The sequence below is a fragment of the Artibeus jamaicensis genome, unplaced genomic scaffold, assembly GCF_021234435.1.
Source record: "Artibeus jamaicensis isolate MK-2021 breed Jamaican fruit bat unplaced genomic scaffold, CSHL_Jam_final scaffold_1283, whole genome shotgun sequence".
NCBI lineage: Eukaryota > Metazoa > Chordata > Mammalia > Chiroptera > Phyllostomidae > Artibeus > Artibeus jamaicensis.
In genome coordinates this window covers 2,521,355-2,593,443 of record NW_026522028.1, presented here as the reverse complement: position 1 = coordinate 2,593,443, position 72,089 = coordinate 2,521,355, and the positions used below count along the sequence as shown (strand labels likewise).

The window sequence follows — 72,089 nt, the reverse complement described above, 5'->3', positions numbered from 1 at the left end:
ATTTTCCTTCATTTCACTTTGTATAGCCTTCACTTTTTCCTCCATTTTGCAACCATACTCAACCATTTCTGTGAGCATCCTGATTACTAGTGTTTTGAACTCTGCATCTGATAGGTTGGCTGTCTCTTCATCACTTAGTTGTATTTTTGGAGCTTTTATCTGTTCTTTCACTTGGGCCATATTTCTTTGTCTTCGTGTACTTGTTATGTTGTAAGGGGCAGAGACCTAGGGACCTAGGTATTCACTAGGGCAGGGCAACTCACTTCACTGTGTTGTGGCTCTGTGTGTATGTGGCATGGGGTGGGGGCGGGGATCGAGAAGGAACAATGCCACTTGCTTGGCTCTTGGCTGGCTTTCAGTCACTACCCAGTACCCAACAAGCAAACTGTGCCTTTCCCCCAACCATGACTACCCACAAGCAAATTGGGCCTTTCTTGTTCTGATTCCTGGGTGGGTAGGTTTGTATATGTTCTAGGACCCTATGGGTCTCTCCCCTCTCTCCTATGAGGCTGGGAGTTTCTCCCATTCCCACAATCCCCATAGATTTTTATAGCCAAAGGTTTTGATGCTTTATTTCCCTGTGCTGGAAGCCTGGCTTGCGAAGTCTGTCTCGCTCCCCAGTTTTTCCTCTTGGGTTATCTGCATGCAAATGTGGGGCCACCCATTCTACCAGCCGCTGCCTCACCCACCCCAGTCCTCCAGCCACCATGTTGTTGTGCTTCCTCTCTGCCCAAGCTGCCCATCTCTGCCCCTCATACCAATCTGGATGAGTGTTTTTGTTTAACTCCTTGGTTGTCGGATTTCCATACAGTTCGGTTTTCTAGTAGTTCTTGTGATTTTTTTTTTGTTTTAAAATTTGTGCTGCCCTTCTTTTGGTTGTGTGAGGAGGAAAAGTCTATGTATCTACACCTCCATCTTGGCCAGAAGTTGGTTTTCTTCATTTTCATGTCCACAAGAGAGTCACAGCATCTTTAGGTATACATGCTACCAGCTTAGCACCACAGTGGAAAATAATTTCTCATTTTCAGTATTTTCAGCTGACATCTCAAATTTAACTCTTAAATGCACTTTTGGTCTTATGCCTGTGCTTAAAACAATTGCTTAAACCAGCAATTTGAGATATATTTATTGGACATGGCTGCATCATATGTCCTTTCCTTTAGCCATGACAGTGAATTCAATTAAATCTAAACCAATGGGACTAAGATTGGAAGAATGGGTTTTTTTCTTGAGGAAAACTAGGGTGCTATTACCATAAGTATGCTAAGTGGATGTTAAGCTGGCAAAGACAAAATCCACTGCTTATTCTAAAAAAATAATAGAACATCTTAACCTATGCCCTATTTCTTATAGGAAGAAATCATAACTCAACTTACACTCTGTGTTAGTTACTCCTTCTGGGATTTATTTTGCAACATTTTTACCCCAACTCCAAAACTGTGGCCACAGTTACCCAAATAAGCCAAGGTCTTTTAAGTCTATTCCTTCTGTCTGGTATAGTCTCTCTTCACCAACACATACTCAAATGCCACTTTCCATCTGTACAAACTTATAATATTTAAAGATTCAGATTTAAATGTAATATCTCTGTGAAACATGTCCCAAATCCCATTAAGTAAACATCATCATGCAGTTCTCACACACAATACTACATATATAAATCTATTACAACATATAATATACTGTATTTTAATAGTTTTTCTGTGATGTTTCTGTCACCTGGAGGGTGAATTATTTGGGTGTGCAGACTATTGCAACAGTTATCATTTATAGTGGCCAGGGTACAGTAACTGACTCAGTTTATGTTGGATGAGTTTTAATTATTAAACAAGTCAAATTGAATAATGTCTCAAATTTCCAGCCAAATCCTGTCTTTACGTGAACAAATTGAATGAAGGATTTCCAAGCAAGTGTTAAGTGGAACTGGTAATATTAATGAGTCCAGAAACTTTCAGAGGTCTCCTTCAGACAGGATTGCAAATAAGCATCATTTTTTCCAAGCCATCCTGGCTGCACTAACATGCATGGAATAAAATCAGTAAAGTTGGCAATCATTATGATAGGCAAAATAGTTATGGATCTGTAAAAGTGCCTGTGATGTTCTGGCTAGTTTTGTTGTTTAACTAATATTTATAATACTTATGAGGAAGGAGAACAAAAATGAAACTGGATGCATTTGTGGAGAATTCCTTAAGGGATTCTCTGGATGAGAGAAAACTGTCAAATTTTTAATTAATACCTTTATTTATGTTGCAAACAGAAGCTCAAGGGACTGTATAATGCAATATGAAGTCATTAAGAGTTTAAAGGGAGAGGATTCAATTAAACAGGTTCAGCCCTGGTGAATTACCAAAAATTGTGGGCTTTTTTAGTGAGTAGCAATTATTTAAGGAATTATGAGAAGAAAAAACAGAGGTGCCTGGGCACCTGAAAATGAGAACTGCTGCATTTAACTAGGATGACTTTGGCATGGCATATTGAAGAAGGAAGCCATATATAATACAACTAGCTTCATTTTGGTTCTGTAATTTAACATACAAATAACTATAGCATATCAGAGCCTGCAAAGGTCTCTTGCAAGCCTAAGAATAGGTTCATGTGGTGTGGGAGCAACTTCTCTCTCGAGTCCCCCCGGTGCCACGGACATGAATGAGTGAATAATGACCAAGACATGCTGGATCTGTTTGGGGTTGGAGGAGTGGGCTGTGGCCAGTTTCTCAGGGGAGACAAAGGCCAGCAGTGGCCAGTTCCTCCGAGGAGAAAAAGGCCCGAGTGCCCTCTTCCATAGCCTTTAAAAAATTTTTTTTATTGATTATGCTGTTACAGTTGTTCTATTCCCCCTTTCATTCCCCTCCACCCTACCCCCTGTTCCCACCATTACCCCCCTTTAGTTTATGACCATGTGTCTCAAGTTCTTTAGACTCCGTATTTCCCATACAATTCTTGCCCCCCCATCTATTTTCTATCTACTGTCTATGCTACTTATTTTCTGCACCTTCTCCCCCCTTCTCCTCCTCCCACTCCCCTGTTGCTAACCCTCCTTGAGATCTTCATTTCTATGTTTCCACTCCTGATCTAGCTGCCCTTTTAGTTTGCTTTTGTTTTAGGTGTGGTTGTTAATAACTGTGAGTTTGTTGTCCTTTCACTGTTCATGTTTCTTTAACTTCTTTTTCTTCGATAAGTCCCTTTAACATTTCATATAATAAGGGCTTGGTGATGATGAACTCCTTGAATTTGATCTTATCTGAGAAGCACTTTATCTGTCCTTCCATTCTAAATGAAAGTTTTGCAGGATAGAGCAATCTTGGTTGTAGGTCTTTGGATTTCATGACTTGGAATACTTCTTTCCAGCCCCTTCTTGACTGTAAGGTCTCTTCTGATTGTAATACACAGGAATACAGGGCGGCAAGGATCAAACAGTAGATAATATTTCAAAGAGATCTGAGGGCTTCAGAGTCTGAGTCAGTGTCTGTCAGGAAGAGAGTTGCAAAAACTTTGGGAGACATACTCATTTCCTCTCGGACCCTTATCATATTAATGAAAGCACTCTTAGCAGAGCAGATTTCACAGGTTTATCAGGAAATCTTTGTGATGCCAGATTTTTCCCCAGAACATGCTCTAGCAAGGCAAAAAGCTGCACCTCTCCCCATCAGGTATTCAGGCTTAAGGGGATTAGAGCCAGGAAGTGCTTCTCCCAGAGAACATGGGGGCCTGGACTATGTCAAAGCCTGGGGTGGGGACGCGAGAGTCCATTGCATTTTGTTGCAGCCCCCCCAGTCCTTCCATGAAGGCCTCCCATGGGATGGAGTCTGGCTTAGGTTGCACCCCACCGTGAGGGGTCTTACCTTTCATTGACTTCTGGCCAAGCTTTGAGGGGCAGGGAGAGGAACTGAGGCAGCATTTGCTACCAGAGACAAGCTTTGTCTCCTGAGGCTGGTATTCCAAAGGTCATCTCTCGCCCTTAGCCACAAGGGGTAGAGATACAATTCCTAAAATCAGGCAGAGCGGTCTACAACATTGTGGGTTAAAGGATGTGAAGGACTCTTCTTGGTACACAATAAGCCATCATCAATATTTGCTGGTTTGGAATGAATTGAAACCTAACCTGAGTACAGTCCCTATTTGGTAACCATGGGGAAGATCATGGTTGCCTAGGCAACAATGAATAGCATATTTGATATAAATGTGGGTCTCAATAGTTGACTCACCAGAAGCTGCAGAACTATGGTGGTGGGAGAGGTGAGAGAAACATAAGTGGAGGTGCATCCCACTATGACATATCCTGACACTGAAGCAGAAAGTTTTTCTATTTCAACATCATTCTATAAAAGTCAGATAATTTCCCACTTGTTCATCAAGATGGAAAACTCAGAATCTGGTAATGAAGGAGATGAATCTGCAGCCCAATACAGAAGTCAGATGGACCAAGTGGTTAGGGAAAATTTCTACTGATTTGTAAAATAACCTGATTGAAGAGATTATAAGCTTATGAGAGATAACAAGTTTCCAGGCAACCCAGGTGAAAGTGCAGAAGAAGAGTTGTGGAGAAGACTTCAACTAATTAAAGAAAAGCTACTGGAAAACTCCTCATTAAAATACAGGTATACTTCACTGGTGAGGGAAACAAGATGGGATGGAAAAGGAACCTCATGACAGTAAATGCCAGCTAGAGGTTATACAGAGTGGCACAATTTAATTTGGTGCTAAGGTATTTCTCATTAAATAAAAAGAACTGGCATTTACTTGTTTATTGCTAAGAATGTCAAAGTATATTTTTTCCTGATTCACATTTGGGTTGTTTTAATTAGAAAACACTGTAAAATATCCTATCAATATTTTCCACCTGAACTGAAAGTTGCTCCTACTTCCTGAATAAATTTTGTATATAGACATGTGACTTCCTTACCAGCAAAAATAAATATTTTATATTCTAATCACATTGTTTTCAACTGGAAGCATTGACAGTGTCTAAATATATTTTGGTTGTCATGGGTAGAGGGTAGGTGTTACTGGTATGTAGTGGGCAGAGGCTAGAGTGCTGCCAAACATTCCACAATGCACAGGATAGCTCCCCCATACAAAGAATGGAACAGTGCCAAAATGTCAATAGCATTAAGGTTGAGAAACCCTGCTCTACTCTCAAGTCTGGGTGCTTCTCTCCCAGTGTAACATAGAGACTTTTATTGGGTTGGCCAAAAAGTCTGTATGTTTTTTCTGTAAAAGAGAAGACACATTTTTCATTTTTATCAATAACTTTATTGATTTGGATATTTCGAGTATATTGGCTATTTCTTGTTATTGGCTTCTAGTGTGTAGGGGCCAGAGGCGCTGCTAAACATCTTCCAATGCATAAGACAGCCCCAGAGCAAAGAATTATTTGGCCAAAATACCAATAGTACCAAGAAATGTCACAAACCACTTTTGACACATTTGATCAGTCATAGCACATTTTCCATACATTGCAAAGATGCTCTTTCCATGTTTCCATTGCATTTTTAGCTTTCTTGAAATAATAAACCATAATATGTCAAAGTGTTGCATATCTTCCCAATTTTCAATATAAAAATGACTGCACAAGAATTCACAAATTTTGATGTTTTTTAGTGCACGCTGATATGACAACTGTCACAATAAAATCTAACAGAATTATTTTGAATGAAGTAAAGACAATTAAGCACTACTAGAGTCATTGTACAGAAAAAAACTAAAACTTTTTGGCCAATCCAATACTATGTAATAAAGAAAATACTAAAATAGTTTGGTTCTTGAACATGGTCTTATATGTACAATGCTAGGTTCAGTCTATTCATTTGATTTAACTTTCAATTTCATGTCAATTCAAAACCATAGTAACATTAAGAAGTATTCATTACCAAAAAATACATCAAAATTTTTTAAAAGAAGTATCCAAATAATTTTAAAGCTATAAAACTGCTATTTGTTTAATAGCTACAATAGTCTTGTATTTTAAAACAACTTTATGTACAGTCAGAGGCCTAGAAGTAATATTGTAGACTAATGAGAATTGCACAATAATGCAAACTGAAGTAAAATAACAAGCATTGTACCTTAACTGGTGTTTGCCTTGTTTAATTGTATTAGTGTTTTGACAGTAGAGTGAAAAAAAAGTTGTATCTTTATATTGTTCCCAGAGTGGTACACAAGTGTATATATATGATGAAACATTGGAAATAGACTTCCTCCAGCTTCCAAAAAAAAAAACCCAGCTTCTATTCACTCTTTTCAGGTGAACAGAAACTTTCCTGTCTTTGCTTGTCAATTTATGGTATAGTTTACAAAATATTAACTCTAAAAATGTGAAATCTGTGTACAACATCTGAATATTTGTTATCATTTTTATTTGTTTTTGAAACAACATTTCAGAGTACTATTTTATGATGGCTCTGATCTTGGTACTTCCTTTCTGTGTTCTCCCCTTCAGCTTTTCTTAACTGGTAAAGGAGACTCTTCAGATGATGTGTCTAGTGGTGATTCTTTAATAGATTGGCTTTTCTCTTTTAAATAAACTGAAAATGTGACAATTGGGCAAAGTGAACACCAGCTTTGGAGAAATGTGAGCCAGATTAATCCACACAGTGATTTAAGATTCAGTTCAGAAGTAAATTTTAACCTTAATAATGGGAGTCCAAATATAGAGATGAATATGTACCCTCTACAAGACTTCTCAGGGGATATATATGGAAAACAGCCAAAGTCATGTGGAACATCCACAAGCTGCGTCAAGATTTACAAAACCACCCAGATCAGAACCAAGTACAACAGGAACATTAATGGAAGTGACCCCTACCAGAGATAAATGAAGTGCCAGAAGCAGAAGCCGAGACAATCGTAGAACCAGAGCAAGAACTGAAAGTAGGCCACTTCCACATTCACTAGGTCACCTTTTACAAAGACTTCATCACAGTGCGTCATCTCCAACTTTTGAGCAGCCTTTGGTAGATGAGACTGAGATTTTTTTTTATAACTCAGCACCAAGAAACAAATAAGTGCCCATGAATTGGAAAATAGGGATGATGCTTAAATATAACCATCTGAATCTAATCTAATTAGGAATCTAAATGTAACAATATGCCCTGAATCATTGGTTCTCGAAGGAATTACTACACTTTCTTCAATTTCTGTTTGAGAATAAAAGAAAATTAAAAAGTGAAAAATATTGTATTGTCAGACAGTAAAAACAAATTCCAAACTATAGCAAGTCACTGAATTTCAACAAAAACTTAGCAGGTACACTGGATCAGGATAATTCTTATTCCATAAGAGAAATATCTTAATATGACATAATCCAGATAAATCCTGGCAGTCTTATCTGGTCCTTTACATCCCAGACATCTATCTCATAGCCATGTCCAATCCTGGATGTATATGAAAAGAAACATGAACCCAAAATAAAATCTTTTTTAAAAAAGCCTTGGCTGCTGCAATTCAGTGGATTGAGCTCCAGTCTGTGAATCAAACGGTTGCTGGTTCGATTCCTAGTCAGGGCACATTCCTGGGTTGTGGACCAGGTCCCCAGTGTGGAGTGTGCAAGAGGCAACCACTCATTGATGTTTCTCTTTCTTTCTCCTTCCCTTTCTCTATCCTATAAATTAATTAATTAATTAAAAAAAAAACAGGAACCCAGCCACAATGATTAAGCAATTCAATAGCGGCAGTTTCCATAGTGTAGTGGTTAGCACGTTCGCTTCACACAATCACACAATGATTAAGCAGTTCAAGAAGTTATTATAGTCACACAGTCATGTTACATTCATAGAATGGTGTTAAAAACTTTGAAAACTTTCTCTTCCTAGCCCTCTCTCCAGCAGTTTATCCCACACTAATACTCCCTTGAAGTGTCTTCCATTTCCCACTATCAGTCAGAGTTCTGGATCAAAATTAATGACACACTTTGCAAAAGGTGATGGAAAAGCATTTAATGAAGAGACTACTTACTAAAATGTGTAAGGAATGAAGGGAAACTAAGCGATGATGGAGTACCCTTAGGCTAGCAACTGTGAGAAGCCAGTATTATCACCACTAGGCTTGAAGGCACATAGAGACTGCAACACAGAAAGTTCTGAACTTGTAATAGAAGGCTACCCAACAAGAGTTGTGACCTTAAATAAACAAATGGCAGGCACTGCCAATCTAAAGTTTGATGGAGTTCATGGAAATAATGACCCTTAGCTTGCTTTCCTCCTGACTTCTAATCTTCTGCTGGTATTTCATATAAGCCAGACCCAACCTGAAGGAACAGAGCAAGAGAGACTGATTAATAAAGCTGTTGAAGGTCAGCCTCCTGGACCCCAGCTGGTATAGCTCAGTTGATTGGGGCATCATCCTGTAAACCAAAAGGTAACAGGTTCAATTCCCACTCAGGGCACATGCCTAGGTTGCGGGCTCAGTCTCCGTCTGGGTGCCTACAAGAGGCAACCAATCAAAGTTTCTCTCTCTCATTGATGTTTCTTGCCCCCTCTCTCTTTCTTCCTCTCTTTCTAAATTCAGTAAGCATGTCCTCCAGTGAGGATTAAAAAAAAGTCAACTTTCTGTAATCATAGATCAGGATAGAAAAAGATGGTGAGTGTATTCAAAGACCAAGTCGGAGATCACCTAGCACAACTAGCATTCCCAACTCTCTTCAAATCCAGTCTGTCTATGCTTTCTTGCCTCTTCCTCTTGTTCTGCATTTTCTGCTCTTTGACTCAGCTCTTTAACAACCCTCTTAAATACTAAGATCTTGTATGATAAAGAACAAGCATATTTCATTTTTAGAAATGATAAGATGACGAACTTTTGGAACTTAATTCTATCTCTTAAATATGTCACATTTCTATTTGTTGTGATTGGAAACAGCTGAAGGATTGGAATTCATTTAATTTTTGCTTCATAGCATATTCAAATTATAATATTTTATATGATATAAGTTTAGTTCTTATAATTATTTTTAAATAGATTCTTATTTCATTTTTATTCTTTCTCTCTTTTTTTAATTATTTTATTGATTATGCTGTTACAGTTGTTCTATTCCCCCCTTCATTCCCCTCCACCCTACCCCCCCATCCCCACCATTACCCCCCCTTTAGTTTATGACCATGTGTCTCAAGTCCTTTAGATTCTATATTTCCCATGCTATTCTTGCCCCCCCATCTATTTTCTATCTACTGTCTATGCTACTTATTTTCTGTACCTTCTCCCCTCTTCTCCTCCTCCCACTCCCCTGTTGCTAACCCTCCTTGAGATCTTCATTTCTATGTTTCCACTCCTGATCTAGCTGCCCTTTTAGTTTGCTTTTGTTTTAGGTGTGGTTGTTAGTAACTGTGAGTTTGTTGTCCTTTCACTGTTCATGTTTCTTTAACTTCTTTTTCTTCGATAAGTCCCTTTAACATTTCATATAATAAGGGCTTGGTGATGATGAACTCCTTGAATTTGATCTTATCTGAGAAGCACCTTATCTGTCCTTCCATTCTAAATGAAAGTTTTGCTGGATAGAGCAATCTTGGTTGTAGGTCTTTGGATTTCATGACTTGGAATACCTCTTTCCAGCCCCTTCTTGCCTGTAAGGTCTCTTTTGAGAAATCTGCTGACAGTCTGATGGGGACTCCTTTGTAGGTGACTGTCCCCTTAGCTCTTGCTGCTTCTAGGATTCTCTCCTTCATTTTAATTTTGGCTAATGTAATTATGATGTGCCTTAGTGTGTTCCTTCTTGGGTCCAACTTCTTTGGGACTCTCTGAGCTTCCTGGATTTCCTGGAAGTCTATTTCCTTTGCCAGATTGGGGAAATTCTCCTTTATTATTGTACAAATAAGTTTTCCACTGATGGCTGTGCCTTTCCCCCTTCTGGTACCCCTATAATTCGGATGTTGGAGCATTTAAAGATGTCCTGGAGGTTCCTAAGACTCTCCTCATTTCTTTGAATTCTTGCTTCTTGACTCTTTTCTGTTTGGCCATTATTTGCTTTCTTCTGGTCCACTCCATTGATTTGAGCCCCAGTTTCCTTTTCATTGCTATTGCTGTCCTGTGCAATTCCATTCATTTCAATTAGTTTTGCCTTCATATATTTGTCTAATTTGTGGCTATAATCAACCAGTTCTGTGAGGATCCTGATGACCAGTGTTTTAAACTGTGCATCTGAGAGTTTTGCTACTTCTTCATCGCTTAGGTCTATGGGCTCTGGGGCTTTGAGATCTTGCGACATTTTTGGTCTGTTCTGGCCCTTTAAGTGTGAGAAGCGGTGCCTTGGACTCCCAGGTCACTGGGTTGTGAAGCTGTATGTGGGAGCGTGGTCAGAGCGGGGAAATGGCGACCCCCTCTGCTGTTTCTCACAGCTGGGTGAGGAGCAGAGGCTTAGGTGGTTCACCTGGGCTGGGCCACTCAGAGTAGCTGGGTTATGTCGCTGTAAGTGGAGGTGGGGTCAGAGCAGGGAGATGGTGGTGCCCTCTACCGCCACTTGCCGTGGGGACCCGCTGGGCCCTGGTCCAACCGCTCACTCCCTCGCCTGTCCGCCCTCGCACAAATGCGCAACCACAGTCAACATGCAGCACCGCTCCCCTGCTGTCTCCCCCATGGTCGCTTGCCTGGTGGCTCGCTTGGTCACTCACGAGGTCCAACCTTGAGCCTGGATTCCTCGCGTCTGGATTCCGCGCCTGAGTCCGGCTGAAGGAGACCTGTGCAATCCCGCTTCACCAGCCGCTGGTTTCACCCCTTACGGGTCAGGCTGAAGAATTTGTTGTCAACGGACTTCTGAAAAGTTCAATTTTCCGTGTTCTGGCTATGTTTTCTATTGCTAATATTTAGTTGTCTCTAAACTTGGTTGTGTGAGAAGGCACAGCACATCCACCTAGGCCTCCATCTTGGCGGAAGTCCCAGATTCTTATTTCTTATAAACCAGGGGTGTTATGAATGCAGCTGAATACAAAACTGTAAATTTACTGAAAACATTATGAGATATTTTTGTGGTCACAAAGGTGTCACAATATATTTGATATGTGGCCCAAGACAGTTCTTTTTCCAGTGTGGTGCAGAAATGCCAAAACTTTGGACACCCCCGTGAGGGTTTTACAGTTTACATATACCTCGTAATCTTTATGTGAAAGATCTAAAGCATCTAGTTGCTGGTTGGAGCCTCTCAAGTTCTAATCTGAAAGACTTAAAAGTAAAACCTGAGTTATAGTACATCTATCCAATTCAGTTCTAATTATCCCCAGTACAAATAAAAATATCATCAAAAACCATGACTATTTAAAATTAAATTTTAAATTATTTTTTCTTTCCAATCCAAACATAATGAAGGATTTTTCTCCTAAGGCAGCCTAAAAACTCAATTCCTTTTTTTTAAGATGATGGGTATATTGGCCAGTCCAGCAAATTTTGCTTAAAACTTTCAATCCTGGTGTAGATAAGAATACATTATATTAAAATCTAAAGCAACAATCATAATAGTCATAATTTTTGTGCAATACACAACCTATATAAATGTGGACAGTATTAAATATAAAACTGCTCTAAAAATTAAAGTCAGTTATCACTGACTTTATGTCCTATATGAATTGCTGCCTGTCACAGCAATTGCAGAGAACTATAAAATATAAATGGGGAATGGTGGTGAAGTCTTTTACTATGTCTTTGAGTTGGCATAGTTTTCACACAAAACATATTGGCATGGTCAGAAATGTAGACTTAGATCAATCCTCTAAAATTTCACATTAAATTATGAAAGTTGTGTGAATGCTCTAGTTTTTACTAAGTATTTCTGATACCAGATCTACTTCATTTAAAGTAAGTAAAGTAATTATAACAGTACCTGGCTCTCTCACTATCCTAACAGGTACTGACCTCCCTGAAAATGATAACTGCCTAATTAATGCTTCAGTACATTCTAAAATGGCACTAATAACCCTTCTAGTAGCCCCTCTCTTTGAGTATGAAACCTGTGAATGTAAGGGAATATCACTCCCATTATTATGCTATAATATGAGGGGGGACCCAAAAAACCTGTAATTCATTTATAAAAATTTGTGTATTTATTCTTACAAATTTAAACTTCAGTCACCTTCAAAGCACTTTCCATTTGATACAATACACCTATAGAGCTGCTTTTTCTTTTTTAAAAAAATATTTTATTTATTTATTTTTGGAGAGAGGGGAAGGGAAAGAGAAAGAGAGGGAGAGAAACATCAATGTGTGGTTGCCTCTTGTGAGTCCCCTGCTGGGAACTGGCCTGCAACCCAGGCATGTGCCCTGACTGGGAATCGAACAGTGGTTATTTTGTTCACAGGCCCCCGCTCAATCCACTGAGCTAAACCAGCCAGGGCTGAGATGCTTTTTCTACTGCTCAAAACTGTTTTTGAACTTGTTGATTGTGATACCTTTTAGTATTCTGCCATTTTTTGTTTCATCTCTTCCATATTGGCAAAATATTTCCCTTTGAGGAGTTTTTTTATCCAGTAAACAAAAGTCACTTGGGGCAAGATTGGGAGAATGTGGAGGGTGGGACCCCAGGGTCATGCCATTTTTGGTCAAAAACTGCTGAACACTCAGCAGAGTATGGGAAGGTGAGCTTGTTAATCACCCATCATGAAATGGGTAAACACATTGAAAGAGTCTTCAAAAAGATTCAGTGAAGCCCAGTGCAGCCTCTTACAACAATGCCAGCTGTTATACTGATAAAAATGGGTTCCTAGGACACTCACCTACTGGGGGAAGCCTGTACTACAAGGGGCCTGCCCTCCAGAAGATCATTTTGGGTGTTTTTGGGTCCCCCTTCATGTATGGCATAGATGATTGGGATATTATCCAGGCTGGGCCTAATTTAATTAGGTGAGCTTATAAAAGGCACAGAGAGGACCTCCAGTCCAAATAGTCCCTCTCAACACCCTGCTTTCCTTCTGTAAGTACAACTATATATTCCAGAAATAACATAAAATAACCAAAGATCTTTGAAAGGTCTGAGGAAGAAGGTAAATTGGCTAGGGACCCTTGGATCTGATGAACAACTTTATTGCTGGTCATCTTATGACTGCCTCTCAACAGGAAAAGGTGACTCAGGCTCAGCATTTCATAATTCTTACTTCCTAATTTAGTAACAAGAGTTAGCTCAAATAGGATCTTCCTTTTCAAAATCAAATGTGAGTCTCTCTGAAAATACAAGGCAACCCCTGCTGAAGCTGCAAGGAACAACAATTAGAAGTCTTGCTGAGAATTAAGTGACCAGGGAAAAGTACTATCCCTCCCCAACAGGCCTGAGACCCTTCTTCCCCACCCAGATATATGGACAGCCAAGGGTAACTGCAAAAGTGATCCTATCACAAAAGGCTCCCAACCTGGAAAATGCTCTTCTTAGCTGGGACTGAGACTACTTTCCCTTACGCAGAGACGCTAGGCAACTTGCTGGTACCAGCAACAGGGATTCTACCACAAAAAGCTCTCAACCTGTTAAACACCAAGTCCCTGGTCCAGAAAGTACTCTTAATCCAAGTGCACCTGTGATTCCTCTCCTCCCACCTAGAAGCACTGGGTACCTTGTCCTAGGGAAACACCTTCTGAACCTTAAGCAGTATGATCAGGGACCCAGTGGTAAACCAATGTGTACAACATAAGCCACACAGAGTAAAATAGCACCACAAAGGTTCTGGAGACTAGATTGTCATGGAATCACAGTCTACAAAAATAAAGGAGCTACTGGGTGGCAAACATAAACATAGTGAATGTCTGCTAAAATTTTTTTAAAAAAACTTTAGGAACCAAAGTATCCTAACATAAGCTAAAATGTGAAATAGACAAAAATATCAAAATTATACCAAGAACCAGATACATGACAATTTGAAAGAGAAATGACAAATCATGCTAACCTCAAGATGAAATAGATGTTAGAATTATCTGACAAGGGATTTAACGCTGATTTCAGAACTTTAAGTGCTTGAACAGAGGACCCAGTCACACCATGCCAGTATTCCAAACTAACTGTAAACAAAAAAGAAATGTTTTGAGGTACTATGTTTTTGCTAATTTCATATCCAGCAACAGAAAATTAATACCACTTCTAATCTAGAATCCATCCTGAGCCAAGAAAAAAAGATTATAATGAGTCCTAGACAAGTAAATGGCTTGATGTCCTGGTTTTAAGCTTACTGTGACCTTACTATATTCTTAGTCCTGCAGAAAATGCAATTCTTAACCTATGAGCACCATCTTTGCCTAAAATGCAAACCCTACCTAATTCTTGCTATTGAAGCTCCAAGAGTACAAGATAATGGTAGTCTAACTACCATTATATCAGTCTAACTTTGCTTCATATCAAGCTTTCCCACTCTACCACTGTATGGCTGCTTATATCAAACCCAATTTACTACCCTGACTTTAAAACTATGTAGCCATTTATTTTTTATCTCATAGCAACTGCTGTATTATATTGCTCTCCCAAATCACATCCCTCTATATCTGCCCTACTAAATATTTGAAGTTGGGAAGATTTGAACCTTAATCTACCAAGCTCTACCTGATCTCTGTTTTTTATACTACAATCTATTTGTTTAAATCCACAGAATCAAACACATTTGTGAACATAAATAGTTCCATGTTAAGACTTTTCTCTTTATTTTCTTTGTAGCTTTTAAAAAATATTTATTTTTTCTGGCCTATTTCCAAAACAAAAATAAATCTTATCTAATAAGTTCTTTTTGAAAGCAGCATAGCCAATAGATAGGTTTTTGATAGCAATATGACATGTATTTTTTTTGGCTATCATGAAAATAAACTGTGGGACTTCCAGTTAAGATGGTGGCACAGGCAGATATGGCTTGCCTCTTTACACAACAACATCAAAATTACAATTAAAATAAAGAATAACCATCACTCAGAATTGTCAGAAATCAAGTTGAATGGAAGTATGACGACTAAAGAATTAAAGAAACCACATCCATCTAGACTGGTAGGAGGGGTACAGAGGCAGAAGAGACTCAGGAGGGATATCTCAGGAGCAAGGAATCCCAGCCCCACACCAGGTCCCCCAGTCCAGGGTTCCAGTGCCAGGAAGATAAGTCCCCACAACTTCTATCTGCAAAAACCAGTGGAGATTGAGTTGCTGGGGAAAAATGCTGGAACCCCAAGAAGTTCCTCTTAAAGAACTGCACATGGACTCACCAACTCAGACTCACTATCTCTGAGCTCCAGCACTGGGGTAGCAGCTTGAAAGTCACTAGTGGCATAAGGGAGGAACTGAAGTGTCTGTCATCAAGATAAGCAGAGGCCATTGTCTCATTTCTAAACCCTCCTCCTACAGAGTTGGCAATGTGGTGCCATATCTGAGACTATTAACCTGGCCAATACTGTGAGACCCGCCTTGGAGATCCCCAGAGACTCTGCCCTACACAACTTATGGGCCCACCCAAGCTGCTCTTCTGTATGAATTTCTGCTCTTGGCTCATGCTTCAAAACTTCCTAAATCCTATCAAATAAGCAACAGCTGGCTTCACTGAGCACCAGGCCTGGCACTAGCAGCAGCCAGCCTAGATTCACTGCTTGGCTTTGCCTGGGAATCTCCAAGCCCAGCACAAGTAGCAGCCATCTCAGATTACTTTATAGCTCAGGAAGGGTGGCCCTAGGCAAAAACACAGGTGGGGGCTTACCTTGGTCTGCATCACCCAGGAAACCCCAGGGCCAACACACCCAGTGGACAGCTACAGACCACATCAGTGTGCCTCACCCTGCCCTTGCACAGCTGATCTTACACAGATGGTGGAGGTTGGTAGTAAGTGGTCACAGCTAGTCCTTGCAGCTGACTAGCATGGGTAAATCCCTCCCATTGACCTGCAAACAGCAATCAAGACTCAACTACAAGAGTAGGGTGTACTCAGCTCACAAGGAGGGCTCATCTGGAGTACCCAGCTTAGGTGATAGGGGAGGCTGTGCCACTGGACCCTACAGGACACCTACTACATTAGGTCATACTACCAAGACACAGAGTCAAAGCAGCTCTACCTAATATATAGAAGCAAACACGGAGGCTGTGAAAACAAGGAGACAAAGAAACATGGCTTAAATGAAAAAATGAATCAAAACTCCAGAAAAAGAGCTAAACAAAATAGAGATAAGCAACCTATCAGATGCAGAGTTTAAAACACTATAAGGATGCTCAAGGAACTTAGTGAGAACCTCACTAAGAGCATAAAAAAGAGTCAGAAATGAAGGATACACTAATTGAAATAAAGAACAATTTACAGGGAAACAACAGTAGAGTGAGTGAAGCCAAGAATCAAATCAATGGTTTGGAACATAAGGAACCAAAAAACAATATCAGACAACAAGAAGAAAACAAATCCAAAAAAATGAGGATAGTATAAGCAGCCTCTAGGACAACTTCAAGAGGTACAACATTCATGTCATAGGGGTGCCAGAAGGAGAAGAGAAAGAACAAGAAATTGGAAATCCATTTGAAAAAATAATGAAAGAAAGCTTCCCTAATTTGGGGAAGAAAATAGACATGCGAGTCCAGGAAGCACAGAGTCACAAACAAGATGGATGCAAAGAGGCCCACTCCAAGACACATCATAATTAAAATGCCAAAGGTTACAGGTAAAGAATCTCAAAAGCAGCAAGAGAGAAAAAGTTAGTTCCCTATGGGGGCTGGGGGGGGGCGGTGGTCCCATAACACTGTCAGCTGATTTCTCAAGAGAAACTTTGCAGGCTAGAAGAGATTGGCAATGAATATTCAAAGTCAAGAAAAGCAGGGACCTGTAGCCAAAATTTCTCTACTCAGCAAAGCTATCATTTAGAATCTAAGGGCAGATAAAGAGCTTCCCATACAAGGAAAAACTAAAGGTGTTCATTATCACCAAACTATTATTATATGAAATGTTACAGGGACTTATATAAGACAAAGAAGATCCAAACTATGTACAGTAAAATGTCAAAAAATACATATCTATCAACAACTGAATCTAAAAAACAAACTAAGCAAAGAAGAACAGAGACAGAATCATGGATATAGAGAGTGTTTTCAGGGTTGCCAGGTGGGAGGGAGGTATGGCAGAAAGGGTGAAGAGATGGCAGGATTAATAAGTACAAGTAGGTAGTTAAAGAACAGTCATGGGGCTGTAAAGTACAGTATAGGAAATGGAGTAGCCAAAGAACTTATACCCATGACCCATGCACGTGAACAATGGTGGGGGTATTGCCTGAGGGAGTGGGGGTTGCTGGGTGGAGGGGGGCAAAGGGGGAGCACCGGAACAACTATAATAGTATAATCAATAAAATATAATGTTATTTTTTAAAGATTTTATTTTTATTTTATTTTTAGACAGAGGGGAAGGGAGGGAGAAAGAGGGGGACAGAAACATCAATGTGTGCTTGCCTCTCCAGCACCCCCACTGGGGACCTGGCCCACAGCCCAGGCATGTGCCCCAACTGGGAATTGAATCAATGATCCTTTGGTTCACAGGCTGGTGATTGATCCACTGACACACATCCACCAGGACTCAATAAAATACAATTTTAAAAAAGAAAGAAAATAAATTGTGCTCTCAATTTTCCATGAAGCAATTACATGTAAAGATTCTTTTGTACATACAAATAAGCTTGAGCCCATAACAATATAAACATCAAAACACTACATGTACTAGAAATTTCACGAACAAATGTGATGTTTCTTTTGAGTATTGTTACCTTTATCAATGTATTTTGAAATTTTATTATCTTAATTTTCAGTATCTCCTTTCATTATATGAGAGGTGAATATGTAGTGCCTTCTATGAGAATTTTTCTGGTATGAGAAATTTCAGTGGAAATCTGAGCTGTATATCTCTTCTGTGACTTCACCTAATAAGATTAGAACATTCTTTCCCATCTGAACTTAGGCTTTTTCAGTATGAAATAAGAGACCCTCCTTTGTATAATATTTGAAATTCTCCATTTTCAAGTCATCGAACCAGTGTCTCTAATATCACTGAAAAAAAGGACTTGGAAAAGCATTTTCTGGAAATTCCTTTTTCTCTCACTCACCATACATACAGGACAGACACTAATTATCAGCCAGTTCTGGTTTCTGGGTTACCTGTTCTGACATGATTAGTCAAAACACAACTTTCCACCATCTCTGAACTTATCTTCAATTCTAGCAGTGTATTTTTTCTTCTGTAGCATTTCTGGCGATCAAAAACATTTCTCATTTATCTTGTACTTGTTTTCTTCCCCACTCCTATCTCAAAATAGAAGTTCCAAAAGATCTGGGTTTTTTTATTTTAAATTTTATTTTTAGAGTGAGTGAAAAGGAGAGAGAAAGAAAGAGATATCCAACGCTTCTCATAGGCATTCTGACCTGGTACTGAACCTGCAACCTAGGTGTGTGCCCTGACCAGGAATCTAACCTTAATCAGCAACCCAGAGACTTTTTGCTTTGCAGGAGGATGCCCTACCAACTGAGCCACACCAGTAAGGGCCTTTTAAAAAATCACTACTACATTTCTAAAGACTAGAAGAGTGATTGGCATATATATTATATTCCCCCACCCTCAAAGAAACTTCTTGGTTCTGTTTTAGAATTTTTGGCCAATGTCAGCATCCCAGACATATTTTTCACCCTTTACGCTCCAGTAACAATCATACTGGCCACTGTAGTTCACCCTGGAGACAGAATTTTCATTTCTTGAAAGAAAATGCTTCAGTTAAAAAAAAATTGGTAAATGGGTGACTAAATGCCTTTTTGACAGTCATTTAGCTTGGGAGCAAAAAGGTATGTGAATTTACATTTATAAGGGAAATCTCTTTTTGTGAGGATATCTTCATCTCTGTACCAAGAAGAGAAGGCTAAGTTTCTAGAAACTCTCATAAATAGAAAGACAATGACTTAAATCTGCATAACAAACAAAGCCTTGTTTAATCTATTTCTCTTGATAGCCTCCCATAAATGACTCCTCAACCTCATCACCTTCTCTAGTCTTTAGCTGGAGATGGTATTTAAAGTGGTGGCTTCCACCATTTCAGGGAGTTACTCAGTTTTCCTGAGTCTCTCCAATGTATACAGGAGCTATACATGTGATTAAACTTCTGTTTTTCTCTGTTAATCTGTCTTTTATTACAAGGAAAGGGGGTTGGCCAAACCTAGGATTATAAAGGAAAAATTATTTTCCTTTCCTACAATATTAAAACTTTTCTTAGTCTACTCACTGTACTATTTTGTTACTGTCTTTGCCCACGATCCAATCTAATTCAACCACTGTATTTTGCTATGATGACTCTAGAATGTTCCATGATCTGGAAGAACTGATCTACTGTCCTCTGCTTTTAATAGCACTGGATCCACTGCAGAGATCAGGCCAGTTGTTCTTCAGTATGTTTCACATTTGGGATTCATCTGAATGTGTTCCCATGTTTAGATTCAGACAAAATATTTCTGGCAAGGACACCACATAGATGATGTGTAACTTCCTCTGCATTTCATCAATAAATAGGCACATAATGTCAGGTCATAACATTATTAGTGATTCATGAGGTGGCCACTAATATCTTTGTTGTAAAAGCATATTTTCCATTTCTAAATAATAAGTAATCTGAGAAAATGTGAATATCCTATTCTTCACAGTTTTTTACCATATGGTTTTGGCCTTTGATTTTTTTACCTGAATTTTTATAGTTATTTACAGAGATCATCAGTTATGATCTCAAATCCTATTTTTTAAAGTTCATTTTCTTTCTTTCTTTCTTTTTATTTAATTATTTTTCAACTACTGTCTTTTACTCCCATCCCAGCACACCCCTCTGTGCCCCCAACCTCCCTCCCATTTCCACCTCCCTTAGTTTTTGTCCTTGTGTCCTTCATACTTGTTCCTGTCATTTTCTTTTTTGTATCTTCTTTCTTTTTAAAATTATCAGGAGTATTTCTTATTCATGGATATTTATTATTTTAATATATTATAATTCACTACTGTTATTATTCTCTTTAGTGCTCATATTGCACCAAATTTAACCATTGGACCCACCTTCAACCTAGCTCCTGAATCCTTTTGAAATGGCCTCATTTGTGTTAGAGGACTTCTTTGCTTTCTGGTTGACCTTATACTTTCTGTGACCTGTCAAATATTGGGTCATAGCTCAAAGGAGCCCTGGCTCATTTTACCAAAAAATGATTTTTAGAAGCCAAGCTCTCATTGTTATTTATACTCTTTGGAAGGCAGCTATGCTCACCACTATACCACCAACGCTGTACTCTTTGAAACTGACAAGTCAATAGGTCAAAACCTCACAATCATGTCTAACTCTATTTTTTTCTTAATCAGGATATAATAACTATAGTGAAGTCCAATTTCTTTAATTATTGACACAATTAAGGGAGAGTTATACATTCTGATTCTGCATCATTACTTTGTTTCTGTAGGATCTAGTCTGCTTTATATACTTTATCTTTTCTCTTCATTTTCAAAAGTCCAGGGGATGCTCACAACACTAAGTTGCTCCCTTCCCCCATCTCAGAACCAATGCCTTCCCATAACTGCTACCTCTGGCCCTACACTTTTAGGTTCTTTTCTTCTTTTCTTTGGTTCTCAGTAGTTAATGTTCAGAGCCATCTTGTCTCATACCCATTGCAACATCACACAGTTATGATGTTTGCACCACAAATTTGCCTAACAATGCACTTCTCAAAACATAGCCCCTTCATTAAGTGATGCATGACTGTAGATGTAAACTCAGCTTGTAATATTCTTTGACTTAGTTATGCTGTTGGCATGAATTTTGTGTGGTTTTCTTTCCTTGTTGATCTCTATGGGTTTTAGAGCATGCATGAAAATATTAGAATTTAAGAAGCTGCTATTATGCTATAGAAACTCAGAAATCAGAAACATCTCTGTATGTTTGAAATTATTTTTATGTTTTATTTAAATAAAACTTGCCTTGCCTTCTGAGTTATTCCTTATTTATAAAGGGGAAGTGATTTAAAAACCCAACATAATTTTATTAAAAGATTCACAGTATCTTTAGGCTTAATTTTAGCAGGACTCATGCCTCTGAGCCAAGTTGCTGGTCGCTTTCGAGGTTCACCGGCATGCTATTGAAAGTTTTAAATATGAAAACAAACAAATGAAAGAGTATTTTCCTAACTCTTTAGTCTAGCACTTCTGAATTAACTAAGAAAATAATTACCTCCTTATGTGCCTGCTGACTAATGATGTGCTAGACATCAAAAATTAATTTTAATCTGTTCCTCACTTCTTTTCCTGTTTCGTCTGGTGTTCAGCTGGTTAGGCTGTCTGTAATCAGATGCTTGCATTCTTTTTAACTAAGAAACACTAAATCAAGTGAGAGCACAAAAAGGAAACAAATGGCATTGGGTAATGATGAGAGCATCCAATTAAATAGAAAAAAAGTACACTAGAAACTTATCAAAGTCATTGAAAATGCCCATTCAGACATTGCCAGGGTCCTCTTACAGTTTAATGAGTGTGTTTTCCATTATGTCAGCCAGATCATTAATGATCAATTGTCCCTTTTCCCAACTGGTTTTCAAGCACAGTGTTATTGTAGTGCATATTGGTAAAATGACAAAAAGAAGAATAAAAATTATCTTAATCTTGTTGCAGACCACAGCCATATCTTTCCTTCAGGGTGGGGGCGGGGAGTGGTTGTGCTCTAAATAGATAGATGAAAGGGAACAATGGGAAGTTAAAGTTACACTGAGAATTTTTATCAACTTGAATCCCTGACCCCATTTCCCAATGCAGTGAGCTCTGGGGAACTTAAAATGAGCTTCATGGTTTTCTAAAGCAGTTAGGCTTAAATACCTTCATGTCAAACCAGATCACACTTTGTTTTAATTCTTCTCTAACTTATTCAACACAATTTTTACTGAAAGTTTAAAACGTGACTGGTTCTATGCTATAAGCTAAATACACATTCTTAAACAAAATATCTTTTGTACCTACCCTCCCAAAGCTTGCAGGCTGGTGGGAAAGCAACATTAAACAACAATGATACTATAAATATGCAATCATATGCATTGATCATTGTTTGATATATTGAAAAAATTGGCTTTTTTGAGACACATAAATATAGCACTGGTCACGATTCAGATGTAAAGTCGGAGAGCTCTGTCAAGAAGGGACAAGTTCACCAGGTCCTGACAATAGCTGCTAGCCAGAGGAAGCTACCAGGGGAGAACAGGTAAGCAGGAAAATAGATACAGCATGTGCCCAAACTCAAACCTCTTTACTTTCTACATTCTAGCTGAGTGGCAAGAAGAGGCAGAAGAAAAGCAAAACAAAAGAAAATAGGCCTATCTAACAGAGTAGGTCATTGGTTTACTAAATGTTCTAGCCATTTGGGTAAAAAAAAGAGAACCACTCTGATAAACTAAAATTTAAACACATTATCCAAAAGTAAGCATAGCTTATTCATTCTGAACAATTCATAAACTATCCTCCTCCCTTTGGAGGCAGTATATGAGGGCTTATGAAAGGGTCAAAGAGTGCATGGCCTTGAATTACTTCTCATGGAAGCAGCATACCTGACTTCAAGAAAATGGTTTTTCAGCAGGAAACATCTGGAGGCAAAGCTCACCCTCCTTAGCTCTCCCCTAATGTGTTTGCAGTCACACCCATTTCTCTTTCCTATCCCTCTGAAGAAACTATTCTTCCTCATTATCATGACTATGATAATCTCTGCATCTGTGTTTTGGATTTGATACATTTTCATTTCTTCAGGTACCTTTTTCCATCTGATTTATATATCATTATCTTCTCCCCTTCTCTTGGTTCTTTCATCCCCAATATTTAAGAAAATATTGATTTAAGCTGCTCAAATCTTGACAGTAACCTCTCCATCTATTCTGCATCTTCTTGACCCTGCCATGATCATCATCAGAGATCTTACAACTCCCTTCATATCCCTCATACCTAAGTTTATTTTGAAAAGTTATCTCAGTTCTCTGCCTCTACTTCTTAATCCCCATGCATTTCCCAACTCCCTGGAATTTAGCTTCTTCTCTAGTCTCTCCACAATGAGCAATCACTAAAATCACCAAAGCTTCCCATTTTTGAAAACTGGATACATTTTGGAGATAATCTAACATTATCCCTGAAACCACCTATACTGATGGCCACATCCATTTTCCTGAAATTTCTTTCTACTTCTATTTCTATAAATCCCTCCTTGATGCCCCTTGCTTATATTTATCCTACTGCAATGTCTTCTTTTGGGGTTTTGCACAATCTCTTTCTCAAAGCCTTTAAAATATGTGTACATTTTCAAAATATATATTGTCCTGTGAGTACTCCCAAATTTTCCCTCCTTATAAAAAATGTTCTGACTCTTTTTATCAGTGTTTTTTGCTGATATGTATTCTCTAAAAGGGTTTGGACATTCACAGCCTAATTCTTTCAGTTTTGTGAAACACTAAATCAGGAGAAGAAGAGGTAAACAATTAAGAGAAATATATTATTGTTTAAGAAAGAGATATTTTGTCAGAGTTTGTAAAGAGGATTGCAGAGAGTGTTGGGATTCTGATGAAGAGTCTGGAAGAGATAAGCTGAGAAAATTTATGGGTGAAAGTAAGTGTGAGGGAAAGAAAATGTCATTTTAATAAGAAATTCTCTAAACTCCAAATATCATTGCCAATGTTTTATAAACACAAGAACTCCAATTATTTTGAAGTTCATTTAGTTTATGATCTGTGATTTGTGTACTAGAATATCACTCTCAGAATAGAATATGTGTTTCATGTATTCATTCAATTGAGTTATCTGCAGATTGAAATATAGTGATGAGATGGGTGTTTCATTTTGTGAAGTCATTGAACTGTGCACTCCACAAATCTACAGTTTTGTGAACTATAATCCAAAAATTGCTTTCCCAAATTTTTTTATGATGACTTTCTTTCAAATTAAATATCCTAATTAGATTTAGCTCTTGAGATCCAGGCATACATTTTCAACTACTTACCAGATATCTCTATTACTGTGTACCATAGGCAACTAAAGCCAAAGTGTTCTAATGAAAAAACCTGTTCCTGATTAGAAAACCTGGAAATAAACCCAAGTCTCTATGGTCAATTAATATTTGACAAAGGGGGCAGAAGCATAAAATGGACTAAAAATAGCCTTTTCGATAAAAGATGTTAGGAGAGCTGGACAGCTACATGCAAAAAAAAAAAAAAAAAAAGAAAAGAAAAGAAACTCGATCACCAACTTACATCATACACAAAAATAAATTCCAGGTGGATAAAAGACTTAAATATAAGCCACAACACCATAAAAGTCCTAGAGGAGGATATAGGCAAGAAAATATCAGATATTTCATGCAGCAACAGTTTTACTGATATGTCCCTAGAGCAAGGGACATAAAGGAAAGAATAAACAAATGGGATCTCATCAAAATAAAAGGCTTCAGCACAGCTAGAGAAAACAGCATTAAAATGAAAAGAGAACCAACCATATGGGAAAACATATTTGCTAATAATACCTCGGACAAGGGTTTGATCTCCAAAATACATAAAGAACTCACACAACTCCACTCCAGGAAGACAAACAACCCAATTAAAAAATGGGCAAAGGACTTGAACAGACACTTCTCCAAGGAGGACATACACAGGGCCCAGAGACACATGAAAAGATGCTTAGCATCACTAGCCATCAGAGAGATACAAATTAAAACCACAATGAGATACCACTTTGCACTGGTCAGCATGGCCATCATAAACAAATCAACAAACAACAAGCATTGGAGAGGTTGTGGAGAAGAGAGAACCCTAGTCCACTGTTGGTGGGAATTCAGACTGGTACAGCCACTGTGGAAAACAGTATGGAATGTCCTCAGAAAACTAAAAATGGAACTGCCTTTTGACTCAGCAATTCCACTGCTGGGATTGTACCCTAAGGTTCCTGAAACACTAATCCAAAAAAACCCTATGCATCATAAGGTTCTTAGCAGCACAATCTACAATAGCCAAGTGCTGGAAGCAACCTAAGTGTCCATCAGTAAATTAATGGATAAAAAAAACTGGTGCATTCACACAGTGGAATACTACGCAGAAGAAAGAAAGAGCTCCTACTGTTTGCAATAGCATGGATGGAACTGGAGAGCATTATGCTAAGTGAAATAAGCCAGGTGGTGAAAGACAAATGCCATATGATCTCACCTATAAGTGGAAACTAATCAACAAAACAAACAAGCAAGCAAATTATCACCAGAGACATGGAAATAAAGAACAAACTGATAGTAACCAGAGGGGAGGTGCAAGGGAATAATAGGAGGAAAAGAGGGAATGGTTTTCAGGAACATCTATAAAGGACACATGAACAAAACCAAGGGGGAATAGAATCAATGGTGGGAAATGGGGGGATGGCTGGGGTGGAGGGAGTGATAGGGGCAACATGGAGACAACTGTACTTGGACAACAAATTTAAAAATCTAAAAAAGGGGAGAGAAAAACCTATTCCTACTCTTTTTTCTATTTCTATGAGCAGAACCACAATACAGCCAGTTTTTCAGAACACATTTTCCTTCTCCATATGGAAAAGGTCCTGAGTTGGGCACAAACTACGCCATGCCCCCTTCCCCATCCCCACATCTAGCATCTTAGTTGGTCTGTGCAACAATTCTAAGGCACATACTACATGGGTCTAGTCTCCCTAAGGGCAGTTATGCATCTCATCATCCATTCTTGTCAATTCTTCCATAGAGATCCTATTAAAATAAAAGTCTAAATATATCCCTGTCCCTTCAGTTTCTTCAGCAGAGCATAATAGCAGCCAATACTCATATAGTATCCTTTGTTACATGATAGAGGATATTGGAAATCTTTAATGCTATTAACTGGTTTAATCCTTAACAAAACTTTATAATGAAAGTATTAATATTATCTCCATTATACAGGTACTAATCTGAATCACAAAAAGATTAAATAACGGGTAACCACAAGCAGAGCTTGGACTTACACCAAAGCTGTAGGACTTCAGAAATTCATTATTAACTTTATTGTGGTAATCACTTTATATGTATAACAAATGATCACATTGTACATCTTAAATTTACACAAGGGTTTTTTGTCAATTATAACTCAATAAAGCTGGGGGAAACAAAGAAATTCTGCTGATAGTTAGCTCTCAATATCTGGTACTTATTGTCCTTTCTGGTCATAATACTGGTATTATCCTTTTTAAAATATATTTTATTGATTATGCCATTACAGTTGTCCTATTCCCCCCTTCATTCCCCTCCACCCTGTGCCCCACCCACCCACATTCTCCCCTTTAGTTTATGTCCATGTGTCTCAAGTTCTTTAGATTCTATATTTCCCATACTATTTTTGCCCTTCCCCCTGTCTATTTTCTACCTACCATCTATGCTACTTATTCTGTGTACCTTCTTCCTCCTTCTCCTCCTCCCACTCCCCTGTTGCTAACCCTCCATGTGATCTTCATTTCTATGGTTCTGCTTCTTATCTAGCTGTCCTCTTAGTTTGCTTTCGTTTTAGGTGTGGTTGTTAATAACTGTGACTTTGCTGTCATTTTACTGTTCATATTATTATCTTCTTTTTCTTAGATAAGTCCCTTTAACATTTCATATAATAAGGGCTTGGTGATGATGAACTCCTTGAAATTGACCTTATCTGAGAAGCACTTTATCTGCCCTTCCTTTCTAAATGAAAGCTTTGCTGGATAGAGTAATCTTGGTTGTAGGTCTTTGGATTTCATGACTTGGAATACTTCTTTCCAGCCCCTTCTTGCCTGTAAGGTCTCTTTTGAGAAATCAACTGACAGTCTGATGGGAACTCCTTTGTAGGTAACTGTCTCTCAATCTCTTGCTGCTTTTAAAATTCTCTCCTTATCTTTAATCTTGGGTACTGTAATAATGATGTGCCTTGGTGTGTTCCTCCTTGGGTCCAACTTCTTTGGGAGTCTCTAAGCTTCCTGAGCTTCCTAGAAGTCAATTTCCTTTGCCAGATTGGGGAATTTTCCTTGGGGGTGGACTGGGATGGGAGTAAAAAACAGAAAATTGTACTTGAACAAAATTAAATAAATTTAAAAAATGAAAAAAGAACACTGTACTTGAACAACAATCAAATTAAAAAAATATGAACAGAAAAATGACAACAAACTCACAACTATTAACAACTGAACCAAAACAAAAACAAGAACAAACTAAGCAAACAACTAGAACAGGAACAGAATCACAGAAATAGAGATCACATGGAGGGATATCAGTGGGGGAGTGGAAGGGGGAGATGGGGGTAAGGTACAGGGAATAAGTAGCATAAACAATAAGTAGAAAACAGACAGGGGGAGGTTAAGAATAGTGTGGGAAATGGAGAAGACAAAGAACTTATATGTACGATCCATGGACATGAACTAAAGGGGGAGAATGCAGGTGGGAGGCAATATGCAGGGTGGAGTTGGATAAAGTGGCGGGATGGGACAACTGTAATAGCATAATCAATAAAATATATCTTTAAAAATGAATTTAAAAAAGAACGGCAGCTTTAGTCAGGAAATTCAGTCAGATAAATCAAGCAGAGTAAGTGATGGAGACAAGCAAAATTTCTCTCAGATATTAAGGGTTCAAAGACAAAAAAACTTTATGGATGTTGTATCACTCCCAATTCTCTTGTAAAAAATAATACATACATACAAATAACAAAGGTAAACAACATAATTTATTAGTATAATTATTCTAAGAATATTTAGAAATTCTTTCAAATAAACTTGTTCAAATTGAAATCAGAGCTTTGCCACAGCCCACAAATGCTGTTACCTTGTTTTTATGGATTACATATGTAGTATGTATTATTATTAGCAATCTCACCTGATTCATAAAGTCATAGTTTTAATCATTTTTAAACTCAAGTGGATGCCACTAATAAGAAAAAACAATTTTAGAAAGGCCATCCTGGGAATGTAAGTGCAAATTTTTTATGAGACATTAAAAAAATAATATGATTCCACTTTTAAAAAGTATTATATCTTATTTGATGAATTTGTCCAAGTATAGATTTAGGTTGGAATGGGAAAAATGACTTTAGAAGAACATTAGAAAGATCCTACGGGTTTTTCCTATTTCATTTTCTCCTATTTGTATTTTTCTCTGTGTGTGCATGTGTGTGTACTACTACTCCCTATCATAATTCTTTGTCAATGTAGTCTAGTAGATGGAAAAAGGGCAACAAAGAATATGAAGCATTTTTTAAAAACCCATTACAAAGTATAACATAAATTTGAAATGAATCACGTCTTACCACAGAAACAAAATGTGTACAGATCAGAAAACAAGTCTATAATTTTGTACAAGAATGATACTCCATTGTCCATTATCTTTTGTAATGAGAAGGAAGGAGATCCTATGTTGTCTCATGGCAAATATAAAGGTTCTTTACCATCAGGTCCAAATCTCATCTGCTTTCAATTTCACATTTTCAAATAGCTCTGGTAAAAATCTCTAAATGACTATGAATCTTCATAACATTTCTCAAACCACATTTCATATTCCTAGATTATTGAATCGAGGCAAATCAGTGTTTCTGAATGTTATGCATTCTTGGAAATTTTACTTTTTCTTAAGTATTAATTTTAATCAAAGTAAAAGTAAATATGATCTGTTAGAGCTCCTAGAAGGAAAAGATTTTATTTTTCCCTTAAATCAGTGAATCCATTGCAAATAGAAGCAACATTGTGACCTAATGTGACTAGTGAGTAGAGTATACAGTGTTGACTAGTCCACAAGTCTTTATTTACTTAGCAGTAAATCAGTGTAATCACCACTGTAACCCACAGTGTTGTTGTAATCATAGTGAAGAGTGAAAGGCCACCTTTGTTCATTTTGCTAGATCCCCTCATTAGAAGATGAAATATAGTGTTTTAATGGCCTGGTAGAATAACTAATGGAGAGCAAGTTTTAAATGTCCCATGATCAATTCTGAATATTTTATGTTTTAGAATTCTTTAAGGGACACAAAAGCTGCATAGTACTTTGAGACAAAACACTTATTTACTTAGATTCAACAGAAATTTTAGATCTTATTCAAGGAATTGTGTTCAAGTATTGTGTTAATGTACCAATAAATAGTAGAAATCTTTCTTACAAAGAGCTCACAGAATAGAACAGTTTTAAAGTATATATAAAACTATTCTAAAGCCCAGTTTAATGGGATAAAGACTATAGAAGAATTTCAAGTTGCTAATATGGGTGATGATAGAAATACTTTTTTTTCCTCCCAAGATTGCAAAAGGATTCATGAAGGAGAAAGTGGCATTTGAGGGATCCTTCAAATGCTGACAACGCTTGACAGAAGTGGAGGAAATGGCAATGTATAAAGAATAATTTTAAAGGAATAAATCCTAAAAGGTACAGGTGTTTTCATGTCATGGTGTTCCTTCTCTGTGCCCACATTATTATGGGGGGAATAGAAAACAAGGCTTGAAATCAGAGAGCTGATCATCATATTTAGAAAATGACAATTAATTGTTCCTAGATTAATGAGAAAGCAGTATTATTCAAGGAAGAAAGTGATAGGGTCAGAATCAACCCCAAGATTATTCTCACACTAACACTTGTGGAATGGTGATATGAAAAGTACATCTAATCCTCAACAAAACAATCATGACTGGTGAAAGTTATTAAAAAAAAAACATTTAAAACCCCTACTTGTAGAGCAGAAGTTCTATCCTAAGCATAACAACCTAAGAATACTGGGATCCCAGTAGCTCTAGTCCCAGCTCACTCATTGGATGAAAATTCCAAAACAGGAGAAACAAGTGGGGAAGGTCAAAGGCTACTGCCCCACCCAGTGCCCTGCTTGTAAAACAGTGCTGTCATTCCAGTCCCCATCTCCAGAGTACTGGCACCGAGATTTTGCTCAGTGGGAAGAGAATGTCTGTAAGAAGAGACTTTCTAAGCTCTCCCCAAAGGAACTGCCTTTATTTGAAACATAGATTGAGCAAGTTCAAGCATAAAGTTGCTCTCAACAACAATGGAGATTCTGGTGGTAAGCATAGAGAATAATGTGGTAGTTCTATGAAAACTTCAAGCTAGAGTCTCAGCCACAGAAACATGATGACACAGGGAATATCAATGGAAAGGGTTACAATAAGACACACACATTGTTCTGCTGCTCTGGCTCAAAGGTCTACCACCTTCAGAAGTCAACATGTGACAAATATTGCTACCCTAGCAAGATGAAGAGAAAGTATAACTAGAATGTCAAGGCTAAAAGATGAAATACTATCAGGACTTGTCAAATGAGGCACCTAAAAATGGTATACTGCAGTTCTAGCTGGGTGGCTCAGTTGGTTGGAGCACTGTCCAGTACACCAAAAGGTTGAGGGTTCAATTCCCAGAGAGGGACTATCTCTCTTTCCCTACTCCTTCCTGTAAGCATATCCTCAAGTCATGACTTTTTTAAAAATCATGTACCAGAGATTCAGGCATAGATTCTGTGAAGAAACAATGAACACCTAAACCGAAGAGGGCAGCTGTTGCAGGATCCAGTTCATCTTAAGGATTTCAATGATATCTGTTCATGATTTAAACACATTCAAAGAGTAGAAATAGAAGGAAATTTTTCTAAGAAAGTAACTGTGAAAATATCACATTATACTTAATTGTGAAAGAAAATGTTTTGTCCCTAAGATCAGGATGTTAAGAAAGTATCACCACTCATACCATTTCTATTAAATGTTGTACTGAGGTTTTAGTGAGAATAATTAAGAAAGAAAAAGAAAAAAGGCATCCAAGTTGGGAAAACATAAAACTATCTCTACAGATATTATTGTTTTATATATTGAAAATCCTAAGGAATACACTAAAAAAATAATTAGACCTAATAAATGAGAGCACTAAGGTTGCTAAGCACATGATCAATTATAGAAAGATCAATTATGTTTTTATATACTAACAATAATAAACCATTCTAAAATAATATTTATCACATAATTTTATCTTTAATAGTATCCAAAATAATAAATTACTTAGGAATGAATTTAAGGAAACAAGTATAAAACTTACACAAGTATCCCCCAGTGTTTGAAAATTTTCCTTGTGCCACTTGCTTTTACAAAGGACATGCATTAGTACTTCTTTTGCCTAACTGAAAGACATCCAGAGAGGATTTACACGTTTACGAAAAAGAAAAAAAAAAGGTCAAAAGTGAAAATGGCATTCGCAGCACACACTTTGAACAGTAAGAGGTTCACCACCTCCCACAAGCTCCTTCTGTGGGAACTACACTCAGAATCTCAGCATCAGGCTGCCATTAACTTTGAATTGTGTGTGAGCATCTCTTTTATCTCTCCTTTGTGTGTTGGTTAGCAAGATGTGTCCCAGGATATCAGCAATGGCTACAGGAACTCATCAAGGTGTTAGGCTTAGCATAAAAGTGGACATAATTAAGTATTTCCATCACAGTAAACAAAATAAAAACATAACTTCATGATAATTACTTCTTTGCTTTATGCTATTTTGGCCTACAAAAGTTTTCATCAAAATGCCCTACTTTCCAGTAGCAGGGGAAACATGTACTCTGAAAGATATCAAAGACCTAAATAAATGAAAAGACATTGTGGATTACAAGACATCATACTGTTAAAACAGTGATAGTCCCTAAAATTTATGTATATTGTATTCACAATTCCTATCAAAATTCTAACTAGTTCCTCTGCAGAACTGGACAAATTGACCCTAAAATTCACATGGATATGGAATGGACTGAGAATAGCCAAAACAATCCTGAATGAGTCAAAGTTGGAAGACTCAAACTTCCTTACTTCAAAATTTAAAGTCGCAATAATTGCTATAGTTTGTTATTGGCATAAAGATAGACATATAGATCAATGGAATATAATAGAGAGTCTAGAAATAAATCTTCGTTTTATAGTTAATTTGGTTTCAAAAGGGCTGCCAAGACATTCAATGAGGAAAGAATAGTTTTTTCAACAAATGGAGCTGACATGACTAAGTTATTCATGTTCAAAAGAATAAAGTTAGATCCATTTCTAACATCATATACAAAAGAAATAACTCAAAATAGAAATATAAGTGCTACAGCTATTAAACTCTTAGAAGAAAACATGAAGTAAATTATCATGACCTTGGATTAAGCAATGGTTTCTTAAATAGCATGCCAAAATCAAAGCATAAGCAACAAGAGAAAAAAAGTAAATTGGATTTCATCAAAATTTTAAAAAAGACTTTTGTGCTTCAAAGGGCAGCATTAAGAAAATGAAAAGACAACACATATAATGGGAGAAAATATTTGCAAATCATATACAGGGATCAGCAAAAGTAGGCTCATGGTTGTGAGTATATGAAACACGGATTATTATTGCATTATTATTTATTAATTCTTGTATTATTCATTTGTATTACAACTCTAAACTTACTTTTGCCCACTCCTGTATATAAGGAGCTTTTACCTAGAATATATAAAGAACTCTCATAGATTGACAATAAATATAACCCAATTAAAACCCAATTAACCCAATTAAATAACCCAATTAAAATGGGCAAAATATCTGAATAAACATTCCTTCAAAGAATATGTATGAATATTCTGAAAGCACATGAAAAATACTTACTGTTATTAACCATCAGGGAAATGCAAGTTGAAACCACAGTGAGATATCACTTTACACATAATGGCATAGCTATCATCAAAAACATAGATTACACATTTGGTGAGGATATGGAGAAATGAGAACCTTCAAATACTGCTACTGGGAAAGTAAAACTGTACAGATACTTTGAACAGTCTCACAGTTCCTCTAAATGTTAAGTATAGTTATCACATGACCCAGAAATTCCACACCTAGGTATATATCCAAAAGAAATGAAAATGTATGTCATACAACAAATTATATGCAAATGTTTATATTAGCATTATTCATAGTAGAAATATCTATATATCTGCAATTGAATATCATGTGGCAATAAAAAAGAAGTGAAGTACTGATACACAAAACAACATAGATAAGGTCTTGAAAACTTTATGGTAAGTGAAAAACCAGCCACAAAACACCACATTATCTATTATTACATTTACATGAAATGTCCAGAATATGCTATTCTATAGACAAAAATAGATTTGTAGTTGCCAAGGGCTGAAGTCCTTGGGAAAAATAGGGAGTGGCTACTAATATGTATGGTGCTTCTTTTGGGAATGATGACAATATTCTAAAATTGATTGTGGTGATGGTTGCACAACCATATGAGTATACTAAAAACCATTGAATTATGCACTTTAAATGTGTAAACTGTATGAAATGTGAATTTAAAAAATACATAAAGCTGTGTATTCTCCATCAATGTAGAGAGCAGAGAGGATGAATTAGGAGAAGAGTCTTTTTCTCTGATGAGATACATTGAAAATCAGATCTAGGCAAATGTGAGCAAAGTAATGTATCAGATTACACACACACACACATGAGTGTGTGAGTGTATATGTATATTTAATTGGTCCAGCACAAGTAACACCCCATTTTTATTACAAAATCACAAGCACGTTATTTTGTAACAACAATATTACACACAAGCACACCACGACATTTTAGGTGAGATGTTCCAATTAAAACCATAAATTATTACACCCATATTATTACTCTACCAACCACACTCAAGCAGGCCTTGATGAACCCTGTGTATTTCTCACCCAAGAATGTTTGGATGTTTATATATTTTAGAGAGTAAGGAAGGAGAACGGAGGAGGGGAGAGATAGAGACAAAGACATTAATTGGTTGCCTCCCACATACACCCCACTAGGGATCAAACTCCCAACCTAGGTATGGGCCCTGACCAGGGGTCAAACCCACAACCTTTTGGTATATGGAATGATGCTCCAACCAACTGAGTCACACACCAGCCGGAGCCAGACTTATATTTTTGAAGAGATAAAAGATGTTCCTCCTTTAAGGTACTGGAAATGAGTCTCCAGTATTTTTCCTTATACAAAATATTGCATTATTACAGGAAATAATCTGTGTTCTCCTGATAGTTTGAAGCTGAATTTCATATTTTAACTCTTTAATTTCTAAATTTGCAAAGGCTTGGTCTGTAATTATTGCATTATGCTTGCAATGTTACAGTGGCTGATTCTTTTCTCCTATATCACTGTACTTTTGCAAGCCCAGAAATAAATCTAAAATTTCACAGTCATGTTCTTTTCATATGATTATTCAAGTAAAATATGGACTTTCTTAATATTTTGGCAAGAACAAACTTTATGAGTTTCTTTAGTGAAAAATGAAGGTCAAAAGTATATGAAATTGAAGTTCAGAGAAGATGAACAAAATCATGCATGCCTAGAATAACTTATGAAGAAACATTAAACAAGAGAGACTAAATTTGGAAAGCTGGGAATAGTGGATGACTAAGTGGAAGCATAATTATATACAAATATTTGATAGATGTCAAAGGAGAGAGAAGTGACACATAGAAGCCAAGAATACAGAGTAATAATTAACAATGTCACTTTGATTTTTTTCAAAAAAAGGAAAATCAAAATGACAACTGAAAGGGGAAGCTACTGGAATAATCCAATATTGAAAAATTTTGCTAGATTGCAGGGTATCAGAAATGTTTTTATTGTCTGTCCATATAAAGGGTCAAAGTTATGCTAACAATTCCCTTTACAGCAAAACATTTGCATGCTTTCTATTACTTTAAGAAGCAAAAAAATGGGGGCAATTGTGCAAAGAGATTAGCATTCTACATTGATAATCACTATTCAGAAATATGTGTTTTGGGAGATATTAAACAACCACAGCAGGCTCTTTTTCAATAGCTACAGCTCCTAATGATGACTTCCATAGCCAGAGTAGAATGGATATTTATAAGATGCTGTTTTTTTTACAGTAATATAATCTCTTTTATTAAACAATGAAGTGAGCTCTGGAAGCATTATTTGGAACACACAATGCTCATTCATTTCCCTTCATAATTTTAATAATGGGTACATGTAATTTCTGCTTTACATATATCTTTCCTCTTATGGAAAAACTATATGCCATATGACAAGTGAGAAAACAGTAAACTTTCAAAGGTGTTTGAAAATCAGGTGTTTTCCTACACTGGACATTAACTTTAGGCTAATTGCCTTTTTTTAATGAAAATGTCACTTTGTTCTAGACCTTAAATGGAGATGTTCTGCCTGTGATTCATACTGTAGATAATAATAATAATAATAATAATAATAATAATAATAACAGTAATAGAAGCAATGATTTCTAGACTAGACCAAGTTTCCATTGAATTGTGGCATTGAATTTTCATTCCTTGGCTTTATACTTTAACTTCTTTTTTTAAAAGGATTTTATTTATTTTTAGAGAGAGGGAAGGGAGGGAGAAAGAGAAGGAGAGAAACATTAATGTGTGGTTGCCTCTCACATGGCCCCCACTGGGGACCTGGCCTGCAACCCTAGCATGTGTCCTGACTGGGAATCAAACTATGCAAATGATTGAGGATCTAGCACAATGCCTCACACAAAGTGGAAAATTAGCAAATGTGTGCTGAATAACTGAATGAAAGCAAAAGTTTATTTTAAGAAAATATACAAGTTGAGCTCATGGTTGAAGAATTAACTTTAATCTGTAATTTATGTATTAGAGCATTATTGGCTATGAAAAAAGCTGTCTTGCATCAAAATTATAAATACCTAATGTTATATGCTAAGGATTTTGGTATTTCTTTCATGTATTTTAAAGTAAATGAGTATCATGAATATTTTATAATTATTTTATTGTTGTTCAATACAGTTGTCTGCATTTTCTCCACACCACTCTCCACCACCCCAGCCAAATTTATCATGAATATTATGAAAAACAAAAAAACAGAATAATATGGATTTTAAGAGAGGCATTTGTCTCAATAATGTGGGTGTCATCTACAATTTTTAAACATTTTTATTGTTGTTCATGTACAGTTTTCTGCCTTATCCCCCCAACCCTCCCCACCGCCCCAGCCCTCCCCACCTCCTCCCCCTGTTTCTACCCCCTCTTGTTACAATTTCTAATGACAAAGATCAGTAATAATGTAATAAAATATTTGAAGGTTTAAAAGTCTTTAGTGACCTTTGAGTAGGCATACCAACAAATTGATGTACACAAAGCAAAAAACAAAAATAAGTAAATTATGTTTTCTCTTATGACCCAAATAGAATTGCAGGGATCAGATTTGGAACATTCTAGAACACCTGAAAAAATGAATGAAAATAAGACAATAGTTTAAAAGACACTGGACAACAGGAAGCAGAGACTGATCCCTAAGAGGTAGGAAATAAATGAGATGAGCCCTATGATTGCTTTACATTACTTTAGTTTACAGGCCACAGCTCAAAGAGGGAGAACCCAGGCAAAGACCAGCAGTCTCACTAAGTGGAAGAGGTGGAGCTAAAAGACTCTACAGAGCAAGGTGGGTAGAGTTCTCAAGACAGAGGATCAGAGAAGAGAATGACAGAAAGAGAAGAAATTCCAAAATCTTGCGCCCCACACTAACTGTTCAGCTGATTACCAATCAGCTTGTGTATGAGCACATTATTAAAAGCCGGGGAAGAAACCACTTAAATGGATTATAGATTGAAATACCCGATGTTCACACAGTGCCTGAGATAGTGAGTTTACAGTCAGCCAGACTATAAAACCTCAAGATTCACAGGGCATTGAATAATTTACATGGAAGGATCTTGCCTCAGTAGTGGGAAATATGTAACTATGTAACATAATATTACAACATTATTTAGCCACATAATATAACAGGGGACTGCTCTCTTTCTATTGAATCTTTTTTATTTCCTTCTTTTAATTTTTCTATTGTTGTTCAAGTACAGTTGTGTCTATTTTCCCCCACTACTCTCCCTCCCCAGCCATCCCCACCTCCTACCCTGGATCTAGCCTCCTTTGACTTTGTCCATGTGTCCTTTAAATATGTTCCTTGACAACCCTTTCCCTTCCCCCCCATTATCCCCTCCCATCTCCCCTTTGGTTACTGTCAGTTTGTTCTTAATTTCAATGTCTCTCATTATATTTTACTTGTGTGTTTGTTTTATTGTTTAGGTTCCACTTATAGGTGAGATCATATGGTATTTGTCTTTCACTGCCTTGTTTTCAACCAGGAATCACCCACGTCAATCTGGGAACTCCTGGCCAAGTCAACCAGAAACTCCCAAACAAGTCAACCTGGGATTCCCCGACCAAGGCAACTGGAGACCTCCTGACCAAGTCAACCAGGGATCTCCTGGACAAGTCAACCTGGGACCACCCAAACAAGTCAACTGGGGACTGGCCAAGTCAACACAGGACTGCCCAACCAAATCAACTGGGGACTTCACAACTAAGTCAGCAGGGGACCTCGTGGCTAAGTCAACTTGGGACCTCCAAACCAAGTCAACCTGGGACCTCTCAGCAGTCAACTGGGGACTTCCTGGTATAGTCCACCTGGAACCTCCTAACCAAGTCAACTGGAAACCTTCTAAGGAGTCTCTCCTGACATATTTAAACAAGTTGTTTCCTGAAAGAAAGCAAAAAAAGAAGTCAAGCAGAAAGTGTTTTCCCAAAGTTTCTGCTGTTGACACAAAAGTATGAAGTTTGTGAATTCTACAAATGGGTTGATAGTTTTGGAGACATGGGCATTGATGAAGAGTTCATAATGAAACAGTTTGAAATTGACTACACATATACACCTACCCATAATACAGGCAAAATAAAGAAAATAATTCAGATCCCTTTGGAACTAAACTATAGCAAACAGCTAGATGACACTAAGAAGAGAAGTCTCTCTACAGAAAAGTAACTGGGAGAAGAAACTCTGGAAATGACCAGATCCCTATAAACTGAGGCAGGTGAAGGTAAGATATGGAGCATGGTATCTGGACTCCAAGACCTAGAAAAAGCTAAAAAACAACAAACCTTTGAATGACCCCAGAGTCATACAGGAAAAGGAATATTGGAGTTATTAAAGGCATCTTGAACCAGACATTATTGATGATCTTTATGGACCAACTGCCTTCAAAGATTTCTTTATAAGCAAGGGCCACAGGATACCAGGTGTGCTTGAGAAGTTCTTTTTCAGGAAGAAATAGACTCATGATTCTGTTAAGGCTCCTACACCTCTCAAAAGTATGTAATGGTATACGGGAAGATAATTAGACAATTTTCTTTTTTTATTTTAAGTATATTTTTGATTATGCTATTATGGTTGTTCCATTTTTTTCTGTCCTTTATTCCCCTCTGCCCTGTACACCCCTTCAGCAGCCCCTCTCATTAGTACATGCCCATGGGTCTTACGTACACATTCTTTGGCTTCTCCATTTCCTATGCTATTCTTAACCTCCTCCTGTCTATTTTGTAACTACCAATTATACTTCTTATTCCCTATACATTTCTTTATACGGGAGGGGGGTGTGGGGTAATGGGTGACAAGGTGAGGGGAACAAGAAGCGCAAATAGGTTGTTACAGAATGGCCATGGTGATGTAAAGAACAGTACAGAAAATGGTGTAGCCAAAGAACTTATACGCATGACCCATGGACATGAATAATGGTGGGGGTATTGCCTGAGGGAGTGGGGGTTGCTGGGTGGAGGGGGCCAAAGGGGGAAAATCAGGACAACTGTAATAGCATAGTCAATAAAATACAATTATAAAAACTTACTGATAACTTTAAACACTTACTGATAACTTTAAACAAAAAGAACTCCATAGAAGAGAAGTGAGTTTATTTACATTGTTGAGGAAGGTCTGTGAAAACAAATGAAGTGGTTGGTACAATTGTTACATAGAATATGGACTCTAGATTAGGTACCAGTATGTACCTGTCTTAAATTTCCTAAATTTGACCACTGTATTGTGGCTATATAACAGGATGACTTTGTTCTTAGGAAATGCACACTGAAGTATTTTAAGGAAAGAGGGGTCTCATTTTCTGAAATGAAGAAGATAAAGGAGTGGAAACATAGAAATGAAGATCTCGAGGAGGGTTAGCAACAGGGGAGTGGGAGGAGGATAAGGGGGGAGAAGGTACAGAAAATAAGTAGCATAGACAGTAGATAGAAAATAGATGGGGGGCAAGAATAGCATGGGAAATATAGAATCTAAAGGACTTGAGACACATGGTCATAAACTAAAGGGGGGGTAATGGTGGGGATGGTGGTATAGGGTGGAGGGGAATGAAAGGGGGAATAGAACAACTGTAACAGCATAATCAATAAAAAATTTTAAAAAAGATAAAGGAAACAGAAAAATATTAATAGGTGATTCTGGGTGAAGGATAGAAAGAAATTCCTTGCACTATTCTTGAGGATATTCTATTAGTTAGCTTGAAATTATTTCAAAAAACATTTACACATACCAAATGAAGTAATTTTAGTTTGACATACTTAAACATTATATTTCTAAGCATAGTGTTTAGACATTCTTAAATGAGCTTCTGCTTGAGCTCATCAATATTTTATGTATTTTACCAACTATGAAATCAATATTTACATAGTCTCATATTTTATAGCATCGTGAATATTACATTATTATATCAACTATTTGTAAAAAATAAATAAATAAAAGACTTACTTAAAAAGATCTTGTTATGTCAGCTACAACATGGGATGAATCTCAAAATAACTGTAGAATAAAAAAATTTTAGTCTCATTCAATAATGAAATTATCTCCTTTTTTAGGATTGCATCAAGGCCCAAAACCAGATTGAAAACTACTTCTCAAAAGTATAAGAGAAATGTTAGTTCTGTTGTTTTATCATACCTATGAATTAAATATGGTTAAAATTTTTCACTTATTCATAAAAATTCACTGTGAAAGTGTGTTTTCATATTGTGTAACACAGGTGGTTAACAGGGAGCTTCAACTCCTGAAAATCTACTGTGCAAAACAGATGTGTGAGTAAAACTACCCAGCAACCTTATATAACCTCACCAGTCTATTCAAGTGCAATTAATCTTTGCATTTCATGAATATCAGTTTGAAAGCCACTCATAAATTTAAAATAAAAATCAATCAATGTCTTTACATTTCTAAAATAACGTAAATCTACCTGGGACAGGAAAATTTATAGCAAGAAAGATTTGTAGTGCAGATCTAGAGTGCACTTCTGCTTGCATTAATGAAGAAATTCATATGTAAATGAAAGTATATGTATATAGTATTTCATCTTTATAGGATAGGATAGATATACATTTATTTGCAAATTTTATATTTTAAATAAAGCTTATCTGTGAGTGTTGTGTGCCTGGAGAACCAGGTCTTTTCTATGTATTTTTGTAAACTAAGGCCTAAAATTTCTCTCTAACCTAGGATTTATCATCATAATCAAGTCTATTTCACCACTTTATCTTATTTTTGCAAGAGTTTCCACTAGTCTCTGTTCTCCTTAGGTATATTTTTCTAAAATGCAAATCTGATCAAAATCACAAGCTTGTTAATTCTCCAGGGTCATCTAAATTTACCTACATACAGACACACCTCCCGCACACATACAGACATACAAACATGCTCCTGCATTCCAGACTCCAGTCAATATGTTCTTTCATATCTGTGTGCTTTGTACACAAAATTCTTTATTGTTAGGTCTTCACTCAGGCCATTGAAATCCTGTTTCAATGCTCTCTCTTCCAAAGCCAATTTTATTACTGATTTGATCAAGATCTTATGTTTTTAAATGGGTTGCCTTTTACTAAAGACTTCACTCTAATATCTTAGCAAAGTGAGTCACTAATGCCTTCAAAATCTACAAAATACCCATACTTATTTCTTCAGACATCAAATTGGCCAATATTATGTCCTCCGGCTCAGCATTATCTGGTTTCTGTGGCTCTCCATTCAAGCCTTGGGATATGTGCTGCACCACTGACCCTTACACATTTATTATTCAGGTCCATAAAGTCTGCATTTCCACATTTTGGTTATGTGACCTTTCATTTCACTGAACATGCTGCCTCCTCTATAAAATGGAAGCCATATCATCAAACTCACATTTCAATGAGAATGAAAGGGTTGCTTTACATAAGTTCCTAAAACCACAAGCATCACACAATGATACACAGCATATATTTGTGGAAGAGGAAGAGATGAAAAAAGAAGAGTGCTAAAAAGGTATAAAGAAGCCAAGAAAAAATGTTTTAATAGTATTTATCTTGTGTGATAGCTTTCAAATAAATTTCACTCAATTGTATCTGTTGATTAAGATGAAAACGTTTACCGGCACAATATGAGTCACTAGCAAAGCTTCTATTGGTTTTGGATGATGACTACTTCCAGTGATAGAAACTTTCCTTGGAGAAATTATGTGAGGGTTTCCACTGCTGTAATTACTTGAATTGGTGTCAGTTGTCATACAGAAACAAACAGGCACAGTGTTTGATCTAGTTGAATTGTTTAACACCAATAAGACTACAAAAAATAAACTGGTGGGGTAGAGGGAAAAGGCAGAAAACTGTACTTGAAAAACAATAACAAATAAAAATTAAAAATGACCTCAAATCTGTACTTTTTAGGAGCAGGAGATTAGGAGAGCCTAATGTATAATTTTGTTAGCATAGCTCCCTAAATTGTTCAAAGCTCATTTGCGGTTTTTAATTTTTTTTGGTTTTGAGGTTCACAATATAAAGAAACCCAAATATTATAATAATCAATTGTATTCTGTTGTCACAGAAGGTGTAACAGAACTTTTGGAGAATGTGGCTCTAGGAGCATATAGTTTAATAAAGACAAAGGAAATTATTTTTCATTTCTGCCGAGGCCCAAAGGTCATATTCTTAAAATTAAAGAGTATTAAGAACATGGCATTTAGAGCTAGGCAGAAATAAGTTCATATTCCAGCACTGCCACGTTCTTATCCTGTAATTATAGGCAAGATTCTTCACAGACTATGTTATCTGAATTTTGAAACAACAATACTTACTTCATCCTAGTTTTGAAGATTAAATGAGGTGTGAATGCTTGTAAAAGTCTTGGTTGTCAATAAATTTCCTCGTTCATCAGTTGGTAATGAGAAAAACATGAAATCTCTTTGCTTTAAATTATCAATGTAAAAAGGAAACTTAAGTAAACATCAGACACAGCTTGATTAATTTTTCTAAATCTAATGTTTAGACTGAATGTACATGACAAAGGAATTGTTGAACTGAAGTTGAATATTGTACCAAATAGCCATTCAGTTATATATTAAATAAAATTAGACCAGACTTCATGTAAAATATTGTGATATGAAATTGCTCCCAGGCATCACCATGGAGAAGATGCCATGGAGAAGTACACTGCTTTTCTGTGCAACAGAAGTTTTGAGCTCAGTGAGAACTGTGTGAAGTGTGCCTTATTGAACATCAGAAGATAAATGACATCAGAAATATGCCCCTTTATAATATTTAAAAACACATATTTTGAGGCAGTGACCTGGGGATTAAAAAAGTCACAAACTTGTGAGTATAATTTAAAAACTGATCACTTACTTTGTCATTTTCAAATTCTTCCTGACAGGGTTGAATAAGAAAGAAAGTAAGAACACATTATGAATATTATAAATTATACAATAGGTTCTAATTATTGAGTGCCATAAAAATAAAGGGCTAAAAATTATCCTTGATAAGGTTAATCTAGGAGAACTGGACAGCTACATGCAAAAAAATGAAACTTGAGCACAGACTTACACCATACACCAAAATAAATTCAAGGTGGATGAAAGACTTAAATATAATCTGTGACACCATTAAAGTCCTAGAGGAGAACATTGGCAAGAAAATCTCAGATATTTCACGCAGCAACTTCTTTACTGATATGTCCCCTAGAGTAAGGAATGTAAAGGAAAGAATAAACAAATGGGATCTCATCAAAATAAAAAGCTTCTGCATGGCTAAAGAAAACAGTATTAAATTAGCAAGACAACCAACTGTATGGGAAAACATATTTGCCAATGATACCTCAGACAAAGGTTTAATCTCTAAAATATACAAAGAACTTACACGATTCCACTCTAAGAAGATACCCAACCCAATTAGAAAATGGGAAAAGGACTTGAACAAACACTTCTCCAAGGAGGACATACAGAACATTCAGAGACACATGAAGAGATGCTCAATATCATTAGCTATCAGAGAGATGCAAATTAAAACCACAATGAGATACCACTTTACACCAGTCAGGATGGCTATCATAAACAAAGCAACAAACAACAAATGTTGGAGAGGTTGTGGGGAAGAGGGGTCCTTAGTTCACTGTTGGTGGGATTGCAGACTGGTACAACCATTATGGAAAACAGTATGGATTTTTCTCAGATAAATAAAAATCGACCTGCCTTTTGACCCAGCAATTCCACTGCTGGGATTATATCCTAAGAATCCTAAAACATCAATATCAAAGAACCTATGCACCCCAATGTTCATAGCAGCACAATTTACAATAGCCAAGAGTTGGAAGCAACCTAGGTGCCCATCAGTAAATGAATGGATCAAAAAATTGTGGTACATATACACAATGGAATTCTATGCTGCAGAGAGAAAGAAGGAGCTACTACCATTTGCAACAACATGGATGGAACTGGAAAGCATTATGCTGAGTGAAATAGGCCAGGTGCTGAAAGACAAATACCATATGATCTCACCTTTAACAGGAAGCTAAACAACAAAACAAACAAGCAAGCAGGAAAAAAAACCCAAAAAACAAAGACACTGAAGTAGAGAACAAGGGGATAGTGACCAGAGAGGAGAAGGAAGGGAAGTTAAGGGGAAAAAGGGGGAGGGATTTGGAGGAACAAATAGGAAGGACACAGGGATGAGAACTAAGGGGGGGTGGAAATGGGAGGGAGGTGGGGAGCAAGGGGCAGGGGAGGCTGGGATGGGAAAAATAGACAAAAAACTGTACTTGAAAAATAACTAAATAAAATTTTAAAAAGAAAAAAAACAAAAACAAAAACAAAACAAAAACAAAAACAAAGATAATTGCAGTAGGTTAAGTTCATTACCCAATATTCCCCTGACACCTAAGGCAGGTTTCTAATTTTTTTTCCAGTGTGATCTTATTACTGCCTAATTATCCATATTGTTTTCCTTCCTCTTTGTTAAACTGAAATTCACTGAAGCCATTTAACCTTTAACTTAGAATCATTAAATATCCCCCCTCCTTTACCAAAAAAAAAAAAAGGTTAATCTGATCTAAATGTATATGGAAACATGTTCATTCTATGCCATTAGAGAAGCAGAATTTAACCTCACTTCTTTCAACCCTAACATTGATTTTTAGCAAGAAAAATAAAGGGCTGGATCATTTAACATGATGGAAATACTTGCATTTCTATTAGCTGTCAGGACTCAGTCTCCATATACACACAGCAGTTGAAGAGCTCCTTGTGATGACACAATACCTACATCAAAGGTGGCAGTGATAGGTTTCATTTCTGAATAAATACTTAGAGAAGGTGGGCTAATTCACATATAATTAACAAATTTTATACAAGAAGGGCACAGTGAATGCTATTGTAGACATCTGGCAGGATGGGGTAAGGATGGCAAAATAGCTGAGCAACTGCCTGAAAACCAGAGGAAAACCATTTAGTGCTATTGATTATTGGTCCCTAAATTCATAATTTAAATTTGGTCCCTTGTGGGTTCTAGCTTGCAAATTACTTATTTGTTTAAAAAGGAGCCACTCTGAGTACTTAATTTTCAATTTTTTTTCATGTGAGCAGTTGACAGCTATATGGGTTCTTAAAATAATAACTGTACCTTATCTGCTAGACTTTGTTTCTTGTGTTCATGGGAAAGAAGCATCTAAAAATTACTCAGACAAGACATGGAAACAATCTAAGTGTCTGCTGACCGATGAATAGGTTAAGAATATATATAGTCATATGTATAATATATACTATGTATGACATATATAATATGTAACATATATAAATAAATATATGAAATATATAAAATTATTTTTATATATTTCAGCCATAAGAAAGAGACTCCTGTTATTTGAAATAACAGGGATGAACCTTGGGGGCATTTAGTTAGGTGAAATGAGTCAGAAGGCAGAGAAAGACAAATACTGTATGATATCATTTATATGTGGCATCTAAAAACACCAAACTCATGGAAGTAGAAAGAGAATGGTGGTTGTCAGGGGCTAGAGCAGGGATGTCAAACTCATTTGCATTGAGGGCCACATTAGCCTCGTGGTTGCCTTCAAAGGGCTGAAATAATTTCAGGACTATATAAATGTAACTACTCCTGAACTGTTAAGGAGTTGAAATTACATTACGCCTACAAATTACTTTGAAGGCGACTGGGAGGCTATTGTAACCCCCAGTGAAAATGAGCTTGGCACCCTGGGTTAGAGGGTATGGAAATGAGCAGATGTTGGTCAAGGGGTACAAACTCCCAGTTATGATGAATAAGTTCTGGGGAATCCATTGTACAGCATGGTAACTGCAGTTAACAGTACTATTATATACTTGAAAGTTGCTAAGAGAGTAGATCTTAAATGTTTTCACCATACATTAAAACATTGTTGTTATGTGAGGTGATGAGTATATAAACTAACCTTGCTGTGGTAATCATTTCACAATATATACATGTACACCTTTATCATCACATTGTACACCTTTAACTTATACAACATTATATGTCAATTATATCACAATAAAGCTGCAAAAACAAGTTAAATAAAATATTAAAATCAGTCAAATCTACTATATGATGCATATTCATGATCTCTTCATTTTGTTTTAAAAAAGCAAATTTAGCATTATGAACTATCAAATTTTTCACAATAAAGTACAAAATACTGATAGCAGTATTTAGTGGATCTATATTCAGTGGACTTAAATGACTCTATAGGATCTACTACTACTTATTACACTATTATTACTGAGCCTCCAAGAGGAAAAAAATGTGCAATGGAAACACAGACAAAATGTAAGGTTCCTTTTATTATTGTTGTTAGAGACACGAGATAAGTACAGTTGAAATTAAATAGCAATTCAGGACAATAATGTAAGAAATGTCTAAAGGCTATATAAATGTAGCCTTTTGTAAGCTACTTTTTGAAGTTTGGTTCCACTGTCTCAGACTAATCTTTGAGATTTATTGATTCCAAAAGCTATTCATATGTTGGAAATGTGCTACCTACTAACATGCCTACGAGAAAAAAATATATAAATGAGACTTCAGTGACTTGCTCAAAAAGAAAAAAAAGCAACATGAAAGGAAAGAATTATATTAGCCTTCCAACTTACAATAGAATCTAAAATTTAAAATTAACTCGAGATTTAATATAATAAAGAGACTACTTTAATCAAGGTTAGCTTTAAAAAATTGCTACCACATACTGATTAAAACCAATGAACTAAGTTTACTAATCTTGTTAAATGCATCACCTAATTTAGTACTTATAATATGTGGTATTATTATTAGACCCATTTTTCTAATGAGTGAACCACTATACAAAAGCTTGCACAGCTTAGAATGTGTAGAGTCTGTCTTTCAGTTGAGGGCTATTTGACATAGGACTCCCCCATGCCTTCCATCACCTCCTAAGAATGGAACAAAGAAGGCACATTTCATTGATTGTGTATCTGTGTAGCTTAAATGAAGTAGTACTACACTGAGAATACAGATCATGAATTATCTCAATTCCCAAGGCTGCTATTATATCATAAAGCTATTAATTATATTTTTGCCAACTACCAGAATAGTCACTATTATAAATAAAATTAATGCAAAAGGATGACTTCAATTTACAGATATATAAGGTCATACAATGTAGGTGTATGGTTATGTCTTAAATTTGGGTATCAACTATTACCTTTTGAGTGTAATAGCTTATAAAATAACAGAATGCTTTTTAAAAGATTTTAGTCATAGGCTGTTTTCAAGAGAACAGTGTCTTGGGAATATGTCTCACTTAACTGTTCTTTAACTTAATGTCTCCTATGGCTCCTTTTCTTCGTTAATCATCAACATCAGCAATATGTCCTCTTAATGTGAATATGAAACGTGTTCTCCAAGATGATACTGGCAGAAGATAACAACAAGCTTTTTATTTATTTATTTTTGTTTTCCTTTTAAAAAGTGAAGTCATGTCACCAATCATTTATAAGATTTATTATTTAAAACAAGAACCTTATTTACTCTTGCATAGGAAAAGAAAATTTAATAAAGTTTATAAAATTTCATTATTTAATAAACTGTAGTTAAATAATTTACTGTAATGCAGCAAAGATTTACATATTTAGAGGCTTAGAAACACTTAATCATATGAATTAAATCAAATAAGTAACAGTTGTAACCCCAACACTGACTACACTGAAAATATTTCTCATGTTTCTGAGACTGTTTTTGTTTATCCTGTTGGGGAAAAAGTCACTGAAATAAATAAATGCCTTTTTTCTTTAATTTGGAGAAGTTCTATGGAACCAACCATTCCCTTTAACCATACTGTAACTAGCTAGCTAATATGAATATTCACTTATCTAAAATATCCTAAGGTTCAATGGGGCAACTTCAAAATTGTTCATATAATTATTCTTTAAAACTTCTTTGTACCTTTTCTTGTATCCACTTCATTTTTCACTTTTCAAAAAGAGTATATTATATAAAGGACTCATATCTAGAATAAAGAACTCTTAAAACTCAACAATAATAAAACAACCTTGGAGAGTTGGGGAGACAAGGCAGAAAACTGTACTTAAACAATAATAAAATTTTTTTGAAAACCTAATTTATAAGAATGTATGAATAATATGTATTTTCACCAAAGAAGCTACACAGATGGCAAATAAGCATATGAAAAGATGTTCAATGTCATCTGCCATTAGGGAAATACAAGTGAAATCACAGTGAGGTATCACTATATACATACTGGAATGGCTAAAATCCAGAAACTGAAATGTTGGTGAAGATTTCATGCAATAGGAACTCACATTCTTAGCTAGTAGAAATGTAAAATGATAGAGCTACTTGGGAAGACAGCTTGGCAATTTCTTATAGACTTAAACATACTCGTAACATAGCAGCTTTCTGTGTTATTGTCTCAAACAGGAAATAATCAAATTGTCTTTCACAGGTGAATGGATAAACAAAGTTGGTGTTTGAGATAATGAATACTTTTCAGTGATAAAATGTAAAAAACTATCGATTCACACAACATGAATGGATCTTAAATGTATGTTGCTACATCAAAGATGCCAGATCTAAAAGCCTACACACTGTATGATTCAGTTTATTCGACATTCTGGAAAGGACAAATTACAGAGAAGGAAAACAAATCAGTATTTCTTTGTCAGGGGTTGGGAGGAAATCATACAAAGGGGACTCTCACAGGGAATATTTTAGGGCTATGAAACTGTTCTGTAGGGTACCAGATGGAAAATATATGATTCTACCCATTTGTCAAAACCCATAGGACAGTATATCACAGGGTGAACTTTAATGTGTATATTTTTTTCAAGAAAAATCAGAGTATCCATAGATAAAATGCAGGCTATAACTAATGAATCTAACTGCATTACCACTATGCAATATAACTGTACTGGAGGGGGTAGAAAAAAAGGAGTTGACTTAAGCTGACTGTGGAAAATGATGTTTTGATTGGGAAATGTAAGTGCAAACAAAAAAAACTGTACATAAACAAAATTTTAGTTGGCAAGTACGTTTCTCAGGAGGGTATGGTTAAAAATATATTAAACTACATGTATATGAGGATCAAACAAATGAGTAAATACATGGTAAATAATGTGAATCAAATCTCTTACTGTTAGTAAAAGAAGTTACAAATAAGCAAGGGGAACTGTGATGCTGGATTAGAGTCTCAGACACTAGTATGAACTCATATTTAGTGCAATATGTACAAACGTGGATACCGATAGAAATGATTATAGATATGTATGTATATGTTGGTTAGTATCCATGCATGTATTTCATAGTTCTGTCTGTTAAAAGACTAGAAACAGTGATACCCAAGTAGCAACAAGCACACCCAGTATCCAGACCTTGGTTTCTAAATATCCTCCTAAATAACAACAACAAAAAAAACACATCTTTGGAGAAATAACTAATTCTAGCACTGGGGTAGTAACTATGGAAGTGCTCAAAAAACGAAAGGATGGGGGCAGATCAAAGGGACAGAGGAGCCCAACTGAAGGGGTACCTGATGACCTAAGCTAAAACAATTTGAGCAACAGAATTAATTAAAGTTAAAGCACAATATAAAATAAATATCCATGAATCTATACTGATACAAATAACTGAAGTCAAAAATAAAGGGGGGAAAAAGTAGAAATCTTTCTTACAAAGAATTTCATATAAAGTATGTAGATAGTTAGTTCTTCCTCCTTGGAGTTGTGGCTGGATTCCAAAAGATAGATAATGGGAAAGGAAACAGCAATAACTTTGCAGTGAAGAAACCCAGCAGGCTTCACCTTAACCAAGTAAGCAAGATTAACATCACCAGTTATAAGTCACAGTGGTATTATGTACCCTCAGATAAAATGTGGGAGGAAAGGCATTTTACCTCTATGATATTCTTCCCCCAAACCCAGCACTCAGGTCTAATCAGGAGAAAAACCTAACAAACCCAAATTCAGGGACATTCTACAAAATACTTAATCAGTATTGCTCCAAAGTATTCAATATATAGGTTATGATAAACAAGGCAAGGCTAAAAACCTGTGAAAGACCACAGAAGACTAAAGAAATGTGACAATAAGTGTAATATGAAACACCGGACTGGATTCTGGAACAGAGAAAAGACAATATTGTTAAAAAATATATATATAAATCTATAAATCTGAATAAAGTCTAGAGTTTAATAAAAAGTAACATATCAACTTTTTTCTTTAGTTTTAACATATGTACTATGCAAGACACCATCAGCAGAAAATGGGTAAAGGGTACCTGGGGACTCTTTACACTATCTTTACAACTGTTCTCTAAATCTAAAATTATCACACAATAAAAGGTTTTGGGGTTTCTTTAAGTGTACATTGCATTGTGATGGATCAACATAAAATGGCTATTAAGCATACCAGAAAGAAATTAGTTTCTTTAAAATGCAAATTTGTGGGATCTCTCTATATATACACACTTTAGAATTTTCTAAAAATGGAGCCAAAATCCGCATTTACATGATTTTTAGATGATTCTTATGCACACCGAAATCTGAGAATTACTTTTCATTAGTCTTGTGCCTTTTATAGTTCCAAAAGACTTTCAAAGGCTTTTAAAATCACAGTGTTTCCCCCATGTTTACTGATTTTTTTTAAAGAGAGAAGAAGGGGTGGGGTGGAGGTGGGGGAGGAGGAAAGGGGGACAGGGAGAGAGAGACATTGATGTGAGAGAGAAGCATCAATTGGTTGCCTTTCAGACATGCCCCAATTAGGGATAAAACCCACAATCTAGAGGTGTGCCCTGTCCAGGAATCAAACCCCCAAACTTCTGGTGTAGGGGAGAACACTTCTACCGACTAAGCCATGCCAGCCAGGGCTAAAACCACAGTATTAATCATATTATCCACGGTGACCAAATTTGGAGAAAATTAAAATTCAGCATATACAAAATGGGAAAGGCAATATCAAATAGAAGAAGTTGTGGACAACATAATTCACTTCAATAATATGTAAATAACTGGTAGGCCTACAGGTTAATGGAGTCATGATAAAAGAGCTAAAAAGATACAAAGACTTGCAAAGTATTCAAGTAGCAGTAAAAAAAAAACTAGAAATGGAAGCAACATGCTTATGCAAACAACCCTTCCCAAGTTAAAGAAAACTGGCATCACTACAGAGTGCAGAGAAATTAAAACTGGCCTGTTCATTCCACAGGCAACAACTGCCACGATATGAAAAATGAATAGTGCAGTACTTACAGCCCAAAGCAACATCCACCGAGCTAATAAACAAATGCTCAAGCAAATTGAAAGACTGACTGGAGCAGCATATAATGAACAGGTGAAAAGGGGAATGAGAATAAACTATAAAAATAGTGTGATAAAATTCACTGGTTAAATGAAGCCTTATTTGTCCCAATTCTGACATCCTGCATTGCTCTGCCTACCCTCAGTTGCCTACATTTACTGCAGATCTAACAATGGCTCAGGACATCATTTTCATGACCCAACAGGCTCAGATGGTCTGTAACCTTGCCACCTGCCCCATTCACACACACAGCATGTCCAACCCTTCTCAGATAGCCAATTACATTCACTCTGACTGAACCCACTTCATCAGTCTTCTGTCTGCATCAGCTCTCACAAACATTTATCATCTGTGATGATTAATTTTATGTGTAAACTTGGGTAGGCTACGGTATCCAGTTGCTTGGTCTAGAAGTTGTGAAGGTATTTTTTTAAAGATGTGATTGATATTTAAATAAATAGGCTCTGTCTAAAGCACAGAGAGAATCCCTTCCTAGTGTGCATGGGCATCATCCAGTTAGTTGAAGGCCTTAGGAGCAAAGACAAAAATCCTTGCAAAAAAAAAAAAAAAAGAAAGAAAAGAAAAAAAAGACAGAATTACTTATCCCTACAGAATGCAATACAGAAATTCTGAGTTCCAGCCTTTGACTCGGGACTGCAACATGAACTTTTGCCTGAATTTCCAACCTGCTGACCTGCTCTGCAGATTTCTCACTTGCCAGTCCTCACAATCACATAAGCCAACTACTTATATCAAATTTTTTCTCTCTCTCTCCCTCTCCCTCACCCTTCTCTCCTTCCTTCCCTCCCTCCTCTCCCCTTCTCCCCTTGTCCCTCCCCTCTGTCTTATATTAATGATCTACCTTACTATTAAGGTCTGTTTCTCTGGAGAAGCCTAATATGTTATCTATTCTAATCATCTTTCTACCAGTAACACTGTAAATTATCATTTCTTATAAAGAGATAGACTGCAGCTATTTTGCCACTGCTACAACCACTGACATTTTTTCTTAGCCAGGTATGATATTTAGATAAGTCATAAGTGATACATAAGTTTGAGATTCCCATTTTGTTCTTTGCACCAAGTAGCATAAAATCACTATTCCATATCCTTGCTAGATACTAGTCATTTGTGGCTCTACTTAAAAGTACATATGCCAGAGTTCTACCCAGATGTACTGAATCAGAATTCATTTATTGATTTTGATTCACAGCCATGGGTTGGTATTCCTGGGTATGAAATCATTTGACTTAAGTATCTCCCCAAGACATAGTCCAAGACCACTTTGTTAAGTAAACACCTTGAGGTCAAGAGAGAACGAATGACTTACTCCATTCTGTAAATAAAAACATCAGGCTACTATTTTTTCATATTTCTAGAAGGGTCATTTTGTTTTCATATTAATTCCAAAATAATATGAGGGGTGTTTGTATATCAGTTTATGCATATTTTATCACATTGAGGAGGAAATCAAGTGGAAAAACCTCTATTTATAAAGAAATCCATGCCACATACATATAAAATACTCTGGTATATAATTAGAAAACCTCAAAAAAGGCTAAACTCACTGAGTTATTAAAATTCTAAAATTTTGTCCGAGGACATGTAAATGTCACTGCTTTATTAGATTTCCATGAGATACCCCTCCCCCCACCCATGGAGATCTCAAACTGCACATGATGGGCCATGTGTGAGAGAGAGACTCCTGCGCACTTATTTTAAAACAAAAGGTGACCGTTTGCACACAGGAACCAATGAAACGCCTTTAATTATTTAGTAATCAGTAACTTTAGGAAGTAATGATAATACTCAAACAAACAAACAAACAAACTTAACTGAACGTTTCCTAGGGCACTATGGCAATAGGCAAGCTCTGCACGGTGACCAGGGCAAGTCACCCCGCGGCTGGCTTATAGGGAAGGCAGTCCCGGCTCACTTCTTGCTGTCCTTCAGCGTGAGCTTGTCAAAGAGGGACTCTGCCAGGCTATCTTCCGGGGCCGCCAGCTTGCGCAGGTTGGTGATGTGCTCCCCCAACTCTTGGATGAACATCGCTTGGTCACGCAGGTAGTCACGCTCCAGGAAGTGACAGCCCTGGCCGTGCTTCTCGGTGACCACCTGGTGCAGATTCAGCAGGCTCTGGTGCACTCTCTTCGCCAGGTGCAAGGCGCACTCCATGACCCTCAGGCCATTCTCCCAGTTCTCTTCTTTAGGCCTGGGGATATTGGGCGGGGCAGAGGTTGCCGGCATGCCGGTTTTGCAGCCCCAACAGAGATTCCGCGAGGTCCACCTCCTTCTTCGACTGCTGCAGGAAGAACAGCTTGAAGTGCTTCAAGGCCGCGTCTCCAAGGTCGAAGTAGCAGGCCATGGACACGTACACGTAGGAGGTGTACAGCTCCAAGTTGACCTGGCTGTTGATGGCGGCCTCACACTCAGGGTGGCAATTCTGACCCACATGGCAGGGCGGCAATGCGGTCGCCATGTCTGGTAGTGCAGGTGCAGGGTGGGGGCACCACAGCGAAGAAGTCTTGGAAGCGGGAGCTAGACTTGCCCTGTAGCCTCCCAGAGTCCCCAGGTGAGTCAGTAGCACCGCAGAGGGGTGGTGCTCCAGCGCCTGCAGCAGGCGACTGTTGGTTGGCTGTGAGATGGAACCGGAAAGGGAAGGTGAATCCTGAAGATGGAAAACGTGAGCAATTCTCGCGAGTATACAGGAGAGGGAGCAAGGAGGACCCCTGAGAATGGGAGGGGCAAAGACGGGGTGCAGAGGGGGGGGTTGTACAGGTGGGCAGGGTACCAGCAGCATGTTCCAGGTTCCGTCACAGCCTGGGTGAGGCGGGGAGAAGCTGTTCTGACCTCTTGACATTTAATGTTTTCAATTTCGCAAGAATATGTCTATGTTTCAAGGACCTTATCTGCCCTCTAATTCCTTCTATAGAAGACATTATTGTTGTATATACCCCTTTTCTTCCCTTAAAGTTCTGAGAATATGAATTTGAATCCTTGGTACAATTCTCTTCTGTTTCCTGTGTTATATCTGGGTTCCCCCTGCCCAGAAATAGTTTTGTGAATTCCCTGTCCTTTTTTCTTTTATCTTCCTCATACATTTGGCAAACCTGTGTTCCTGTACAGTTAGGCATAAAGGACTTATGTGGTCAAAGCAGGGAATGAGCAGGGGTCTGATCTGGGGTTGTGAGGTGCATTTCACTGCAGGGCTTCTGCTGTAAGGGAAGGCTGGAGTGTGCTGAGTTACTCAGTGGGTTTTCCTTTGAGGATACATGGCATGGCTTATAGGTAGGAAAGGGGCACTCCCTGGGGACAAAATAAATGTGATACACCTGACATTGGGAGAGTAATACTTTTGTCCTTTAAGTAAATGTGCCCTATTGTTTCCCTTCTCGGCAGGTCTGCAATTGTCCTAAAGTCATTTGCTGTCTTCGCAGTGTAGTTTGGGGTGAGGAAAGCTGCCAGATACCACAGTTGTATAAAATTCTCTTGTGTAGACATCCTGTCCAGGGCTTTTGTTTGTTGAGGTGTTTTAAGGTTTTAATTTTTTGTTCTTAAATGAGTGCTTTGATTTCTTAAGTTCTAAGCCATGTGTTCAAATTTCCAGTTTCTTCCTCATTCAGCTTTGGAAGATTGGATGTTTCTCAAAATTTATTCATTTCTCCCAGCCTGTCTAATCTGGTGGCATGTACTTGTTCATGATAGTTTCTTTAGGTACTTACACACCTTAAACCCAGGTATTATTATAACAATCTCACCATATTAGGGGGTAGGTGATCAGTGCCCGCTGTGGGTAAATAACACCTACTGTGCATGAATGAGTCCACACAGGAGGGCTGGCACCTCTGTCTTCAGAAAGACCTCTGGGAGAGGTTGGGCCTTGGGCCTGCTATCTGGGATCTTCGATTTCAGGAGTGTTCGAACCTCTCCTAATTGATAAGAATGTCATTGTGCCCAGAGTGGGTAAACAAAAGAATTTACACTGAAGACATCTTTGTTGCTGTGTGTGTGAGGTCTGGGTACTTGCTAAGCCAAGGGTGCCCACACACCCAGCCTCCAATACAGACTGGAGCCCTGTGTCTATAATGGCCTCACAGTTATCTACATGGTGGTTCCATTGGAGGTCCAATGGGCATCCAGTCCAATGCACATCCAATGGGCACTCAGGTTGTACATAACATGGCAGTCCAACCCCTGGACAAAAGACCTCAAATTAATAATCAGTCCTACCATCCCCCCACGTATTCAGTTCTAATCACCAGAACCTGGATTATTTTCCTCATCTCTCACTCTTCACCTCTGGCCCATAAACTGAGCTTATCAACACATCCAATCCATGTGTAATTTGCCCACATCTCTTCCTTTTCTCAGTCACCACTGTAGTTCAACCCCCATTCCCTTTCACCTGGACCAGCCACAACATCTCCTAACTGGCCTCCCAGCTTCAGCTCTCCCCCTCCCTCTACATTCTTGAAAGCACTGAGTCACTCATAGCCTGCAGAGGAATTTATACTAATTCATATTCAGTACCAGGAAGTTGACCTTCGGCCTTGTCTTTGAGCTTTTCACTCCTACAGAGCTATTTCATCTTTGAGGGACCATGTTGTGCTAATGGAAGAAAGAGAACAACTGAAGCAAAAACCTCTATCAGCATGTTTTGAAAGGGTAATATGCATGACCAGCATGGGACCATGGGGAGACACTCCCATGTGTCTGGAAAAGCCAGCCTAAGCCTCAGCAACCATTGCAGTTGCTCAGTGAGTGCTTGTGGAAGTGGTACTCTATAGGGAACCGTTCTGTGTGGCATAGGGAATGTAGCCCAGCCTCAGCCTCGGAAAATCCAGTGGAAAGTGAGTCAATACACCAGACCCAGGCCCACACATAGGTTCGCCCAGGGGGAATCAGGCCTGCATTGTACCTAGGCTGCTATGAGACATGCTTTTGCTAAAACTCCATCCCCCTGAATTGAGGCAGGAAGTTTCTACTGCAGCTCTTTAAAGTAACTTCTTAAAAGCTGTGCTAAATTTCCCAAGTATGGAGTATAACGAGGTCAACCACTTTTCTCCTTGATCGGCCACATCCTTCTCTATAAAGCAGTTAGCAACATTTGTTCCTTTGTTTTGTGTAAAAAGCAATCACCTACAGGAAACCTATACATAGCAAATGAGGACCATCCTAGATGTAATGTACCCAGGTAAGCAGTAAAAGCCTGTCAAGGCAGGGGTCCAGGCCCTTACTCTGACTGAGAGAGTGGCCACACCATCCCATTTCATCACAGGACTTCTGTAGTCCAAGTGGATTTGTTCCTCGCAGCCACAACGCAGGGACCCTGTGGGCCAGGGTCCACATCAGTACTCTGCCAAGATGGCTTCTGGGGTCTTCATCTTGCTACACAGGTATTGTTAAGAAACATGAACATTTGGGTACTGTAGTGAACTAAAAACCTTCAGTTAAAATGTAAGAATCTTCTACTTCTTGCCCAATCTCACTCTCTCTGTTGTTTCTCCAGAAGGAAGCTCAGCAATAATTTGAAGGCCAGGCTTTGTATTTTGAGCATGGACATGCATCTGTTTTCACCACGGCCCCAGACCATCTATCTGACTGCACCCTGCCCTATACCACAGGCTTTCTAAGGATGAGATGAATTCTGCATTTTTCAGGGGCCCAAGGAAAACCCTCTCACTCCATCCAAGGTCCAGGGCACCCCTGCTCTGTCCATTCCGGATCCAGGCAATACGACCTTCCTCTATCCAGCTTCCATGTAATATGCCCTCCCTCCATCCTGAGTCCCACAAAATAGTTCCACGCTCCTCTAGGATTCAGTGAATACCCAGGCACTCCAACCAGGAACCTGTGTATGCATCCCACCCCCCCCCATCCAGTGTCCAAGGAATGCATTCTCCCACCATTAAGAGCCCATGGAAAACACCCACCCTCCATCTCAGACCCAAGGATTCACCCATCCCTCCAGCATGGGTTCCACAGAATGACCCCTCCCTCCGTCCAGGGTCCAGGAAATAATATTTCCTTCAATTCAGGGTCTAGGGAATACTTCCTCCCTCTACCTAGTGTCCAGGTAATATTCCCTCACTCCATCCTGGGGCCTACAGAATGCCCCTCCATCATCCAGTGTCCAAAAGAATAGCCCCAACTTCTAGCAGGGTTTGGGGAATAACACTTCACTCCTCCCAGCATCCAGGGATACATACCCCTTCCCTCCACCCAGGGCCCAGGGAATGCCTCCTCAATCTATGGCCAAAAAACAAAAAACAAAAAAACAAAAAAACCAATCTCATCCATCCGGGGTCTAGGCAATACCCTGCCTGGAAGAGAGTCTCACTGAATGATCTTCCCTCCATTCAAGACCCAGGAAATACCTCTCCCCTCCATTTAAGCCCACAGAATTACATCTCTCTCCATACAGGTCCAAAGGAATACCTCCTGCCTCTACTCACAGCCCAGAGAATACCTTCTACCTGAATACAGCGTCCAGGGAATACCACTGACTTCTGTCCAGTGTACAGGGAAAACCTTCTCCCTCCATCCAGTACCCCAGGCAACCCCCTGCCTTTATGCAGGGTTCTGAGTATGCCCCTCCCTCCACCCAGGGTCCACAAAATGCCTCCTTCCTCCATTCAGGGCCCAGGGAGTGCACTCTCCCTCCATCCTGGGTCCCAAGATAGCCCCTGGCTCCAGACCTTATCCTTCAGAATATCCCACCCTTCTCCAAGGATCAGGGAATACCTCCTCCCTCCATCCAGGGCCCAGGGAATTCCTCCCTCCCTCCACCCATGGTCTCAGGACTAGCCCCCTCCCTCCATCCAGTTTCCACAAAATAACTCTTCCCTCCCTTCAGGGCCCAGGAACTAACCTCTCCTTCAATCCACAGTCGCAGGACCCCCCTTGTCTCTATCTAGTGCCCCAGGAATAGCCCCACGCTCCTCAAGGGATCAGTGAATGCCCACTCCTTCCATCCAGGTTCCTGGGAGTAACACGTCTCTCCATCCATGGTCCCTGGGGTACCCCCTCTCTTCATGCTGTGTCCCACAGAACACCTGTTCCCTCTACCCGGGGTCCCAGAGAATACTGGCTCCCTCTATCCAAGATCCCAGGAAATATGCCCTCCCATCCACAAAGTTCTAATGTGCAAGTGATGCGGTGTGTTTGGAAAGAGAGAATCCTACATACCTGTTGTATTACTTAGAAGGTTTGGGTTAAACACAGGTGAACCAATGAAAGAACTTTATTTATTTAGGAAGCAATAAATTCCTTGGAAAAAAGATAAAACTGGAACATAAAAACTTAAGCGGAACTTTTGAAGGGCAACATGGCAGTAGGTACGCTCAGCACGGTGAAAAGGGAAGTCACCCCGAGGCTATGGGGAAGGCAGTCCCTGCTCAGTTCTTGCTGCCGCCCAGAGTAAGCTTGTCAAAGAGGGACTCTGCCAGGCTATCTTCCGGGGCCGCCAGCTTGCGCAGGTTGGTGATGTGCTCCCCCAACTCCTGGATGAACATCCCTTGGTCACGCAGGTAGTCACGCTCCAGGAAGTGACAGACCTTGCCATGCTTCTCCCTGGACAGCTGGTACAGATTCAGCAGGCTCTGGTGCACTCTCTTCGCCAGGTGCAAGGCGCACTCCATGACCCTCAGGCCATTCTCCCACTTCCCTTCCTCAGGCCTGGGGATGTTGCGCAGGCGGGGGTTGGCAGCACACTGGCTCTCCAGCCCCAACAGATACTCCGCGTGCTCCCTCTCCTTGTTCGACTGCCGAAGGAAAAACAGGCTGAAGTGCTTCAAGGCCGCGTCTCCACGGTCGAAGTAGCAGGCCATGGACATGTACACGTAGGGAGGCGTGCAGCTCCAAGTTGACCTGGTTGTTGATGGCGGCCTCACACTCCGGGTGGTAGTTATGACGCACATGCCAGGGCGCGAATGCGGTAGCCATGTCCGGCAGCGCAGGTGCAGGGTGGGGGCAACAAAGGGAAGAAGTCCTGGAAGCGGGAGCTGGACTTGCCCTGTAGCCTCCAAGAGTCCCCAACGCGGGTCAGTGGCAGAGCAGAGGGGTGGTGCTCCAGCGCCTGCAGCAGGGGATTCGTGATTGGCTCCGCAACGGAACCGGAAAAGGGAAGGAGGGACCTGAAGGCCGAAAAAGTGACCATTCTCGCGAGTGTACAGGAGAGGGAGCAAGGAGGACCCCTTGGTGGGGGGGGGGGTGGGCGGGCTGGGGGCGGGTCTAAGTGGGCAGTGCACCAGCAGCGTGTTCCAGGTTCCGTCACAGCCTGGGTGAGGCGGGGAGAAGCTGTTCTGACCTCTTGACATTTAATGTTTTCAATTTCGCAAGAATATGTCTATGTTTCAAGGACCTTATCTGCCCTCTAATTCCTTCTATAGAAGACATTATTGTTGTATATACCCTTTTCTTCCCTTAAAGTTCTGAGAATATGAATTTGAATCCTTGGTACAATTCTCTTCTGTTTCCTGTGTTATATCTGGGTTCCCCCTGCCCAGAAATAGTTTTGTGAATTCCCTGTCCTTTTTTCTTTTATCTTCCTCATACATTTGGCAAACCTGTGTTCCTGTACAGTTAGGCATAAAGGACTTATGTGGTCAAAGCAGGGAATGAGCAGGGGTCTGATCTGGGGTTGTGAAGTGCATTTCACTGCAGGGCTTCTGCTGTAAGGGAAGGCTGGAGTGTGCTGAGTTACTCAGTGGGTTTTCCTTTTGAGGATACATGGCATGGCTTATAGGTAGGAAAGGGGCACTCCCTGGGGACAAAATAAATGTGATACACCTGACATTGGGAGAGTAATACTTTTGTCTTTTAAGTAAATGTGCCCTATTGTTTCCCTTCTCGGCAGGTCTGCAATTGTCCTAAAGTCATTTGCTGTCTTGAGAGTGTACTTTGGGGAAATAAAAGGTGTCACATACCCCAGTTGCATAAAATTCACCTGTGTAGCCATCCATCCAGTCCAGGGTTTTGTTTGTTGCGTGTTTTTTTGTTGTTGTTCTTATTTGTTTTTTTTCCTCTAATGACCACTTTGATGTCCTTAGCGGTAAGCCCTCTGTTCAAAATTCCAGGTTCCTCTTGATTCATCCTCGGAAGATTGTACGTTTCTAGACTGTATTCCTTTGTTTTTCAGATTCTCTAATTTGGTGACATATACTTGTACATAATACTTTGTATTGCTACTTACAAACATTAAAACGGATATTATTGTAATAGTCTCATCCCACTAGTGGGTAGGTGATCAAGTGCCCACTGTGGGTAAATAACACCTACTGTGCATGAATGAGTCCACATAGCAGGACTGGCACTGCTGTCTTCAGAAAGGTCTCCTGGAGAGGTGGGACCTTGGGTCTAGTATCTGGGAACTTTGATTGGGGTCCTAATTGATAAGAGTGTCATTGTGCCTGGAGTGGGTAAACAATAGAATTTACACTGAAGACATGTTTTGTTTCTGTGTGTATGAGTTCCTGGTACTTGCTAAGCCAAGGGTACCTACCCACCCAGCCCCCCAATACAAATTGGAGCACTGGGTCTATAATGGCCTCACAGTTATCTACATGATGGTTCTAGTTGGATGTCTAACGGGCATTTCATGTTTTACATAATATGGCAGTCCCACCCCTGGACAAAAGTCCTCAAATTTGTAAACAGTGCTACCATCCCCCCAGGTATTCAATTCTAATCATCAGAACCTAGATTGCTTTCCTCATCTCTCACTTGTCACCTCTGGCCCATAAGCAGAGCTTATCACCTCATCCAATCCATGTAAAATATGCCCCCATCTCCTTATTTTCTCAGTCAGCACCATAGTTCAACATCCATTCCCTTTCACCAGGACCAGCTACAACATCTCTTACCTGGCCTCCCAGCTTCAGCTCTCCCCCTTCCCTCTACATTCTTGAAAGCACTGAGTCACTAATAACATGCAGAGGAATTTATGCTACTTCATATTCAATACCAGGAATTTGACTGTCGGCCTTGATTTTGTACTTTTCAGTCCTGTGGAGATATTTCACATTTGGGGGGATCATTTTGTGCTAATGGAAGAAAGAGGACAACCGAAGCAAAAACCTCTCTTAGCATGTTTTGAAAGGGTAATATGCATGACCAGCATGGGACCATGGGGAGACACTCCCATGTGTCTCGGAAAACCAGCCTAAGGCTCAGCAACCATTGCAGTTGCTCAGTGAGAGCTTGTGGAAGTGCTACTCTATAGGGAACCGTTCTGTGTGGCATGGGGAATGTAGCCCAGCCTCAGACTCAGAAAATCCAGTGGGAAGTGAGTCAATACACCAGACCCAGGCCCACATATAGGTTCGCCCATGGGGAATCAGGCCTGCATTGTACCTAGGCTGCTATGAGACATGCTTTTGCTAAAACTCCCCTCACCCTGAATCGAGGCAGGAAATTTCTACTGCATATCTTTAGAGTAACTTCTTAAAAGCTGTGCTAAACGTCCCATGTATGGAGTGTAACGACTTCAGCCACCTTTCTCCTTGATCGGCCACATCCTTCTCTTTGAAGGAGTTAGCAACATTCTTTCCTTTGTTATCTGTAAAGAGCAATCACCTACAAGGAACCTGTACACAGTAAATAAGGACCATGCTGGATGTAATGTACCCAGAAACGCAATAACACCTGTCCAGGCAGGCTTCCGGGCCCTCTTTCTAACTCAGAGAGAGGCAACCACGTCCCTTTTCCTCCACAGGACTTCTGTATTCCACGTGGATTTGTTCCTCACAGCCACAACACAGGGACCCTGTGGGCCAGGGTAGGCATCAGTATTCTGCCAAGATGGCTTCTGGGGTCTTCATCTTGCTACACAGGTATTCTTAAGAAACGCGAACATTTGGGTACTGTAGTCAACTAAAAATCTTCAGGTAAAATGTCAGAACCCTCTACTTCTTGCCCAAACTCACTCTCCTTATTGTTTCTCCAGAGACAAGCACAGCAAAAATTTGAGGGCCAGGCTTTGTATTTTGGGCATGGACATGCATCTATTTTCACCAGGGCCAAAGACTATGCAGCTAACAGCCCTGTGCCATATACCACAAGGTTTCTGACGAGAAGATACATTCTGCGTTTTCCAGGGTCCCGAGGAAAACCCTCTCGCTGCATTCAGGATTCAGGACATACCTAGTCTGTCCATTCAGGGTCCAGGGAATTCATACTCCCTCCATTCAGGATGAGGAAATACCCCTTCCCTCCATGTATCGTCCGGGGAATACCCACACACTCCATCCACAGTCCAGGGAATACCCACCTCATGCTTTCAGGGTCCAGGGAATACAACCTCCCTCCATCTAGGTTCCAGGTAATATGTCCTCCCTCCATCCAGGGTCCCACAAAAAGCCTCATGCTCCTCAAGATTTCAGTGAGCACCCAGGCCCTCTGCTTCGAGTCCCTGATATACTTCCTTCCCCCATGCAGTGTTCAAGTAATACTTCCTCTCGGGGTGGGTGGATAAAAAAAAATTAATACTTCCTCTCTCCATTCAGGGCCCAGGTAAAACACCCTCCATCCATCAGGGAGCCAGAAAATAACCCCTCCTTCCAACCTGGATTCCACCTCTATCCAGTACCCAGGGACTAACCTCTAATCCCAACCTGGGCCCCAGGAAATTACCCACACTCCTCTAGGGTTCAAGAAATATACCCTCCCCTCCATCCACAGTCCAGAGAACTTCCTTTCTTCCATAAAGGGTTCAGGGGAAAAACCCCACCCTGCCTTGAGGTTCCAAGGAATATTGCTCCATCCTTTCAGGGTCTCAGGGACACAGCTTCTTCACTCCAGGTTCCAGGGAGTACCCTCTTCCACCCACCATTTTCCCTGGGCTCTTTTCCAGAGGCTAGGGAATAACCCCTCTCTCATTTCAGAGTGCAGGGAATTACTCTTCCCCTTCATGCAAGTTCCAGGAAATGCAAGATCCCTAGATCAAGCGTGAAAAGAATAGTCCCATCCTCCTCCGAGTTTCAGGAAACACCCCTCCCTCCACCCAGGACCAGGGAATACCTCCTCCCTCCATACAGGGTCTAGGTAACACCCCCTGCCTCCATCGAGCTACCCAGAGAACCTGCTCTCTCCATTCAGGGTCCCACAGAGTGTCCCCATGCTCACCGAGGGTTCACCCCTACCTTCGATTAAGGTCCAGGGTACAGCTCCTCCCTCCTACCTGTTTCCCAGGAAATGCCCTTCCTCTATCCATGGCCCAGGAAGTACATTCTCATTCCATTCAGGGCATAGGGAATATGACCTCCCTCCACCCAGGGTCCAGGTAATGTTCCCTCCCTCCATGCTGGGACCCCAAGGAATGCCCCTCCATCATCCGGTATCCCACAGGATAGCCCCAACCTCCCCCGGGGTTCAGCGAATACCACATCATTCCATCCAGGACAAGGGCATACTTCCTCCCTCAATCCAGGGCCAAGAAAATACAATCTCCCTCCATCCAGGGTCCAGGGAACACTCCACCCACAAGACTGGTCCCCACGGAATGCTCCTCACTCACTCCATTCAAGGCCCAGGAAATACCTCTCCCCTCCATTTAAGCCTGTGGAATACCTGTCTCTTCATCTGGGACATAGAGAATACCTCCTGCCTCTATCCAAGGCCTGGAGAATACCTTCCTCCTCTATCCAGTATCCCAGGCAACCTCTTCCCTATATCCAGGGTCCAGGCAATGGCCCCTCCCTGCCCAGGGTCCTCAAAATACCTCCTGCCTCACTTCAGGGCCTAGGGAATACTCTCTCCCTCCATCCAGAGTCCCAGAGTACTCTCTGGCTTTAGCCATTATCCCTCAGAATATCCCAGCCTCCTATAGGGATCAGGGAATACCTCGTCCCTCAATCCATGGTCCCAGGAATAGCCCCCTACCATTCACGGTCCACAAAACAACTCCTCCCGCCAATCCGGGCCCAGGAAATACTCTCCTTCAACCCAGGGTCCCAGGACAACCCCTTCTCCATCTAGTGTCCCAGGAAATAGCCCCATCATCCTCCTGGGATCAGTGAATACTCACTCTTGTCATCCAGGTTCCTGGGAGTAACTCCACTCTCCATCCATCACCCCAGTGATTACCCCTCCCTTCATTCTCCGTCCCACTGAACACCTGTTCCCTCCAACCAGGTCCCCAAAAAAATACTTGATCCCTCTATCCATGGTCCCAAGGGAATAGGCCCTCCACTGCCCGGAGATCCTGATCTTAAAGTCATGGGGCGTGTTTGGAAAGACAGACTCCTCTTTTATTACTTAGAACATTTGGGTTTAAAACACACACATGAGTGAAACACCTCTATTTATTTAGGAACCACCAACTTTATTGGAAAAATGGTAAAACTGCAACATAAAAATTTAAACACACCTTTTCAAGGGCAATATGGCAATAGGCACGCTCAGCAAGGTGACCAGGGAAAGTCACCCCGAGGCTATCAGGAAGGCAGTCCAGGGTCATTTCTTCTTGCTATCGCCCAGAGTGAACTTGTCAAAGAGGTACTCTGCCAGGCCGAATTCCGGAGCTCCCATCTTGCACGGCTTGATGACACGGTCCCCCAATACTTTGATGAACATCACCTGTTGGTGCAGGTAGTGACTCTCCAGGAAATGGCACAGGTGGCCGTCCCCCTTCTCAGTGGCCAGCTGGTGCAGACTCAGGAGGCTCTGCCTCACTTTCTTCGCCAGGTGCAAGGCACAATACATGGCCCTCAGGCCACTCTGCCATGCTTCCCAGGGAGGACTGCTGATGTCTCACAGGCGGATTCGGCCCCCACCATTCTGCAGCTGTGGAAGTGTACATTGATGTGGTTGTTGACAGCAGCCTCACACTCAGGCTGGTAGTTCTGAGGCACAAAAGAGGGCCCGGCCAGCATCTCCATGTCTTCAGGCACAGGCGCGGGGCTGCAAGACTGCAGTGGTGTAGAATCCCAGGCAGTAGGGTTGGCTGTGGCAGGGGTGACTGTGGAGGCTGCGGGGGCCCCGAAGTGTCCTGCAGTGGTCCGAAACCCTGGGGTGCTCACGTGTCAGGCCTCTGGCCCTGCTGTTGGCTCAGAGGTGGGACAGAGAAAACCCTCCACTCAATACCGTCGAGGGAGGGAGGGAGGAATTAGCATCCAGTACAGTATCGAGACTTAGGGGGTCAGGGTCAGGGTATGGCCCCTGGTTGCCGGGGTGCTTGAGGGGGGCCCAATGGGGCCAGTAGCATTGACACTTTCCAAGTTCCATGCCAGTCTGGCTCACAAGGCCTTACAGTGCTAGGCATCTGTTATGTGTGACATTTGAAAATGTTCCTCAGGAATATGAGTGCAACTGGTTTCAGTTAATCACCTGCATGAGTTCTTTGAGCAACTTACATGAACACTGCCCTAAAGTGACTGTTTCATTAAACATAGCCCTTTTGTGGTGTCACTGGTTACATTTACTATCACAAAGCTTTGTTTGAACGACTTTGCATGGACGTGAGGACAGTTCCGACAGCCCCACTGACTTCCTAGACCTTGTCCCTCCAGTGATCTCTGCTTTCTCCTCCCATGAAGATACACCTTTTGTAAAGAAGAGGTACATATACATTGTGCAATATTACTCAGACACAGTAAAGAATGAAATCTTATTATCTGAGCAAAATGGATGAACCAAGGGGATATTATGCTCGGTGAACTAAGTCAAACACAGGAAGGCCAATAGCATAAGATTTCATTTCTCTGTGGAATCTAAAAGACAAAATACATGAACAAACAAAACCAAAAGCAACTCAGAGAGGTCCAACTAATTGTCACACGGGTTGGAGTTTGGGAGGCTGGTGCGAAAGGTGAAGGAATTAAGAAGGACAAATTGGTACTTACAAAATAGAGATGGGGATGTAAAGCATACCATAGGGAATATAGCCAATGTTATTGTACAAATTGTGTGTGGTGGCAGGTGGGCAGTAGAGTTCATAAATTATATAAGTGTCCAACTACTATGCTGTATACCTGAAACTAGTGTAATATGGAGTTCCAAGTATAATGGAAAACATTACTGTTGTTTAAAAAGGCATATTTTCTCGTTGAATCGAACTAAGCAGCCAAGGAAGAGACAAATAAAAGTGGTGGTTAATAAGATGGATCAGACTCGGGCACTGTTCTTGTTGAGAAGTGTGCTTTAATTATTTTGTGATTTGCCAGCATAATATAGACTATTTTGTAGATCGAGAACATAATAGCATTGCATTATGTTGATATTTGCCTGGGAACGAAATAGGAGTTTCATCAAGTTCATTGGAGGTGTCAGGAGAATTGATACCTGAGAGTAGTTGTGGGAACATATTTAAATCAAAAAATCTGAAAGAGTTCACCTTCAGATGATGCGCCACACCAACTACTGTTCGGCATTAGTGCAGGTTCAATGTACAGAATTGGATCGTGTATTTTTGGTCTGGAGAGAAACTTCGCAGGTCCTCTACAGAACTCAAAGAGAAATGCATTGCAATGAGGCGCTCACGCAAAACTGAAAAATTCTATAGGTAGTAGTACTGATGGTCTCCATCGGAGGAAAAAGATGAAGTGTAAGACGCTGAGCACGAAGTACATTGTTGATTGTATGTTTATTTTCTATGACGTCATGGATTCCTTCATTGAAGCGTTTATCCACTTATAATTTCTTACATTCTTGAAACTCATTTTCATTCTTCAGTTACACCTGACATGTAATGGATTATATATTTATTAGCAATCCTGGACTTTATTACCAAAATGCTTTATAGCGTATACGCCTTGTTCTTTTTCCTCACAGTTAAGTGTCGGAATCACTCCAAATGAAGTGCTAAGAAGAGAGAAAATTCAGAGCAGGATGTATAATCATCTCTCATTTGTGAAGGGGGAAAAGATCAATACATATAATATGCACTTATATGTCTCTGGAATTTTATTCAAGAAGGTGCTGTGTGAAGCTGAGATATCAGAGGATCTTCCGCTGTACTGCTGAAAACTTTTATCATGAATATGTTCTATTAAAATTTTTCTTCGATTTTGAAAAAAATGTCTGGATTTTGAGGAACTTCTGCATTTAATGTCCCAAAAAACGCAGGCACAGATTGCTTTTGACCCAAAGGTGTGTAACTGACCAAAATTCAGCAATCTGGTCTGGAAAAATGAAAACGAAGAATTCTGCTGTTGGTGAGATTAATACATAGGTAGAGAGGCAGGTGAGAAATCTAAACTACTTGGCCTTTTCTCTCTTTGATTTAAGTACTGAAAAAATATCACTGTTATCATTCCCAGAAAGCCATGCATTTACAAATGGAAATCAGAATATGATGGGAAAAGACCCGGTTAGGAGTTACCCATTAGGGAACAAAATGGGTACGTGTGATAGCTACCCACTGTCATGGTGAGGGCCCTGCGTTGCACTTATTGTCCCAAAATGTATTGTGCTGGAGCCTACACAGCAAACATTCCAATTTCTCCTGACGCCTTCTCAATGAGAACGACGGAGGTGTAGCACAGGGATGTGCCTGTGGAACAACACAGGATGAGATCTTTCAACAGTTTCCAAAGCTATCTTTTTGCAATAGTGTTCTATGAGATTTGGTAGAAAAGGGACCTCATGATTAGAATGTTTTGGAAATGCTGAACATATTATCCCCGTGTTATAGGTCTACAAAGAATGTTTCTTGAATCAAAGACCTACAATTCCTAGACAATAACTAGAAAGCTACACCAGAAATCCCACTAAGTTGATTAATACAAACCTGTGTCTGTGTGTGTGTGTGTGTGTGTGAATTCGTTTGTGTGTGTGTGTGTGTGTGAATTCGTTTTTTACTGAACACCTGCTACTATTCTGTGGCAGTGCCTGATACTGAACACAGTCTTGGAAAGGCTGGTCTAAAAAATTAGAGACCTGCAAATTAAGATGAAAACACTTTCAGGTGAGGAGGGAGGACTGTGGTAGCAGCCTTCATCAGTCTCTGTTTCCATCCAGGCAATTATTTACTTTTATCCTTCACACCCTTTCATCTTTACTTTTTTTTTTTACAGAGGAACCTGTACTAGGGACAAAGAGAAAACTGGCATCTACTACTCTAGAGTAGGTGTGTTCTGTAAACAGTGACAGCATAGCCTGGTAAAATTGTGCTGATTATAAGGACACATATTAGCTTAGGCTCTCTTGGTAGCAAGGGACAAATACTAAATTAGAGTTGGATACTTGAAACCTCCGGGCAGATATACAACCAGGCTCAGCAAAGGTCTGGAATGCAGCTGCTTCATATCTGATAATGCAGTCACTGAACTGGTTTTCAACAAAGGGTGTCTTCCTAAGCAGACATTTCAGAATCTAGTCCGAGATTCAAAAGGAACTGTGGTGCTGAAAATATATATGAACTTTTATGCATGATATATACTATATAAAAACGAAGGATAGAAAACACACGTAAGTGGCTGTTTTCTAACTGCAATGTGCAACCCAGGCCTTGGTGACTATGGGAAGTCACTCCTCTGTCTCTGGGGAAGCCAGCCTGAGGCTCACTTGCCATTATCACTCTTGCCCAGTGTTAGCTTATCAAGGGTACTCTACCCTTAGGGAATTCCAACATCGCCATCTGACTACCCAGACTTAACTATTCCCTTTTGCATGATTTAATGAACATAAACATTTCAGGTAAAGCTGATTATCCCTTTATTTTAACCTCTGCCCGACACCATTCTTCGCTACTTCCTTAGAGGCAAGGAGTCTCATGGCTTTCATACTGTTTTTAGTATACTTGTACCGTGCACATGAATCCAGCTTAACCAGGGCCCTGTCGGACCTCACCCTCACGTACCTATATTGTTTATAAGGGGAGATTGATTCTGCCTTTCCCAGGGTCCCACACACTACATGCTCCCTCCATCCAAGATCCCCCCACACAATGCCTCTCCCTCCACCCAGGGTCCAGGGAATACCACTTCCTTCCATCCAGGGTCCAAGCAATAAGCCCTCCCTCCAACTAGGGCACAGGGGGCAACCACAAGTCCTGTGGGCTTAATCCGGCCCTCGACCTCCTTTCTCTCCATTCTGTTGCCATGTTTCTTCCCTGCAGCTGCACTGAGCTCTGGCTTAACAGTTAAGAAGTAGTTTCATTTCTAGAGTCCCAAAATTATGTGCGGCCCTTTCAAGGCAACCATGAGTCTCGTGGTGGCCCCCGGTGAAAACGAGCGTGATAGCCCTGAACTAGGGTCACACAGACTACCCCCTCCCTCCAAGGTCCCACGGTGTACCCATTCCCTCCATCCAGGGTCCTGGGAATACCACTTCCTCCATTCAGGGCCACCAGGATACTCCCTCCCTGGATCCAGGGTCCAGGGCATAGCCTTCACTCTATAAAGCAGGAAGGGTATACCTCCTCCCCTGCATCCAGGTTCCCACACAAACCTCTCCCCTCTGTCCAGAGCTGCGCGGTATGCCTCCTCCCTCCATCCAGAGCTTCAGGGAATACCTTGTCTGTCCATCCAGAATCCCACGGAATACCTTCTCCTCCATCCATTCAGGGTCCCAAGAAATGCCCCTCCCTCCATCCAGAGTCCAGGAATTACCTCCATCATCCATCCAGGGTCCCAGGGAATAATAAGTCCACCCTTCATTCAGGGCGCAGGGAATACCCTCGCTTCTCCACCCAGGATTCATGGAACCCCTCCTTCCATCCAGGCTCCCATGAGATATCCCCTCCCCCCACCCATGGAGATCTCAAACTGCACATGATGGGCCATGTGTGAGAGAGAGACTCCTGCGCACTTATTTTAAAACAAAAGGTGACCGTTTGCACACAGGAACCAATGAAACGCCTTTAATTATTTAGTAATCAGTAACTTTAGGAAGTAATGATAATACTCAAACAAACAAACAAACAAACTTAACTGAACGTTTCCTAGGGCACTATGGCAATAGGCAAGCTCAGCACGGTGACCAGGGCAAGTCACCCCGCGGCTGGACTTATAGGGAAGGCAGTCCCGGCTCACTTCTTGCTGTCCTTCAGCGTGAGCTTGTCAAAGAGGGACTCTGCCAGGCTATCTTCCGGGGGCCGCCAGCTTGCGCAGGTTGGTGATGTGCTCCCCCAACTCTTGGATGAACATCGCTTGGTCACGCAGGTAGTCACGCTCCAGGAAGCGACAGCCCTGGCCGTGCTTCTCGGTGACCACCTGGTGCAGATTCAGCAGGCTCTGGTGCACTCTCTTCGCCAGGTGAAGGCGCACCCATGACCCTCAGGCCATTCTCCCAGTTCTCTTCTTTAGGCCTGGGGATATTGGGCAGGCAGAGGTTGCCGGCATGCCGGTTTTGCAGCCCCAACAGAGATTCCGCGAGGTCCACCTCCTTCTTCGACTGCTGAAGGAAGAACAGCTTGAAGTGCTTCAAGGCCGCGTCTCAAGGTCGAAGTAGCAGGCCATGGACACGTACACGTAGGAGGTGTACAGCTCCAAGTTGACCTGGCTGTTGATGGCGGCCTCACACTCAGGGTGGCAATTCTGACCCACATGGCAGGGCGGCAATGCGGTCGCCATGTCTGGTAGTGCAGGTGCAGGGTGGGGGCACCACAGCCAAGAAGTCTTGGAAGCGGGAGCTGGACTTGCCCTGTAGCCTCCGAGAGTCCCCCAGGTGAGTCAGTAGCACCGCAGAGGGGGTGGTGCTCCAGCGCCTGCAGCAGGCGACTGTTGGTTGGCTGTGAGATGGAACCGGAAAGGGAAGGTGAATCCTGAAGATGGAAAACGTGAGCAATTCTCGAGAGTATACAGGAGAGGGAGCAAGGAGGACCCCTGAGAGTGGGAGGGGCAAAGACGGGGTGCAGCGGGGGGGGTTGTACAGGTGGGCAGGGTACCAGCAGCATGTTCCAGGTTCCGTCACAGCCTGGGTGAGGCGGGGAGAAGCTGTTCTGACCTCTTGACATTTAATGTTTTCAATTTCGCAAGAATATGTCTATGTTTCAAGGACCTTATCTGCCCTCTAATTCCTTCTATAGAAGACATTATTGTTGTATATACCCCTTTTCTTCCCTTAAAGTTCTGAGAATATGAATTTGAATCCTTGGTACAATTCTCTTCTGTTTCCTGTGTTATATCTGGGTTCCCCCTGCCCAGAAATAGTTTTGTGAATTCCCTGTCCTTTTTTCTTTTATCTTCCTCATACATTTGGCAAACCTGTGTTCCTGTACAGTTAGGCATAAAGGACTTATGTGGTCAAAGCAGGGAATGAGCAGGGGTCTGATCTGGGGTTGTGAGGTGCATTTCACTGCAGGGCTTCTGCTGTAAGGGAAGGCTGGAGTGTGCTGAGTTACTCAGTGGGTTTTCCTTTGAGGATACATGGCATGGCTTATAGGTAGGAAAGGGGCACTCCCTGGGGACAAAATAAATGTGATACACCTGACATTGGGAGAGTAATACTTTTGTCTTTTAAGTAAATGTGCCCTATTGTTTCCCTTCTCGGCAGGTCTGCAATTGTCTTAAAGTCATTTGCTGTCTTCGCAGTGTAGTTTGGGGTGAGGAAAGCTGCCAGATACCGCAGTTGTATAAAATTCTCTTGTGTAGACATCCTGTCCAGGGCTTTTGTTTGTTGAGGTGTTTTAAGGTTTTAATTTTTTGTTCTTAAATAAGTGCTTTGATTTCTTAAGTTCTAAGCCATGTGTTCAAATTTCTAGTTTCTTCCTCATTCAGCTTTGGAAGATTGGATGTTTCTCAAAATTTATTCATTTCTCCCAGCCTGTCTAATCTGGTGGCATGTACTTGTTCATGATAGTTTCTTTAGGTACTTACACACCTTAAACCCAGGTATTATTAAACAATCTCACCATATTAGTGAGTAGGTGATCAGTGCCCGCTGGGGTAAATAACACCTACTGTGCATGAATGAGTCCACACAGGAGGGCAGGCACCGCTGTCTTCAGAAAGAGCTCTGGGAGAGGTTGGGCCTTGGGCCTGCTATCTGGGATCTTCGATTTCAGGAGTGTTCGAACCTCTCCTAATTGATAAGAATGTCAATGTGCCCAGAGTGGGTAAACAAAAGAATTTACACTGAAGACATCTTTGTTGCTGTGTGTGTGAGGTCTGGGTACTTGCTAAGCCAAGTGGGTGCCCACACACCCAGCCTCCAATACAGACTGGAGCACTGGGTCTATAATGGCCTCACAGTTATCTACATGGTGGTTCCATTGGAGGTCCAATGCGCATCCAGTCCAATGCGCATCCAATGGGCACTCAGGTTGTACATAACATGGCAGTCCAACC

At 39.7% G+C, this 72,089-nt stretch overlaps 4 pseudogenes; all 4 read right to left on the bottom strand.

Moving 5' to 3' along the window:
* Nucleotides 1-52,794: 52,794 nt before the first annotated feature.
* LOC128625939 (ferritin heavy chain-like) lies at nucleotides 52,795-53,341 on the bottom strand (annotated as a pseudogene).
* A 4,833-nt stretch (nucleotides 53,342-58,174) lies between these two features.
* On the bottom strand, nucleotides 58,175-58,870 carry LOC128625955 (ferritin heavy chain-like; annotated as a pseudogene).
* A 5,444-nt stretch (nucleotides 58,871-64,314) lies between these two features.
* Nucleotides 64,315-64,739, bottom strand: LOC128625938 (ferritin heavy chain-like; annotated as a pseudogene).
* Nucleotides 64,740-69,829: 5,090 nt separating this feature from the next.
* Nucleotides 69,830-70,373, bottom strand: LOC128625937 (ferritin heavy chain-like; annotated as a pseudogene).
* Nucleotides 70,374-72,089: the final 1,716 nt, after the last annotated feature.